Source organism: Rutidosis leptorrhynchoides, chromosome 9 (assembly GCF_046630445.1).
Source record: "Rutidosis leptorrhynchoides isolate AG116_Rl617_1_P2 chromosome 9, CSIRO_AGI_Rlap_v1, whole genome shotgun sequence".
In the NCBI taxonomy this organism is placed as follows: Eukaryota; Viridiplantae; Streptophyta; class Magnoliopsida; order Asterales; family Asteraceae; genus Rutidosis; species Rutidosis leptorrhynchoides.
Window position 1 is genome coordinate 283307842 of NC_092341.1, and position 72089 is coordinate 283379930.

At 35.2% G+C, this 72089-nt stretch overlaps 1 protein-coding gene and 1 long non-coding RNA gene across 2 annotated transcripts; one reads left to right on the top strand and one right to left on the bottom strand.

Annotated features, from left to right (window-relative positions):
- The first annotated feature begins 34435 nt into the window (after positions 1–34435).
- Positions 34436–35212, top strand: LOC139867614 (uncharacterized). The gene is made up of 3 exons (XR_011765887.1): positions 34436–34541; positions 34659–34817; positions 34909–35212. It is a non-coding gene; the product is annotated as an uncharacterized lncRNA (long non-coding RNA).
- Positions 35213–35617: 405 nt separating this feature from the next.
- LOC139868825 (two-pore potassium channel 1-like) lies at positions 35618–36692 on the bottom strand. Its single transcript, XM_071857169.1, has 2 exons — positions 35854–36692; positions 35618–35774 (listed from the first exon to the last, which is right to left on the bottom strand). The coding sequence occupies exons 1-2, from the start codon at positions 36690–36692 to the stop codon at positions 35618–35620; spliced, it is 996 nt and encodes a 331-aa protein (XP_071713270.1).
- Between the last annotated feature and the right edge of the window lie 35397 nt (positions 36693–72089).

A 72089-nucleotide genomic window follows, 5' to 3' on the forward strand; every position in this document is an offset into this window, starting at 1 on the left:
TAGTTACCTACAAAAGAAGATTCACCTGATGTTTGTGTCATGTAACAACCCAAACCAAACCACGAACAATCCACTTAAAATACCAAAATAAAAAAAAAATTTGTTCGTTCAGCAACTGGCGCGGCGCGCCATAAGGCCGCGCTGCGCGCCAAACTGGTCTGTCCCAAAAAGTTTGAAATGCGAAAAAGATTGGCCACTTCCCGACCTAATTAGACAAAACGATTTTAACCACACATTCATATTTGTAAAACTAACACGTTCCATTAATAAAATTAGTTTTACAAAGACCGGGCCCACATCGACCGTTTTACGTCTTTCGTACGAAAATACAAGTTTTCAACCACAAGACTTTTAATACAAATAAAGCCGAGCATGGCGATTGGGGATACGCTACCCAATCCTAATCAATCCAAAAGCGAGCCTTCTAAAGCAACTACGCAAGTTCACTAGTCCCCGCTTACCCGAGCCACCGTCTCCAAGCAATCTATAAAAATGTAAACAACGAGAGGGTAAGCTAACGCTTAGTGAGTGATAACATACTACATACATATATATGTATAAAATGGACACGCCACACAAATATCAAATACCGCATACCGAAGCATCCCTGTATAAGGCAACTACACTAAGCATACCGTACGATCTCTAAGCAACAAGCTAAAGATATCAACAAAGTATAAGTTCACCAAATACGATGTGAACAACGCCAATAAGCTACACCCGGAGGGTTAGCTACAACACAACGATACATTAATATACATAGAACAATATATAAACGAATAAGGTTAACACCTTAACCCATTACCGAAGACCAAAACTCCACCATGAAGATTGGCCGAACTACACGAGCCTTAGTAATCCGAAATCCACACGAGATTACCATCTTCAAAGACAACATCGAGGTTGGCCGAACCACACGAGCCTTAGTAATCCGAAACCACACGAGATTACTACCTCAATAAGATGACCGAACTACACGAGTCATCGTGAATCCAAACTACACGAGATTCACTTCTCCAATAACAAAACCCACAGTCACGGGATTATAAAATCCACCACATCGGGGTTATCCAAAACCACATCACAATACATGTGATAACGTACACACAAGTGTACACCTCGCCAAGAGGAGGTCAACCAAAACGCACAACCGTGCCAATTGGACTCATACAAAAGTCCATCAAATCCACCTATATGTGAAGTGAGCTCTATAACCGAGAACCACTTCACCCGACCCGCACCCATCCTACGCATACATATGCACATAGGATATTAACACTCACCTTGTCGCCTTGATGAAACGCTTCCAAATAATCCGCAACTCGTCAATGGAAAGCACCTATTCCATAATCATAAATACCACAACACCATTAGGATGGATTTACAAACCAACCCAATTCGACACTTAGTGCAATTTCGACCCAATTGCACTTCCAAGCATGAACCGTGCCCAAACTAACCAATAATCACTAACACAAGTGATAATGGTCCTAATATGCCAATTAAACCCGAACACAAGTGTTAAACACCTATCGTTCTCAAAATCGCCATTAAACCCTAATTTTGACCCATAAAGTCAAAATCTCACCAATTACAAGTTTTGACACCAAAACATATTTAACTTTGTTTTATACTTCAACTTAATCCATTTTAAGTTTATAAACCTCATCGAATCGACATTCAGGTCATAATCATCAACAAACCCTAACTTTGACTCTAGTCAAAATTAGTCAACCATAAGAACCCTAAAGGTCTCCAATACATCAATAATCACTAATACTAGTGATTATACACCATTCTCAAGTCTTAAACATGGTTAAATCATTAACCAACCCAAAACCCGCCTCTTAACACTTATAAACCCGAATCTTGGTGTTAATCTTCAATTAACAACTAAATGGGTTCCATCTATGAATCATATAATCAAAAGCCCCAAAATTGAATGATGAACACGAAAATGAAATTCGGAGTTAGAGCTTACAACTAGTATCACCGTGTAGCTAAGAACGAGGAGAACATACTTGTCTACTACGCCAAAGATCAAAACCCGCTTCTTCCTTTCCAAAAATCCCTTTGAATCAAATGGGTGTTTGAGTTTGTTGAGAGAAAATGGAAAGAAAAGGAAAAAGAATTAGGGAAATGAAATGGGTGGATGAGGTTAAGTCCTCAAATCTGGCTCAAACGTGAAAAGATCGAAATGCCCTTTTAAAACTCTTAAAATAACCAAAGGAGTCTGCCAGCGACCATTGGCGCGGCGCGCGACCAGCCAGAATCAGAATCCAGGTCTTACCACTCTCCCCTACTTAAATTCGATCACGTCCTCGTGATCTTCACCACTTAACCACTCCGGACCCACTTAACGGTCCTCAATCATAAGTCCCAAACCGACTTTCCTAGGCAATTCTTCCCAATGAATCGCCTTTATCAACTAAAATCGTCACCCGCAATTTATCAAATCACCATCCGAGCACTAAAACCATGCTCATTCCCTAACATTGGGAAAACTCATCCAATCTCTGACCGAGATATCAACCCTCTATCGTACCATTACCAAGTACAATGCTAATAACAACCGCACATCAAAATAAAGTCAACCATCTAAATCGACGAAGACCGAATAGAAGCGTATCCTTACGGATAACACTCACCCCTTAGCATCCTTTGTAGTGCGCAACACGACCAATACGCAACTACCGTAATATCATATCAAATGGCTAAAACTGATAGCGCCCGAAATGACTATGGCAACGCTAATCCAAAGGTGTACAAAATCGACTATCGTCAGACCCGTAACAACATGTGAGCGAAACACGGCTATCGCATCACTAAACGTACAACATGGTCCTCGCGACCCCACCATCGGCGTATAAAACAACCGATAGTTCCCACAACATGGTCCTTACGACCCCACCATTGGTGTATCAAACAACCAATAGATCAAACATCATGGTCCTTACGACCTCACCATCGGTGTATAAAACAACCGACAGATCACACAACAAGAAGGCTGGCCGAAAACACACGCGCCTTAGCGAATCCGAACTACACGCGACTCACTACCTTCACCACAACAACAATCGGGATTGGCCGAACTACACGCGCCTTAGTGAATCCGAACTACACGAGAGTCACTATCCCAGAGGAATGACCGAACTACACGAGTCATTTGTGAATCCGAACTACACGAGACTCACTCCTCAATACAATGACCGAAACTACACGAGTCATTTGTGAATCCGAACTACACGAGATTCACTTTCACAATAAGATGACCGAAACCACACGCGTCATCGTGAATCCGAAACCACACGCGATCCACTACCATGATGAAGTCAGCGAACCCTGAAGGTCATGCTTCACCAATCTCAACACCGGATGAAGTCAGCGGACCCTGAAAGTCATGCTTCACCGATACAACACTACGCCCATGACGAAGTCAGCGGACCCCGAAGGTCATGCTCCACCAATCGCGTACTCCCATGATGAAGTCAGCGGACTCGAAAGTCATGCACCACCAATCAATAACCATGATGAAGTCAGCGGACTCGAAAGTCATGCTCCACCAATCAATAACCATGATGAAGTCAGCGGACCCCGAAGGTCATGCTTCACCAATCCACACCCTTTTGGCCTCGAACAACGAGTAGCGTAACATCGCGCTCTGCTACGCCATAGTGAATCCTAACGGATACCACTAACCATTCACCATACGAATACGTACACAACGCCAACACAAATCGAGCAAGAACCACCTATATCAAACATAGGCACAAAACAAAAGTTCTCTAGAAGAGAATCCGATACGCACATCCCTTAACCGAGGGATTTCACCTTGCTCGTCAAACACGTCCATTATCTCTCAACGAGATTTACCGCATTACCACATCGGTGATAATTCAAATCCAAAATCATAAGTACAATTTAACCGAAATTGTACTCTACCACAAACCGACCAAAACTAGGTCCCAACACAATTTTCGGACCTACCAAAAACGTCATCCGAAATCTAATCCTAAGGCCCCCTCGTGCGGGAGTGTAACTCCCCCACTTGGAACTACGTTCCATCTCCACAACTCGTACAACCGTATAATGCTACCAAGGGTAGACTTTACAACAATTGGGTTCACACGACCCATCACCATATCTTGCTCCAACCTTGAGCATACTAAGGATCTTAACCTATCCTCAAACACTTCGAACAAAAAGTGTACCACAATTACACAAACTATACCCTCGCAATCATCCAATTGCTTTAGTTTGTCAAATTTCACCCGATCACTCATGTACTTAAGGGTTTCACTTCGGTACCTGATGTTTATGCGAGGTGTATATAAAATAGCTTTATATTTTACAAGGAAATACTATTGAATACGATACAATTTTACACAAGATATTTATTTATTTATTGAATGGATATACTTAAACCTTGCTACAACACTTATAGGCAGTGTACCTAATCGTACAGTAGTGTAGTTTTTAGTAAGTCCGGTTCGTTCCACAGGGAAAATCTTTAAACAAAGCTTAACGCTATATTAGTTTACTTTTATAAAAATACAAATATATATATAAGTAATATTATTATTATAAAGGGGGTTTTTTACCGTTTAATGACCGGTTTGTCGATTTTAAAAAAACTTTAGTTACAGTTAAAACAAAATATAAAATATTAAATAAATAAAAGACTTAATTTAAAGCGTAAAGTAAATAACGATAATGAAATTGCGAATAATAAAAGTGCGATAAAATAAACTTGCGATAATTAAAAGTACGAATAATAAAAGTGCAATTAAATACAATAACAATAAATAAAAATGCGATAATTAGAAGTGCAATTAAATATAAAATAAAGGAAATTAAATATGAAATAAAAGAATTATGCTTATTTAAACTTCCGTAATCATGATGTTTTACGTGTTGATTTTAGTTTTATGCCCATGGGTTAATTGTCCTTTGTCCTGGATTATTTAATATGTCCGTCTGGTTTTTGTCCATAACAGTCCATCAGTCATAAATATAAAGTGCGAGTGTCCTCGTCAAATTATCCTTATACCCGAAGTTAAATATTCCAACTAATTGGGGACTTAAACTGTAACAAGATTTTAATACTTTGTTTAATAATTACACCAGGATGTCGACTGAGTGTAACCCAAGGTTTTAATACTTTGTTAACAATTATGCCAAGTGTCCTTGTACATAATTTCACTCCTGTTTTAATAATTCTAGTGGCTATTAATCCATTCCCGTGTCCGGTTAAATGAACGATTATTCGTACATATAAATATCCCGCCCATCGTGTCCGATCGAGTGTATATGGTTATTTATAGGGACGTCCAATTGTAAATCTTTATATTAAAATTAACAAACTATCATTTAGTTAAACAAATATAAAGCCCATTAATAGCCCATAGTTTAATTTCCACAAGTGTCGTTCTTTTGTCCAAACCCCAATTATGGTACAAAGCCCAATTACCCAATTTTAATATTTTTAGCCCAACATCATGATTACTTCGGATTAAATAAGCATAATAATAACTTAGCTACGAGACATTAAATTAAAAAGGTTGAACATAACTTACAATGATTAAAAATAGCGTAGCGTTACACGGACAGAATTTCGACTTACACCCTTACAACATTCGCTAACACACCCTTATTATTAGAAATTAAAATTAAAATTAAAATTAAAATATATATATATACACTTTACGTATGATGAAGAGAAGAAAAGATGTGTTTATTTTGGCCAAAACGCGTTGAATTTATAGGACCTGGGCTGGATTTCAGAGCCATGCGATCGCATGGCTTTTGTGCCTCCAGGCCATGCGATCGCATGGCCAGCTGGGAGAAGTCACATTTCTTTGTTTTCTTTCTTGCCGACGTTTATAAATAATAATATAATATATAAATAATTATAAGAATTATTTAAATATTATATTTTATTTATGTGCAAAGTTAACTTGTAATTTTTAGTCCGTTGCGTCGAGCGTTGAGAGTAGACTCTGGTCCCGGTTCCGGATTTTCGAACGTCCTTGCGTACAATTTAATATCTTGTACTTTGCGTTTTGAATCTTGTACTCTTGTAATTTTGAGACGTTTCTTATCAATAATTGGAACCTCATTGATTGTATTTTGTACTTTTGAGCTTTTTGGTCGTTTGCGTCTTCAATTCGTCGAATCTGACTTTTGTCTTCACCTTTTATTATTTAAACGAATATCACTTGTAAATAGAACAGTTGCAACTAAAAGCTTGTCTTTCTTGAGGAATAATGCTATGAAATATATGTTCGTTTTTAGCATTATCAAATATTCCCACACTTGAGCGTTGCTTGTCCTCAAGCAATATAGTCTTGAAATACAAGAATCACTTCTTTATTCTTCACACTTTGTACATCAGTGATTTCTTTATGGCGGTATAAACAATGGTAGTAACGATGTGGTTTACAGTCCCACATGACTATAAAATTTAGATCCATTAAGGAAATTGGATCTTTATGAAAACATTTGATATTTTAAAAATTAAATCTAGTTTTTACCCTAGATAAGTTTTCCGGAATAACCCTTCACCGGTGTTTGCAAAATATTTTTGTGGGCTTGGTGGGTTTCAGATTTGAAAATTTTAGCTCAAAACTTGAGGTTTTGTGTCACCCACTTGCTAACCTTGTATTAGGAAAGCAACACGTCCAGTTTACTTGTCCCGTATATTACCTTTCAGTAAACTACCGTCCGGTTGTAAAGGAAAGCGTTGAACAAGCAACTGTTAAGGCAATGTCCCCTGACATGCTTTTAATTATGGTCTATAACGTGTCGGACGCAATTACTATCCTTTGTAGGAGCAATAGTAAAGCTCACCCTTATAATTTGTCGGTCTGGCACAAGGTCCTGTCTTTGACCATGCTATGCAACCACCGTTCTTACGGTTGACACCCGATTTGGTTCAGGTGACCTAATGAATTCCAGGTGAATTCCTAGGATTTTACGTTCAATGGTAATGAACGTATTGAAAATGGGTTTTCAGAAAACAAATCGGTTTATAATTTGATCAAAATATTTTCTCGTTCAAGCTCGAGTTTAGATATCATTGAATTCCATGAGTTTGAATTCTCAATCTTTAAGGTCAATCTCTAGGATTGAGTAATATCAGGCTTAAAAGCTGATTTTTAATCTTTAAGGAGATTATCCTTTCTGGGGATCTGATTCATTAGTCTTATCCAGCTAATTTGCACGGTGCCCCCCCATTTTACGAGATAAATCCTTCTCATGGTTAGGATAAATCTGACCACTTGGCAACCCTGTTTAATGCTGAGGTCCGTGGATTTCCTGCTGATTTTAGTGATGACTTTTCAAGGTTTTTCGTCAACCTACAGCTGGTCTGGACGACAACTTCTTGACCTAAATCAAGAAGCGCATTTCTTTTTCAGAAGACTTTACTTCCTTTTAATGATGGAATTGATTCATCGTGTAGATCCATCTCTTCTTTTCTTTCATCGGGTAAAATAGTTTAGTTTAGTCCAAAGCAAAAGTATTTTCAGTTATTTGTTACAGAAATATGTGACATATGTTTAAGATAACTTGGTAATTTTTCCCACACTTGGCTTTTATTTTCCTTTTTATTGTCCTCTATTCCATTTTAAATGAATTTTAACATTTTGATTTGTTTCTCAATTTATGTCCTTTCTGAGGTAACAATAATTTCGGTGTTAACACCTAGTTTTATCGTTCATAAATATGTATAAACATGATTTTGAGTTCATTTAATTGAAAATTTTGAAAATTTTTACTAGAATTGGGTAGTCAGTATATAAGACTAGGGCTGTTCTTTATTATCAGAGAGCACTAGATTCTAATACAACTACTACTTTACTAGTATTTCTAATGGTAACCAAGTGTTTAAGATAAAAATTTTAAAAATCCGAAAGAATTTAACCCCTTCCCACACTTAAGATCTTGCAATGCCCTCATTTGCAAGAAATCAGTAACAATTTAAATTATTGAGGGTGATTAGCGTAAAAATGATTAAATTTTACCAAAGTTTCCAAACATATTGGCGTTTGGTTGCTGAATGATAAATGGTGCATATCATTTGTTCATTTCGTCTGTTGTTACATCACATTTATTTGTCATCTTGTCATCAAAATTAGTAGCTTTTGCTGAACTTAATGCCAGTCTTTGAAAATGCGCTGTTTTACCCCTGTTTTGTACAATTTACAATATACATACATACAAATATAAACATGCATGGCAATTTGAAATGGGACTTAATATCCCACTTTCAAATCCTAAATGTGAAATATTAGTACACAATAATAATAAAAATGATAAAGATTACATAAGTATATTTAATAACATAAGTTTAAACATGAATAAGTAAAAAGATAAAAACATAAAAATCATATAAATAACAAAATGGAACTAAATCAGTCTGGATATGGGTTCCAGTTCATCTCGTCAGGTGGGTTTCATTGTTGGTTATAGGTGTTCTGATAGGCTTGGTTATAGTCATACCGGTTAAAGGGTGGTCGGATATCGAGGCTATGTGGCGGAAAATGAGCAGGTCGAGTAGGTACATAGTTATTTGGTACCTGATATGATAGCTGGCTCATGATTTGGTGCTGATGAACTAACCAGCTATCGTGTTGGCGTCGCCTATAATCCTCGTATACTCGCTCGGAGTTCCACTGCTCATACATACTATGTCTGGCCGCGTTCGTCATTGCTTCCTCATCTATACGAACGTGGACGTCAAGAATAGCATCTCGAAAGACATCCCTAATGTCTTCCGCCTCCTCCATTTCCTCGTCTGAGCCTCTCTCTACCTGAGGATGAGATCCCTCATAGGGTACTGCCTGGTTACGTCTACTTTTCAATACCTTAGCACCCACATAAACTTTCAATCCTAAGGGCTCAACCTGTTCTCTACAAAGCTGTAATGGACCCCCTTGGTTCCTATCAACACCTAAATACTCTCCAATGAGAGTAACAAAAATACCTCCTCCTATTATACTCCCGTCCTGCATTCCCTCTACCATTTTAGATAAATAAAAAGCAACACAGTAAGGGATATTGACAAAGCTTCTAGGATCCCGAATACACTTTAGGTAGAATAAATCATGTAAGGTAATTTTTTCTTTATTATGACCTCTCTGTGTAATCGAGTTAGCCAAAAATCTATGAATAATACGAAGTTCGGCTCTGTCAATATGTGTATAGGAGTGTCCTCCTGCTCGTGTAAAAACATCAAAATATGACATACGCCTCCAAATGGCGTCAGCGTCAAAGTTACTATCTACCCTTTCACCATAATGAATCAAATTTGTACAATCGGGTAATAGCAACTCACCAGGAGTATATATCTGTAAGGCCCTGGCCATGTCCAGCATAGACATTCTGTACATCCTACCGCCAAGGATAAACCTAAGAAATCTTCTATCATCTATTCTAACTATATTTGTATCAAGTGATACAGTACTCATCAACTCAACACACCATTCCTTATATACAGGTCTACGAATGGTAAAAAGACGTTCCCAATCTGTAAAAGAAGAACTGCCATACCTTTGAACTAAAAGCTGTCTAACACGGTCAGCTAGATGGACCGTTTCTAAAGGGGCCCAATCGATTACCCTTGGCACCTCTACATTTTTTGTTACCAATTTAAATTTGTTCCTTTGATATGTCTCGTAATCTCTCCATCTCCTATCAAATCTCAGATTAGGATGCAGAGTGTGCTCAGGAATCGTTGGGAATTCTACTGGCGGCCTCATTGGGAATACTATGAATTCATCAACAAACTGTACCGGATCATAATAAGGTATGTGCTGATCAGGCTGTTGTTGTTGTTCCTGTTGTGGTTCTTGTTCGTGTTGCATTTCTGGTTCTGGTTCTGGTGCTGGTCGTCTAGATGATGATGCTCCTGAACCTCCAGTATCGGCTTTCTGCAAAACACATTAAACACAAAATTTGTGCATCCAAATATGCATTAGTGTTAGCAAAATAACAACTTAAAATAATCACTATAACATGTTAAATCAAAATTAAACTTATACACATTTTCACAATTTTTCACAATTCTATACTTTTCAAATAAGCACATATGAAAATGTATACAAAGTTCATAAGCTTTTAACTCAAATAACATGTCAAAATATTCATTACTAATAATTAAACAAGTCTCAAATGGCAAATATATCAAATTAATCAAGTTCATGAATTTTGGACTTAAAAAGTTCACTTTAATCTCCAAAAATCATGTTTAGGATCATTGTTTAGATCATTTAACTATCTAAACATGTTACACTACTCAATTTAGCAATAATTCATGACAAAAATCGGCCATAACCTGTTTATATCAAAAAGCCCCAAATTGCTCAAGAAACAAACCCTAGATTTCTAAAATTTTTGAAATTTTTGGCTTTAAATCATGTTAAATAGCATCAATCTAGGTTATACATGCATAAAATACTAACAATTTAACACTAATTACACTAGAAATTAACAAAATTGCATTAGGTAAAAAAATTGGTAATTATCACAAAAACTAGGAATTTATAGAGTTTAGGGGTGTAATTTTTACCATTTTGCTGAAGAATGAGAATCTAGGCATGATTAGAGCAAGAAAAATGACGAATTACGGTGAAAAATGGCGAATTTTAGAGAGGATTTTAGGGTTGGTTCGTGTTTGTGTGTGTGTTTTGTGGATGAAGAACAGAACAGGCTGCTGTATGTATCAGGCCTGCATTTGGTCCCCATGCGATCGCATGGGTTCCAAGTGCAAACCCCATGCGATCGCATGGGGTACCGGCTACAGTGATTTCAGTTTTTTTTTTTTTTTTTTTTTTTTTTTTTAAACCTTATACTTTATAAAACTTATAATTAATTAAATTTTAAAAATTTTGTTTTCCTTTAGGAGCGAGGGCGTTTCGGATCGTTGTCCTAGTCTGTCCCTCGACAAAATTTTAAAATTTGTCAAATCAAAGCGCGGTTTTTAAAAGTAAAGATTTTTGGGTTTTTTAATGTTTTTGACTTACTTTAATTCAATAAGATTAAAAATAATGATAATAAAAGTTCTCGTCCCTCCCTCGGGTAAAGCAATTTCGGTTGAAAGACCTAGTCTTCAACTCACGACGAATTTTTAAAAATCATATTTTTAACTTAATGAGATAAAGTAAATTTTTGTTTTTAAATTCACACCAAACTTAAAATTTGAAATGCATAAGATTAAAAATTCATATTTTAAAAATTAAAAATTCACACCAAACTTAATTTAAAAATTCAAATTATAAAATTACACCAAACTTATATTAATTTTTCAAATATTTACAATTTTAAATATATTGTTTTTACAAAGTTTACAATATTAATTTAAGATTTATATATTAATTTTAAAAACATGGTAAAAATAAAATTAAAAATCTTTTTGGCTTTTTATCCCACTTTAATCAATCAAATATTATCAAAAATATGCGCCCCTCTTTTCGGTAAAGTAATTTCGGTTCCATGACCTAATTTAACTCATGACGAATTTTTGAAATATTTTGTGTTGATTGATTAAAGATATTTATACCTTAAGAATAAACGTTAAATTTCGCAGTGATGTAATAAATTTTTGAATGATATCAATAATTTTGGTCGCCAAACCTAATTTTATTTAATACCAATTTAATACTTTATAGCGAACAAATTAGCGTTTATTATCAAAAGGTTAAAAATAAAAAAAAATAAAAAAAACTGTACAGACTTACCTGTGAGAAAGTATTCTTAGTTATAAGATCTATCCCATTCATAAGATAGTCGGTTTAATTGGTTTTACATGGCTACATAGGCGTAACCTCGAGCATTCAGTGTTTTTTCTTCTAAACATATGAACGGTCCATCTCTGCATAAAGTAACAAATTCGGTATTTAAATAGGTTTGATTATTTGAACAGTTACCTCCATGTGACCATTTTTCGCATTTGTGACATCTTTCTAGGTGTCGTGCTCTTCTTTTCGCTGCGGATTTTGATTTTCCTTTACCAAATTGTAACTTATTATCTTCGCATTTGGATTCTTTTCTTACTCCGTCCAATCTTTCTCTGATTACTGATACTATTTCACTCGGAAGTGTGTCATTATTACGTTTAGTGATCAAAGCGTGTAGCATTAGACCATGGTTTAGTTCACAGGCAGTCTTCATTTCGTAAAAACCTAAAAAAAAATAAAAATTTAGAATGGGGGGAGAAGACTACTTCTTTAGGGTCTGCTAGGGAAAGACCATTCGGGTTCCATTTTCGAGAACTACACGAAAACAGACAATCTAACTCTAACAGAAATACATATTATCCTTTAAAAACTTGATTCTCCCCACACTTAGTTAGCTGTGGTATCGAAATTGTGATTAACTTCATTGTCGAATTACATCGGACTATCTATGTAGTGTTTAACTCTGTGACCATTAACTTTAAATTCAATCCCATTTGAATTTATTAATTCTATCGTTCCGTATGGGAAAACTCTTTTGACTATGAATGGTCCAGACCATCTTGATTTCAATTTTCCAGGAAATAGCTTGAATCGTGAATTGAAAAGAAGAACTCTGTCTCCTTCTTTAAATTCTTTTAAACTTATGATTCTTTTATCATGCCATTTCTTCGTTCTTTCTTTATAGATTAATGAATTTTCGTATGCTTCATGTCTTAACTCTTCTAATTCGTTTAGTTGACTTAATCGTAGACGTCCAGCTTCATGTATATCAAGATTACATGTCTTCAAAGCCCAAAATGCTTTGTGTTCAATTTCTACTGGAAGATGACATGCTTTTCCATAAACAAGTCTAAAAGGTGTGGTTCCAATTGGAGTTTTGTAGGCTGTTCTAAAAGCCCAGAGTGCATCCTCCAATTTAATGGACCATTCCTTCGGATTTGATCCTACGGTTTTCTCTAGAATACGTTTTAAAGCTCGGTTGGTATTTTTAACTTGTCCACTTGTTTGTGGATGATATGCGGTGGAGATTTTATGAGTTACTCCATATCTTTTAAGAACTTTCTCAAGTTGATTATTACAGAAATGAGTACCCCGATCACTTATTAAAGCTTTCGGTGTTCCAAACCTTGCAAAAAGACGTTTTAAAAAGTTGACTACAACTCGTGCATCGTTAGTTGGGAGAGCTTGTACTTCCGCCCATTTAGATACATAATCAATGGCAACGAGAATATAGAGATTATTATGAGATTTTGGAAATGGACCCATAAAGTCAATACCCCAAATGTCAAATACTTCACATACTTGTATGACATTTGGTGGCATTTCATCACGTTGACTTATTTTTCCGGCCCTTTGACATGCATCACAGGATTTGCAAAGAAGGTGTGCATCTTTGTAAATTGTAGGCCAATAGAATCCAGCATTGTAAACTTTTCTTGCTGTTAGTTGAGGCCCATAATGCCCTCCTGTTGGTCCTATGTGACAATGGTTTAAAATTTTACTATCTTCATCTCCAAATACACATCGGCGTACTATTCCATCTGGACAACTTTTAAACAGATGTGGATCTTCCCAGAAATAGTGTTTTATATCACTGAAGAATTTCTTTCGTTTTTGGTACGATAATCCTTTTTCAAGGAATCCACATACTAAATAGTTTGCATAATCTGCAAACCATGGAATTTCATTATAATCTATCTTCAATAGATATTCATCATAAAAGTTGTCTTGTATGGCCGATTCATTTAGAACTTCTAATTCGGGATTTTCAAGACGAGAAAGATGATCAGCGGCGAGATTTTCTGCTCCTCTTTTATCTCGGATTTCAATATCGAACTCTTGTAAGAGTAAGATCCAACGGATTAATCTTGGTTTAGCATCTTGTTTCGAAAATAGGTATCTAAGAGCAGAATGGTCGGTATAGACCACCGTTTTAGCTAGAACGAGATATGAACGAAATTTGTCAAAAGCAAAGACAATAGAAAGGAGTTCTTTTTCAGTAGTTGTGTAATTCGTTTGTGCTCCTTGTAATGTATTACTAGTATAATATATAGGTTGAAATCGTTTTTCAATCCTTTGTCCTAAAACGGCTCCCATTGCAAAATCACTTGCATCGCACATTAGTTCAAACGGTAGATTCCAATTTGGTGTTATCATGATCGGCGCATTAGTGAGTTTCTCTTTAAGAATATTAAAAGATTTGATACATTCATCTGAAAATATGAATGGAGCATCCTTTTCTAGGAGTTTATTCATAGGAGTGGCAATTTTAGAAAAATCTTTTATGAAACGTCGGTAAAAATCGGCATGCCCTAGAAAACTCCTAACTCCTCTAACATTGGTGGGATGTGGAAGTTTAGCAATTACAACTACTTTAGCTCTATCCACTTCAATTCCTTCCTTCGAAATTTTATGACCAAGAACGATGCCTTCTTTAACCATGAAATGGCATTTCTCCCAATTAAGTACTAGATTTGATTGTTCGCATCTAATAAGCATTTGTTCAAGATTAACTAGACATGATTCAAATGTATCACCGAAGACTGAAAAGTCATCCATGAAAACTTCCATGCATTCTTCTATCATGTCGTGAAAAATCGCCATCATGCACCTTTGAAAGGTTGCAGGGGCGTTGCAAAGTCCAAATGGCATGCGTTTGTAAGCAAAAGTACCATAAGGGCACGCGAATGTGGTTTTCTCTTGGTCCTCGGGTGCTATTGGAATTTGAAAATATCCGGAAAATCCATCTAGAAAACAATAGTAACTATTTCCGGCTAATCTTTCCAACATTTGATCAATGAAAGGTAAGGGAAAGTGATCTTTTCTGGTGGCATCATTTAATTTTCTATAATCAATACACACACGCCATCCTGTTACAGTTCTAGTAGGAATAAGCTCATTTTTTTCATTTGTAATGACAGTCATGCCACCCTTCTTAGGCACGCATTGAACTGGGCTTACCCATGGACTATCAGAAATTGGATATATCAAACCTGCATCTAGCAGTTTAATAATCTCTTTCTTAACTACATCTTGCATATTAGGATTTAGTCTTCATTGGCGTTGCACATACATTTTATGACCTTCTTCCATAAGGATTTTATGTGTGCAATACGAAGGACTTATTCCTTTAATATCATGAATCTTCCATGCAATGGCTGGTTTATGAGCTTTCAACACAGAAATGAGTTGTGATTTCTCATTTTCAGTAAGAGAAGACGATATTATTACAGGTAATTCAGATTCACCATGTAAATAAGCGTATTCCAAATGGTTTGGAAGTGGCTTTAACTCTAATTTCGGAGGTTCTTCTATCGATGATTTGTATCGATATCTGTCTTCTTCTTTTAGCATTTGAATTTCTTCTGTTGTTGGTTCATATCCATTAGCTATAAGTGTAGCTAACATTTCAGATTCATTAATTTGTTCTGTTCCTTCTCCTAAAGAACATTCTCCTGTTCCTTGTAATTCTGGAAATTCTTCTAACAATTCTGCATGTGCATCTATAGTTTGAATATAATAACATGTATCATCTGCAGATTGTGGTTGTTGCATTGCTCTATCAACTGAAAAGGTAACACTCTCGTCCTCTATACTTAGGGTCAATTTCTTACCGAACACGTCTATCATTGCTTTAGCCGTGTTTAAGAATGGTCTTCCTAATATGAGAGGAACTTGAGAATCTTCTTCCATGTCCAGAACAACAAAATCTACTGGAAATACTAAAGTACCAACTTTAACTAGCATGTTCTCCATTATCCCTCTAGGATATTTTATTGATCGATCAGCTAGTTGTATGCTTATTCTTGTTGGTTTCAATTCTCCAAGGTCTAGTTTAGTGTATAGTGAAAACGGCATTAAATTTATACTAGCACCTAAGTCTGCAAATGCTTCTATTGAACTAAGACTACCCAGAAAACATGGAATTGTGAAACTTCCTGGATCAGATAGTTTTTCTGGTATCTTATTCAACAACACTGCTGAACAATTAGCGTTCATAGTAACAGCTGAGAGTTCTTCCATTTTCTTTCTATTCGTGATCAGATCTTTCAAGAATTTAGCATATCTAGGCATTCCTGAAATCACATCAATGAAAGGAAGATTTACATTTATCTGTTTAAACATATCCAAGAATTTGGATTGCTCGGCTTCAAGTTTCTCCTTTTTCATTTTACTCGGGTAAGGAAGTGGTGGTTGGTATGGTTTAACATAAGGTTTATCCTTAACTGTGTTATCTTCATTAACCTTCTCAACTACCGGTTCTTTTTCCTTATCTTGATTAGGTTGTGGTTCTTGTGGAGTAGGAATAGCTTCGTCAGAAGTTACATGTATTTCAGGTGGTTTAAGTGTTGTACCACTTCTTGTGGTAATGGCTTTAGCTATTTCATTCCGGAGGTTAGCATTTGTATCACTAGGTAAACTTCCCGGTTTTCTTTCACCTATTAACCTTGCTAGGTTACTTACTTCTTGTTCCAGATTTTGAATAGAAGCTTGTTGATTTCTAAATGCTTGAGCATTTTGTTCATTGGTTTATTTTTGAGATGTGAAAAACTGCGTTTGAGTTTCAACTAGCTTCGTCATCATATCTTCTAAATTCAGCTTTTTATCATCGGTTTGTTGTGGTGGTTTGTTTTGAAAATTAGGTCTTTGCTGGTTGTAAGTATTATTGGATACTTGTTGATTGCTAGGTCTTTGTTGGTTGTTGTATGGAATATTTCGATTATAATTCTAGTTTTGATTGTAAATCGGTCTTGGCGGTTGATAATTATTCTGATAATTATTTCCAGGCCTTTGGTTTATGCATGAAATATTCTCTCTTTGTTCCATTGTTAATTCAATACTGAGACAATCTTTTGTCAAATGTGGTCCTCCACACTGCTCACAACTAATTCGTATTAAGTGAATATCCTTAGTCATCTTTTCCATTCGTCTCTCGACAGCATCTATCTTTGCGGAAATGGAATCTAAGTCATGGCTAGAATCGGCTCTAGCTGCTTTAGATGATCTAACGATATCTTTTTCTTGGTGCCACTCATGTGAGTGGGAAGCAGTGTTATCAATAATTTTGTAAGCATCAGTTTCTGTTTTCTTCATAATGGAACCACCAGCTGCTATATCTATGTCTTTCCTTGTAGTGATGTCGCATTCTTGGTAGAATATTTGTACTATTTGACAGGTGTCTAAACCATGTTGCGGACATCCTCTTAATAACTTTCCAAATCTTGTCCACGCCTCATATAGAGTTTCATTCGGTTTCTGTGTAAATGTAACAATTTCTCCTTGAAGTCTTACGGCTTTAGATGTAGGAAAGAATTGTTTAAGAAAATTTTCAACTAAAACATCCCATGTATCAATCGCCCCTTCAGGTAATGATTCCAACCAATCTTTGGCTTCTCCCTTTAAAGTCCAGGGAAATAACATGAGATATATCTGTTCATCCTCCACTTCTCGGATTTTAAATAGAGTGCAGATCCTATTAAAGGTACGAAGATGTTCATTTGGATCTTCCTTCGGTGCACCACTAAATTGGCATTGATTAGTCACCATGTGTAGAATTTGTCCTTTGATTTCATAATCTGGCGCATTAATGTCAGGATGAGTAATTGCGTGACCTTGGCCAGTGCGTTTAGCTCTCATTCGGTCTTCCATACTTAATGGTTCTGTTACTTCCATAATTGAATTTGTTGAATCGGAATCACTAGAGGATTCTGATTTAATGGTTCGTTCCTCAACAATCTCTTTTTGAATGATTGGTGGTTCCGGAGGAAAATTTAATGGTTCAGGATCTATGAATCGTCCCTGAATATTCTCCGGATTCTCAATTGTGAGGTCGGGTTCAAAAAATGGATTATCGGAAATTTGAACTGGAGTACTTGGTCGACTGGATGACGATTCTAAAGAAAAATCAATGGCGGTAATATTTGCTAAATGTCTTGATCTAGTTACAAGTGGTGAACGTACAAAAGGTGGTGAACGTCTTGCTCGGTGCATTCACTGAATATCCTATTAGTTTTTAAAAAGGAAAGAAAAATTATATAAGTTATCCAATCAATAGACTTTTCTGATTTTGCCCACGTTTCGAATAGCCAAAAGATGCAGCAGAGGGGCAGGATTCGTTTGGTCTCAATATAATTGAGGACTGTTTTGCTCCAATAACCCGGTCCACGTACAAATCCAACTATTACTACGAACCAGAAAATTTTGATGTCTATCAATTTAACCACTTAAAATAAATTTTCGTAATTTTAAGAAATTTAGATAAGAAGTAGAAAAAATTCTAAGTCCTAAAAACTAGAATGACGAGAAATAAGAAAGAAAAAGAGCGTGTCGGAAAAAGAAAAAGAAAAGGGTTGAAAAATAAAAGGCGTCGGAAAATAAGAAATAAAAAGAAATGACTTATAGAACTTAAAAACACTCGACTAACCCAACCTTATTACTATCACTAACTTAAAATTATAATCGCAAATTGAGATTACTAATTGGAATGATAATTGATACATAGGTAAAAGGCGTCTAAAAATATTAAAGCTTACAGGAAAAACTATATCCCAAATGGAAATAACTTAAAAAGGTACTAAAACTTAAAAAGGCGTCGCAAAATTCTAAAGTACCTAAATCTTAATCTAAAGAAAAAGCACTTAAGGGATTTTACGGCAAGGCCTAAAAATCTAGAAATAAAAATATAACTATGGCAAAAACTATGTATTAAAACTAAATACGAGCGAAAAATACAAATATTACGCTAAAACAATTAGAAAGGGACAAAATATAAAAATATATAAAAAGTTGTAAAAATTACAATTTTTATAAAAATATTATTTTTATATTATTTATTTTATAAAACTATTAATTTTACCATTTAAATAAACTAATTAAACTAAAAATACAAATTAAATAAATAACACTAAATATAATATATAAGCCTAATTAGGGTTTAAATATAATAATAATAATAATTATCCGTAATTAATGCAGGCTGCAGTCAACTGTGGCGTGTCAGACGGGCTCATGCGATCGCATGAGTCCTAAGCTATCCGGCCATGCGATCGCATGGGCTAGTGTTTCGGGCCACAGAGTGGGCTGCTACAGTACCGGACTCGAGTTTTAATATATTTTTTTTTTGTTTTGTCGTAAAATATATTTATAAAATATATTTATAAATTAAATAAAACTTATATTTTTACAACTAAAAAAATTGAAATAAAGAAACTTTATAAAACTTAAATATTTACCAAACTCTTAAAAATATTTATATTTTTGTTTTTCTTTTAATATTTTTGAATATTTAAAACGTATTTTTACAAATTCGTATTTTTTTTTAAACTAAAAAGAAAAATATTTTTTTTTTTTTATATATAAGCGTTGCACTTCCGGGTTTTAAGCTAGATTGCTCCCCGGCAGCGGCGCCAAAAATACTTGATGTTTATGCGAGGTGTATATAAAATAGCTTTATATTTTACAAGAAAATACTATTGAATACGATACAATTTTACACAAGATATTTATTTATTTATTAAATGGATATACTTAAACCTTGCTACAACACTTATAGGCAGTGTACCTAATCGTACAGTAGTGTAGTTTTTAGTAAGTCCGGTTCGTTCCACAGGGAAAATCTTTAAACAAAGCTTAACGCTATATTAGTTTACTTTTATAAAAATACAAATATATATATATAAGTAATATTATTATTATAAAGGGGGGTTTTTACCGTTTAATGACCGGTTTGTCGATTTTAAAAAAACTTTAGTTACAGTTAAAACAAAATGTAAAATATTAAATAAATAAAAGACTTAATTTAAAGCGTAAAGTAAATAACGATAATGAAATTGCGAATAATAAAAGTGCGATAAAATAAACTTGCGATAATTAAAAGTACGAATAATAAAAGTGCAATTAAATACAATAACAATAAATAAAAATGCGATAATTAGAAGTGCAATTAAATATAAAATAAAGGAAATTAAATATGAAATAAAAGAATTATGCTTATTTAAACTTCCGTAATCATGATGTTTGACGTGTTGATTTTAGTTTTATGCCCATGGGTTAATTGTCCTTTGTCCTGGATTATTTAATATGTCCGTCTGGTTTTTGTCCATAACAGTCCATCAGTCATAAATATAAAGTGCGAGTGTCCTCGTCAAATTATCCTTATACCCGAAGTTAAATATTCCAACTAATTGGGGACTTAAACTGTAACAAGATTTTAATACTTTGTTTAATAATTACACCAGGATGTCGACTGAGTGTAACCCAAGGTTTTAATACTTTGTTAACAATTATGCCAAGTGTCCTTGTACATAATTTCACTCCTGTTTTAATAATTCTAGTGGCTATTAATCCATTCTCGTGTCCGGTTAAATGAACGATTATTCGTACATATAAATATCCCGCCCATCGTGTCCGATCGAGTGTATATGGTTATTTATAGGGACGTCCAATTGTAAATCTTTATATTAAAATTAATAAACTATCATTTAGTTAAACAAATATAAAGCCCATTAATAGCCCATAGTCTAATTTTCACAAGTATCGTTCTTTTGTCCAAACCCCAATTATGGTACAAAGCCCAATTACCCAATTTTAATATTTTTAGCCCAACATCATGATTACTTCGGATTAAATAAGCATAATAATAACTTAGCTACGAGACATTAAATTAAAAAGGTTGAACATAACTTACAATGATTAAAAATAGCGTAGCTTTACACGGACAGAATTTCGACTTACACCCTTACAACATTCGCTAACACACCCTTATTATTAGAAATTAAAATTAAAATTAAAATATATATATATATATATATATATATATATATATATATATATATATATATATATATATATATATATATATATATATACTTTACGTATGATGAAGAGAAGAAAAGATGTGTTTATTTTGGCCAAAACGCGTTGAATTTATAGGACCTGGGCTGGATTTCAGAGCCATGCGATCGCATGGCTTTTGTGCCTCCAGGCCATGCGATCGCATGGCCAGCTGGGAGAAGTCACATTTCTTTGTTTTCTTTCTTGCCGACGTTTATAAATAATAATATAATATATAAATAATTATAAGAATTATTTAAATATTATATTTTATTTATGTGCATAGTTAACTTGTAATTTTTAGTCCGTTGCGTCGAGCGTTGAGAGTTGACTCTGGTCCCGGTTCCGGATTTTCGAACGTCCTTGCGTACAATTTAATATCTTGTACTTTGCGTTTTGAATCTTGTACTCTTATAATTTTGAGACGTTTCTTATCAATAATTGGAACCTCATTGATTGTATTTTGTACTTTTGAGCTTTTTGGTGGTTTGCGTATTCAATTCGTCGAATCTGTCTTTTGTCTTCACCTTTTATTATTTAAACGAATATCACTTGTAAATAGAACAGTTGCAACTAAAAGCTTGTCTTTCTTGAGGAATAATGCTATGAAATATATGTTCGTTTTTAGCATTATCAGTACCCTAAGTACAATGTAACCGCAACACAATCGGAGTCAAACACCACGCTAGTAGGTATAAAAGAGGCACCTAATGTCACGTCATAATAACTCCATTACCAACATACATCGAGATTCAAAACACTCGATCTCAAGGGTTTCATCCCACCCGTCGAACCTCATGGTTCATCAACTCCAACACACAAGCGAACACGCGCTTAACAATCGAACACCAAAACCCATTTCCATGGCTTGGTAGAAACATTTCCCAAATACTAAGAAATTCTTGGTTGCACCAAGTTTTACGCCCTTCGCCCGTTAATCAAACGTCACCATAAGGTACTTCCATTAGGAACGTCACCCATAACAACAATATGCACAACACAAGGCATTTTACAACTCAAACACAAACGGCACTTAATAAATAATCAAAGGACATATTTATTAAAACGAAACGTACCTTAACGTCTCCTTGCCGCACCCGTCCCCGCTAACTTGGGACATTTCGACTTACGATGTCCTTCTTCTTGGCAATTGAAGCACACCATGCCATCACCCTTTGGCACCGAACATTCCCATGACTTGTGACCCCTCACGCCACAATTGTAACATCGAGACGTACTAGAATCCGGTATACCCGTCCGCGTACCACCCGTGCTCACACTCGGACCCTTAGTCCTCTTACTTAGAGCACCATACGAAACAACCCTTCTCTCACTTGAAGGTTCACACCTCTTCGATCGTGAATACGACTCGAAACCTCTAGCCAAGTCAAATAATTCCGCAAACGATTTCGCTTGACCCCGGCTAATTTTACTCTTCAAGTCATCATTCAAGGTCCGATAGAAATCTTGCATCAACAAATGATCATTCCCCAAATACTCCGGGCAAAAACGAGCCTTCGCCATAAAGGTCGTCTTGAGAGTATTCAAATCCATAGAACCATGTTGCAAATTTCGCAACTCATTACGCATTTCTGACAAATCGGCTGAAGTTCGGAACTCCTCGAAGAATTCCTTCTTAAACTCATCCCATGATAACGCCATAAACGGTTCGCCACCGACAAGATCAATCTTACCATCCAACCAATCCTTTGCTCTACCCCGCAACAAGCTCGTAGCGAGCCTCGTCCTCTTCTCGGGAGGACATTCAATTGTTCGAAAACACCCTTCGACATCCGAGATCCAAGTTGTGCTTATCAAAGGATCCAGTTCTCCGTCGTACATCGGGGGTTTAGTCCTCATGAAGCTTTTAAGACAACGCTCCATCTCACCACTACCTTGAAGTTCAGAATACTTCCTATCCATTTCTTCTCGAAACGCACTCATTTGCTCTGCAACGGCGGCCGCAACTCTAGCGTTAAACTCCACGTCGTTCGTCTCGATCCCATTTCCCGTCGCCATTCTAAGGAATGCAAAGCGATTAGATCACGAACGTATAAAGTACACACACAATACCGCCCCCATCTTCCTAAACACTCGTCGTACATCACTTGCTAGACCCAATTTGCACCCGTAATAAGGTTTGCAAGTCCTTATTACGCTGATAGTGCTCCAAATGAACATATATTTAGTAGCAATATCCTCCCAATATGTAAATTATTTAGTTGTAATTGTCCTATTTTAAGTTGTAATCGTTTATATTAAATAAGTGCGAAGACAAAAGGCGAAAACGACGATTTGAAGACGCAAATGACCAAAAAGCTCAAATGTACAAGATACAATCCAAGTGGTTCAAATTATTGATGAAGAACGTCTAAAAAAAGATAAGAGTACAAGTTACAAAACGCAAAGTACAAGATATTAAATTGTACGCAAGGACGTTCGAAAATCCGGAACCAGGACATGAGTCAACTATCAACGCCCGACGCAACGGACTAAAAATTACAAGTCTACTATGCACAAGAATATAATATAATATATAAATAATTATATTAATTATTTATATTTTATATTTATATATATAAAACGTCGGCAAAGAAGATCCAAAGGGGTGTGAGCTGTATTCCATATCCCCGCGACTCGCGGAGTTCTCAGGCACAAAGTGTCGCGACTCGCGGAGCACAGAAATTTCAGAATCCCTATAAAAGGTCGCGAATTCTGCCGAGTTTAAAAACATAATAATAATAATACTCCCTAGTATAATATAAATAAATATATATATGTATATATAGTATAGATTAGTGTTATATTAGATTAGTTTGGGTTATGTAAAAGTTATTTTTACGGGTTTTTAAAGTCGGAGCTCTGTCCGTGTAACACTACGCGATAAATAATCAATGTAAGCTATGTTCTCCTTTTTAAATTAATGTCTCGTACTTAAGTTATTATTATGCTTATTTGAGCCAAAGTAATCATGATGTTGGACTAAATATTAAAGACGGGGTAATTGGGTTTTGTATCATAATTGGGGTTTGGACAAAAGAACGACACTTGTGGAAATTAGACTATGGGCTATTAATGGGCTTTATATTAAATTAACGATACCTCGTTAATTTAATATAAAGGTTATGATTTGAAGTATCTATATATAACCACATACGCTTAATCGGACACGATGGGCGGGATATTTATAAGTACGAATAATCGTTCATTTAACCGGACACGGGAATGGATTAATAGCCACTAGAATAATTAAAACAGGGGTGAAATTACATTCAAGGGTAATTGGTGTAATTGCTAACAAAGTAGTAAAACCTTGGTTTACACGCAGTTGATAACCTGGTGTATTCATTAAACAAAGTATTAAAACCTTGTTACAATTCGAATCCCCAATTAGTTGGAATATTTAACTTCGGGTATAAGGATAATTTGACGAGGACACTCGCATTTTATATTTATGACTGATGGACTGTTATGGACAAAAACCAGACGGACATATTAAATAATCCAGGACAAAGGACAATTAACCCATGGGCATAAAACTAAAATCAACACGTCAACCATCATGGTTACGGAAGTTTAAATAAGCATAATATATTTTATTTCATATTTCCTCGTACTTTTATTTATTGTCATTTTAATTATTGTTATTTATTTTATTGTTATTTAAATATCATCATTTACTATACGCTTCGCTTAAAATATAAATCGACAAACCGGTCATTAAACGGTAAACCCCCTTTTATATATTATTATATATAATTATATATATTTTGTACAAATATAGTTGTTTAAAAATATAGTGTGCAATAAGCCCGCTCCCTGTGGAACGAACCGGATTTACTAAAAACTATACTACTCTACGATTAGGTACACTGCCTATAGTGTTGTAGCAAGGTATAGGTATATCCATTCTCCAAATAAATAAATATCTTGTGTAAAATTGTATCGTATTTAATAGTGTTTAGTTGTAAACTTCAATAGTATTTTATACCCCTTAGCTGCACACATCAAGTTTTTGGCGCCGCTGCCGGGGACTCGGCAAAACTCTATATTTTTAATTCATTTTTGTATAAATATATATTATTTTTAGAAAAACAATATAAAATCCTAAAAAAAAAAAAAAAAAAAAAAAACGTCGAATTTCAAACTGTACCAGAGTTGAATTCGGGAACCGCGACTCGCGGGGTTTGCAGCTTCGGGAACCGCGACTCGCGGAGCCGTCTGACACGAACCTGGTCCAGCAATTAATACGATTTAGGTTTTAATTATTTATTATCATTATTATTAAACCTAATTAGGTTTTATATATAATATTATTTAGTTTAAGTTTTTAATTAATTTGTAATATTAAATTTTAATTAGTTTTATTTATATATAAAAATTAATACTATTATAAAATAAATAATATAAAAATAATATTTTTATAAAAATTGTATTTTTTTACAACTTTTTGTATATTTTTATATTTTGTCCCTTTTTAATCGTTTTAGCGTAATATTTGTATTTTTCGCTCATATTTAGTTTTAAACTTAGTTTTTGCCATAGTTATTTTTACTTCTAGATTTTTAGGCCTTGCCGTAAAATCCCTTAAGTGCTTTTTCTTTAGACTAAGATTTAGGTGCTTTAGAATTTTGCGACGCCGTTTTTATATTTTAGTATCTTTTTAAGTTATTACCATTTGGGATATAGTTTTTCTTTTAAGCTTTAATATTTTTAGACGCAACTTTTAATTCTTAGTTTTTAATTCCTTTTTAAGTTACGACGCGCTATTTTCTTATTTTTATTTTTCGACGCGCATTCTTTTTCTTTCTTATTTCTCGACGCTTTAGTTTTTAGGACTTAGAAATTTTCTCTATTTCTTATCTAATATCTCAAACGGAAAGAAAAATTATTTAAGTGGTTAAATTAATGGACGTTGACAATTTTCTGCTTCGTAGTAATAGTTGGATTTGTCAGTGGCTGAGTTGTGAGCTTCCGATTTAAAGGGTTCTGGCTCCCTGCTGCATCTTTTGGCTATTCGAAACGTGGGCAAAAGCAGAAAAGTCTATTAATTGGACAACTTATATAAGTTTTTCTATTTTTATAACTAATAGGATAATTAGTAAATGCACCACATTGTAGCTAAAATTTGGCCATCGCAATAAAATGGAAAATTTTGAAAACAAGGCTATGGAAACTCTTTTTGATATCCAAAATCAATTAAATCAATACTCTCAAACGAGTGTTGATGACAATTCGATCAGTCAATCTTGGATCACGAACGACGAAACAATAACTGGTTGTGAAATCTGTGGAGATTATCACTCAACATGGGAATGTTATTATTACGTTCCTATGGAAAATTACGCACCCACGGAACCTGAATGGAATGATTATGAAGAATACAATTCAAATTGGGATTATTCCCAAGAATATTTCCAAACTCAACAACCAGTAGACGAGGAAAATTACGTGTCTGAAAATTTATTAGACAATATGAAAATCAAACTCGAAGAACTCAATGCTCAAAATGAACAAATGAGAGAGTTTGTAAACCGGCAAGCTGAAACTCTATCAGACTACACACCTGTTGATCTGAGGAGTCGTGTGCAAGAAAATCTCATATCATCGAATTTTGATGAATTCGAGAGCTCCGAAATCACCAACTATCCCGATGATACTTTTTATTCAGTCTTACCAATTTCACAACATATCGACACATTAGCCTCTACCGACGAAATCATCGATCCATCAATGGATAAAGAAGAAGTAAGGGTGACAAATTGGTACTCTTGGGAATACGATAACGTTGAAAATTTTACCCCCGAGGCCAAACCAAACTTCACCATTCCACAACCTTCCAACCCAATATTCTCAATAGACGAGTCATCCACCGGAAATGAACTACGAGCTTTAATAGATAATGACACCTCGGATTTCACCCAAATGGGTAATAGAGGTGAAAACTTTGATCCCGAGAATAAACGGAAGGAAATATTAGGAATTGTCCACCCTATAGAAATAAGTATGTCGGTGTATATCGATCCATTTGACCAAGAACCAGAAAAGAGACATATCCATTTACTAAAAGCTACACTTAAAAAAGAATTAAGTAGTGACGATCGGGTGAGTCTAAACTTTAAACCCATTGATATAATATATACCACCCGAGATGTAAATAACTGGCTCACTATTTTAATTCGTGGAACTTATTCTACCGACTTCACATGTCGTCAGCTAAGTGTGGGGAAGTTTAACCCCACTTAACGTTAAATTAGGGGTTCGGGTTAGTGCATAACTCGTTAATAAACATGCATAATAAATTAGGGTAAAAGACGCATTTTTAAAGATTAGCAAACAGTTCAGAAAAACAACCGTTTTTGAAGAAAAATATGTGTGATAAAACAAGAAGGAATGAACGATGAGCCGCGCCATCTATCATTCGACGAGATTTATAATTACAAACTGGGTATTTTCAATCACTTTTCTACACTAATCACCCTCATGAATTTATAATTAGAGTCTGATTTCATGCAAATGAGGGCATTGCATGATCTCAAGTGTGGGGAAGGGTTATAATCTCAAGTGTGGGGAAGGGTTATAAATTCTCTCGGGTTTATACTTGGCTTATTTTCTAAATTTTATGAAAATTTGAAAAATTTTAAACTAAATGAATTCAAAATCATGTTTATACATATTTATGAACGATGAAAACTAGGTGTTAATACCGAAATTATCGTTACCTCGGAAAGGACATAAATTGAGAAACACCCTAAAACGCTTGAATTCATTTAAAATGGAATAAAGGAGAATAAAAAGGCAAAGAAAGAAACTAAGTGTGGGGAGAATGTACCTAGTTATTCAATTAAAAACTATCTAGCACATGTTTTCGTAAAGTTATTGCAGGTGCTTTTGTTTTGGACTAAATTAACTATTTTACCCGATGAAAGAAAAGAAAAGATGGATCTATTAAAAGGAAGTAAAGTCTTCCGAAAAAGAAACGCGCTTCTTGATTTAGGTCAGGAAGTTGTCGTCCAGACCAGCTGTAGGTTGACGAAAAATCTAGAAAAGTCATCACTAAAATCAGCAGGAAATCCACGGACCTCAGCATCAAACAGGGTCGCCAAGTGGTCAGATTTATCCTAACCATGAGAAGGATTTATCTCGTACAATGGGGGGGCACCGTGCAAATTAGCTTGATAAGACTAATGAATCAGATCCCCAGAAAGGATAATCTCCTTAAAGATTAAAAATCAGCTTTTAAGACTGATATTACTCAATCCTTGAGATTGACTTTAAAGATTGAGAATTACAAACTCATGGAATTCAATGATATCTAAACTCGAGCTTGAACGAGAAAATATTTTGATCAAAATTAAAACCGATTTGTTTTCTGAAAACCTATTTTCAATGTGTTCATTACCATTGAACGTAAAATCCTAGGAATTCACCTAGAATTCATTAGGTCACCTGAACCAAATCGGGTGTCAACCGTAAGAACGGTGGTTGCATAGCATGGTCGAAGACAGGACCTTGTGCCAGACCAAAAAATTATAAGGGTGAGCTTTACTATTGCTCCTACAAAGGATAGTAATTGCGTCCGACACGTTATAGACCATAATCAAAAGCATGTCACGGGACATTGCCTTAACAGTTGCTTGTTCATCGCTTTCCTTTACAACCGGACGGTAGTTTGCTAAAGGTAATATACGGGACAAGTAAACTGGACGTGTTGCTTTCCTAATACAAGGTTAGCAAGTGGGTAACACAAAACCACAAGTGTTGAGCTAAAATTTTCAAATCTGAAACCCACAAAACCCACAAAAATATTTTGCAACACCGGTGAAGGGTTATTCCGAAAAACTTGTCTAGGGTAAAAGCTAGATTGAATTTTCAAAAGATCAAATGTTTTCATAAAGATCCAATTTCCTAACGGATCTAAATTTTCATAGTCATGTGGGACTGTAAACCGCCTTTCAAATGTGCACTTTGCTTTGGAAACCGAAAGTAAATCGGCTATTTGATTGCAAGTGTCGATGACCTAAACCCGAGGCAACTGTGGATGACACACCCACCTTTAACCATGGTTCTATCGTTACTATCATTGTTTATACCACCATATCAAAATCACTAATGTACAAAGTGTGATGAATAAAAAAAGTAATTCATGTATGTTTTTATTTCAAGTTCTGTATTGCTTGAGGACAAGCAACGTTCAAGTGTGGGGATATTTGATAGTGCTCCAAATGAACATATATTTAGTAGCAATATCCTCCCAATATGTAAATTATTTAGTTGTAATTGTCCTATTTTAAGTTGTAATCGTTTATATTAAATAAGTGCGAAGACAAAAGGCGAAAACGACGATTTGAAGACGCAAATGACCAAAAAGCTCAAATGTACAAGATACAATCCAAGTGGTTCAAATTATTGATGAAGAACGTCTAAAAAAAGATAAGAGTACAAGTTACAAAACGCAAAGTACAAGATATTAAATTGTACGCAAGGACGTTCGAAAATCCGGAACCAGGACATGAGTCAACTATCAACGCCCGACGCAACGGACTAAAAATTACAAGTCTACTATGCACAAGAATATAATATAATATATAAATAATTATATTAATTATTTATATTTTATATTTATATATATAAAACGTCGGCAAAGAAGATCCAAAGGGGTGTGAGCTGTATTCCATATCCCCGCGACTCGCGGAGTTCTCAGGCACAAAGTGTCGCGACTCGCGGAGCACAGAAATTTCAGAATCCCTATAAAAGGTCGCGAATTCTGCCGAGTTTAAAAACATAATAATAATAATACTCCCTAGTATAATATAAATAAATATATATATGTATATATAGTATAGATTAGTGTTATATTAGATTAGTTTGGGTTATGTAAAAGTTATTTTTACGGGTTTTTAAAGTCGGAGCTCTGTCCGTGTAACACTACGCGATAAATAATCAATGTAAGCTATGTTCTCCTTTTTAAATTAATGTCTCGTACTTAAGTTATTATTATGATTATTTGAGCCAAAGTAATCATGATGTTGGACTAAATATTAAAGACGGGGTAATTGGGTTTTGTACCGTAATTGGGGTTTGGACAAAAGAACGACACTTGTGGAAATTAGACTATGGGCTATTAATGGGCTTTATATTAAATTAACGATACCTCGTTAATTTAATATAAAGGTTATGATTTGAAGTATCTATATATAACCACATACGCTTAATCGGACACGATGGGCGGGATATTTATAAGTACGAATAATCGTTCATTTAACCGGACACGGGAATGGATTAATAGCCACTAGAATAATTAAAACAGGGGTGAAATTACATTCAAGGGTAATTGGTGTAATTGCTAACAAAGTAGTAAAACCTTGGTTTACACGCAGTTGATAACCTGGTGTATTCATTAAACAAAGTATTAAAACCTTGTTACAATTCGAATCCCCAATTAGTTGGAATATTTAACTTCGGGTATAAGGATAATTTGACGAGGACACTCGCATTTTATATTTATGACTGATGGACTGTTATGGACAAAAACCAGACGGACATATTAAATAATCCAGGACAAAGGACAATTAACCCATGGGCATAAAACTAAAATCAACACGTCAACCATCATGGTTACGGAAGTTTAAATAAGCATAATATATTTTATTTCATATTTCCTCGTACTTTTATTTATTGTCATTTTAATTATTGTTATTTATTTTATTGTTATTTAAATATCATCATTTACTATACGCTTCGCTTAAAATATAAATCGACAAACCGGTCATTAAACGGTAAACCCCCTTTTATATATTATTATATATAATTATATATATTTTGTACAAATATAGTTGTTTAAAAATATAGTGTGCAATAAGCCCGCTCCCTGTGGAACGAACCGGATTTACTAAAAACTATACTACTCTACGATTAGGTACACTGCCTATAGTGTTGTAGCAAGGTTTAGGTATATCCATTCTCTAAATAAATAAATATCTTGTGTAAAATTGTATCGTATTTAATAGTGTTTCGTTGTAAACTTCAATAGTATTTTATACCCCTTAGCTGCACACATCATACGCATACACGCCGTATCAACTCGTTAGTACAACGACCGCCTCGCTCGATGATATAAACAAACACAAACAAAATCCTACGCGATATAAACACACGCGAGAATTTTAATCACAACACAATCATATATTAATAATATCCGCATTACTAATATAAGCGTTAGTTGACCTATATACAAGGCACTAACTAAACTCATTTCGACCCGTAATCCTACAAGTCCCGCAACAAATTAAGCACACACACAAGTCTAAGTCAAGGCACCTATCTCAAATCACCTAAATCCCTTAGACCATGCTCTGATACCACTTGTAACAACCCAAACCAAACCACGAACAATCCACTTAAAATACCAAAATAAAAAAAAAATGTGTTCGTTCAGCAACTGGCGCGGCGCTCCATAAGGCCGCGCGGCGCGCCAAACTGGTCTGTCCCAAAAAGTTTGAAATGCGAAAAAGATTGGCCACTTCCCGACCTAATTAGACAAAACGCTTTTAACCACACATTCATATTTGTAAAACTAACACGTTCCATTAATAAAATTAGTTTTACGAAGACCGGGCCCACATCGGCCGTTTTACGTCTTTCGTACGAAAATGCAAGTTTTCAACCACAAGACTTTTAATACAAATAAAGCCGAGCATGGCGATTGGGGATACGCTACCCAATCCTAATCAATCCAAAAGCGAGCCTTCTAAAGCAACTACGCAAGTTCACTAGTCCCCGCTTACCCGAGCCACCGTCTCCAAGCAATCTATAAAAATGTAAACAACGAGAGGGTAAGCTAACGCTTAGTAAGTGATAACATACTACATACATATATATGTATAAAATGGACACGCCACACAAATATCAAATACCGCATACCGAAGCATCCCTGTATAAGGCAACTACACTAAGCATACCATACGATCTCTAAGCAACAAGCTAAAGATATCAACAAAGTATAAGTTCACCAACGACGATGTGAACAACGCCAATAAGCTACACCCGGAGGGTTAGCTACAACACAACGATACATTAATATACATAGAACAATATATAAACGAATAAGGTTAACCCCTTAACCCATTACCGAATACCAAAACTCCACCATGAAGATTGGCCGAACTACACGAGCCTTAGTAATCCGAAATCCACACGAGATTACCATCTTCAAAGACAACATCGAGGTTGGCCGAACCACACGAGCCTTAGTAATCCGAAACCACATGAGATTACTACCTCAATAAGATGACCGAACTACACGAGTCATCGTGAATCCGAACTACACTAGATTCACTTCTCCAATAACAAAAGCCACAGTCACGGGATTATAAAATCCACCACATCGGGGTTATCCAAAACCACATCACAATACATGTGATAACGTACACACAAGTGTACACCTCGCCAAGAGGAGGTCAACCAAAATGCACAACCGTGCCAATTGGACTCATACAAAAGTCCATCAAATCCACCTATATGTGAAGTGAGCTCTATAACCCTATATGTGAAGTGAGCTCTATAACCGAGAACCACTTCACCCGACCCGCACCCATCCTACGCATACATATGCACATAGGATATTAACACTCACCTTGTCGCCTTGATGAAACGCTTCCAAATAATCCGCAACTCGTCAATGGAAAGCACCTATTCCATAATCATAAATACCACAACACCATTAGGATGGATTTACAAACCAACCCAATTCGACACTTAGTGCAATTTCGACCCAATTGCACTTCCAAGCATGAACCGTGCCCAAACTAACCAATAATCACTAACACAAGTGATAATGGTCCTAATATGCCAATTAAACCCGAACACAAGTGTTAAACACCTATCGTTCTCAAAATCGCCATTAAACCCTAATTTTGACCCATAAAGTCAAAATCTCACCAATTACAAGTTTTGACACCAAAACATATTTAACTTTGTTTTATACTTCAACTTAATCCATTTTAAGTTTATAAACCTCATCGAATCGGCATTCAGGTCATAATCATCAACAAACCCTAACTTTGACTCTAGTCAAAATTAGTCAACCATAAGAACCCTAAAGGTCTTCAATACATCAATAATCACTAATACTAGTGATTATACACCATTCTCAAGTCTTAAACATAGTTAAATCATTAACCAACCCAAAACCCGCCTCTTAACACTTATAAACCCGAATCTTGGTGTTAATCTTCAATTAACAACTAAATGGGTTCCATCTATAAATCATATAATCAAAAGCCCCAAAATTGAATGATGAACACGAAAATGAAATTCGGAGTTAGAGCTTACCACTAGTATCACCGTGTAGCTAAGAACGAGGAGAACAAACTTGTCTACTACGCCAAAGATCAAAACCCGCTTCTTCCTTTCCAAAAATCCCTTTGAATCAAATGGGTGTTTGAGTTTGTTGAGAGAAAATGGAAAGAAAAGGAAAAAGAATTAGGGAAATGAAATGGGTGGATGAGGTTAAGTCCTCAAATCTGGCTCAAACGCGAAAAGACCGAAATGCCTTTTTAAAACTCTTAAAATAACCAAAGGAGTCTGCCAGCGACCATTGGCGCGGCGCGCGACCAGCCAGAATCAGAATCCAGGTCTTACATGTCATTGATTTGGGTAGTACCATAGGTAAGCTTGAACAAGATTTTTTTATTTATACTTGTACACATTTGAACTTTTGAAATGTTATTTTGTTTATTTGTGTTATCATGGTTGAAAATCATCTTAAAATATCGTCATTTCATAAAACCCGCGAAGCAGCGGGTCTTTAACTAGTTTAATATAATTTGAAGGTATATTCTTCAAGGAATTAGGCCACTCCCTATTGTAACTAAACTATTCATCCTCTTAACCTTCCACGTCAGCGCCACATCAACACAAATATCCTATAACTAACTCATAACTAAACACTCCCTATCATGGCTAAAAAAATACTCCTTTTAATATACAATGTACAAGCAATAAAGCATCAAGTCCAACAATAAAAAGCACTGGTATCCGCAATTCCTATAACTCTTCCGTTAAATCTATGGTGAAAGCGGGTAACTAATGCGGGTAACTAAGTGGTGCATATGGTTAGTTATGGGTAATGGGCGGATAACTAACAGTGGGTGTTCTTAGAAGCATTTTGGATTAATTTCCCAATAAAAATACTTTGACCCGGAATTCTAGTTAAGGCCCCTTGTTTCTCAAAATACCACCTAAATTTCCAACGTTAGATAACCCCCTCTCAACTTTTAATCAATTAAATCTGTATCACCTTCAACAACCCTCCGTAAATCAGCTACAACATAAATCATGATCGGAAAACCAACTGTCACCGTCAAACCCAGCCGGAGCGACGAAATTTGCGACTCCGATCAGCAGATCAAAATATCGGAATTAGTCAGGTCTCATTTCAATTCAATTCTCCCCAAACGTCCACTTAAACCTAACCGCAGTGATCCGGATCACGTCTCGCCGGAATCACACTCAGACGAGCCGGTTTCCACCATTCCTGAGCTCATCAAGTTCCACTCCTTATCTTCTCAATCTCAAGTATGTTTTTACCTTATAATTTTAAATTTGTAAAATTACTATTAATTAGCTGCTAATCGTGTAAATCAACGATGTTAGGGTTTAGTTATTGATGCTAATCCAACGATTGAACATGAGTTTGTGGAGACTGAATATTATAATCAGCTATTTTGTATTGATAAACAACATCATACGGTTTGTCTATTTTATTTACTATAATTATTCTAATTAATAATTAATTAATTATATAATTATAATTATTATTTATGTGATGATTGATTGATTTAATTATTTGTTTATTTTAAAGTGTAGACAGGAAACGGATTTATAAAGGTGGATAGAGATGATGATTTATATGATATTGGAGTGAAAATTGGAAGTGAAAGTGGAGATAGATATAGAGATGGTGTATCTAGATCAAATCCTGCAACAAACGATTGGATTCCTTCATGTGGCGATTACTATCATCAGGTATAACTCATTAGTTACAATTAAACTTAATTTAATTTAAATGTTTTGTGAGTTAATTACTCTTGTTTTGAAGAGTTGATTGGTTTAACAGGGTGAATTTATGTCATTGAAGCCAAATCGGAGCGAAAATTGGTAAATTAGTGACGTGGAGTGGGTTTATGTTTAATTATGGTTGCTAATGACTTATGTTATGATTAATAAAATAAAAATAAACTTTGTATCATCATCATCAGCATCATCATCAACATCATCAGTAAGTCAATATGTGTTTGTCTTGATCAGTTAGTTCTGTATCACTTGTATATCAGTTGATCTTCTGGATCTTTAATTTTTAGTTTATGTTTTTTGAAAAAATAATCTGTATTGGTTGAGTGGTAAAAAGACGCAGTTGGTTCTGGGCTCCCTCATCCTTGAAAAAATAGGTGGATGTTCAAATCTTGTAATTGTACCTCTGATGTGCTTTACTCTGTGCCGGCAAGGCCAAACAGTTAACCTAAAGCATTCGATGTTAAAATTGTCGTTCTAAAAAAAACTATATTTATGTATCTGCGAATTGTACGTGGTGAAGTTTTTATTTTTCTTTTTCAATCGTAGTTTGTTACTTGAATAACTTACCAGAACAGATAAAAAAAACACCAAAAACGTGAACATCATGCAATTCACAAACAGTGAAATTAAACTTCGGAAGCGTAAACTCAATGTTATCTAGGATATAGGTATATATGCTCACTACTGATATATATTTGCAGAATGTGAGATGAACTCATATTGTACAGGTGGAAAATGATCAAAACAATGTACTAACGGTAAAGGCGTCTGCTAGCTGATAGATCGTTCGATGTCAATGTTCCCGAGTTATCGACATCCAAAGTCTTGAATTCTTCGATCACATTCATGATAAGTTGATCGCTTACTAACCCCATCTCTTTCAGCTTATATACAACGTATTCTGCAGGACTGCAAAACAAAATTTATAATTGATTACAATCGATATGTACACAACAAACTTAATCTTAACGATGAAAATGTATTTCACCTGACGCTATCATCGTTATCAAGATCAGCGTTCTCAATATCTTGAATCGTTAGTTTCCTATGAAGTACCCAATCGACAAGCTGTCTCTGTTTACTATCAGTCCATAATTCAATCAAGTAAACAAATAACTGCGCTAACGCGATTGTACTAGTTAAAATCCACACAACTGCAAATAATCGTCCTCGTTTGCTTGAAAAGCTTTTATCGCCATAACCAAGTGTCGTAATAGTAGCACAAACACAATAATAAGCATCAATGAGACTCATATCTTCAACCACAATCAAGACAACAGTTCCAAGTACTACTTGAAACACTATAAATGTTAGAACCATAAGAAACTTGTACTTGAGTCTTATTGTTTCAGCGGTCTCATTATGGATTTGATTAGGACCATATGTTTCGCGATCTTGTATTGCTTTAACAAACATAACAACTTCTTTATCGACTATATAATCTGCCGCTTTACTAAGTGCACAACCGCCAAGACCCATGCCTATAAACACGTATATACATGCCAAAAGCTTTGCGAAATTGGTATCTGGGACAATATCGCCATACCCTACGGTTGTCATTGTTACGACACAAAAGTACACGGAATCTAGGACCCCATTTGTTTTCTTGCCACTCATTTTGTCACGAACGAGAAAAAAACAAATCGTGCCACAACCTAGATATGCAGCCAAAAGTAAAGCGACTTGTGTCAAATTAAGGTGGATTCCTGGGATCTCTGGTTCGGGATCAGTATCTTGTTGTCGTTGAGTCGTCTTTTTCCTGGACCCACCTTTACGTTTATGTTTACGTCGTTTGAGTATTGCGTCTGTTAAACCTTCCTCGCCCATTATCAAGATAAATTCTAATATGTGAAGATCTTATAACAATACAAATTTATGCAACACACTGAAGGAATGAAAGACATGAATGATATAGTTTTGTTGGTATAACAAACAATATCTTCTTACGCCTTGTCCTCCATGAATCGCAATCTTTTCGATGCCTGAGCAGGAAAACCTTATCCGTTCACGTAACCTTTTCAATGGAATATCTTGTTTCGTCAAACGAAAAGAAAATAAAGGAAAAAGATGCATTTTTCTCCATCTCTGGAGGATTATAAGATCCATAAATGTAGGAGCAAAATTTTGGTGATTCTGATCACAAATTAGTTACTATTTCACATATATACAGTTGATATCCTGTGGCCAATTTTATTAACATATTAGATGCATATATGATGTGTACCATAAGCACCAATTGTTTTATTTTTCAAAGCTATGTTATTACCTTTTTTTGTATATATAGAGAAATTGTAGAGCTATATGCCTATATATGCTGTGGTTTGGGTTGTAGCTTGCCATTTCTAGTCACCCGGGCTTTGTCTTGGTCTTTGTTTGGACTCGATTAGTTTTATATAAACCTTGATGGCCTTCTGTTATTCAAAATGGGCTCCTATGTGCTCGAACTTGTATTGGTTAGCAACTTAGCACTTTCTATATTTCTTTTCTGTTAAGTGTTCAAATAAACCTACAAATAAATAAAGTCGCAACTGAGAGAGACTCTCATGTTAACCGGTAGCACTTACATAAATAATAAAAGAAAATGAGGGCTATGGTTAAATATTAATTAAAAATCACATATTTTTATGAAAAAAATTAACATCTTGAATTTAAGTATGGAAGGTACGTTGTAATATGAAAAATTAACATTTTACAATAAATGCTTAAACGTAACACTTACGTTTATCATTCTACTATAAACTTAAATCAAAGTATTACACTATACTACTCAACGTTATCAAGAGATGCTATATTTAGACGACTCACATGCATGATCCGCACACAATTTCCTCCCAAAAGTAGTGTCACATGGTTTCATCATAAGACAATATGAGAACGAAATCACTGTAGCGGTCTCAAAAGGTAACCGCCTATGGGCGTCCCGTCAATTTCAAATTTTCATATGGGCCATGTTCAATCAATAAAAAAATAGGCCTTTTGTATACAAAAATTTTAAATGTATGTAAAAATATTTTCAATAAATACTAAAAAATAGGTTAAATATTAGTATCAGCTATAACAATGTTATTGAATTATGGGCTCCTTTGCATTGTGGGCCATGTGCGAGCGCACGTGTTGCACACCCTCAAATCCGCCCCCGCGCCTATATATTGGACAGCTAAACTATAATTTTATAAACTTAACTATGACCCGTATAATCAGAGCATATATGATTAGTAAGAGCAAACTTAGTAAGTTGAATGATCAAGTCAAAATTGACTCGAGCGTAGAATGTGATGGGAAATGACTAACCTTCAGAAGGGATACCTCCGGTAGGCGTGATGGGTATGAAGGGTGTTATGGTGGTTGACTTTTTTCGAGCCTCCAAGGTGAGCTAAAAAGAATGATTAGTGTGGTAAGTGTGTGATCAGCCCCCTTGTGACGATCGCTCCAAATCCATATGGACGAACACGTCATTCATCGATTTCATTGCGAGGTATTTGACCTCTATATGATACGTTTTGTAAACATTGCATTCTTTTGAAAAGGCTCACCATAAATGAATATTTAAATCAAAGGTTTTCGATATCTGATGATTTCTACATATAGACAATCACCGTAAATAATAGTTTACAATAGTACTTCCGTTGACAATGCATTCAAAATAAGATACATGGTGATGATTTGGTGAATGCAACGTTTCCTTGAAAAATATGTCATGTAAGACTCCATGCACATAGCTTGTCTAACATATAAGCAAACAGCGAAAGACTTCTAGGGAACCTGAGAATAAACATGCTAACAAGTGTCAACACAAAGGTTGGTGAGTTCATAGTTTTAATGTTTTGTATAATTTGTACATAAAGGTGGATCACAAGATTTCAGTTGTTTCATCCAGAAACGTTTATCAAAATATTCTACAAGATTGAGCACCCTGGTAGCTAAACTTTAACGTTATAATAAGTACCCCTGTTTTAACATACATGCAACCAACATGTACAATACACGCAAACCAACGTGTACTAAACTCAAATAGCATTCATCTGTTTTATAGTTCAGGTTAGGGTTTCTATACCTGGAACAGACGGGGATGTCAAGCCCTATGGATCCATATATAACTAGTCGCGCCCACCAGTTCTTATAACCGGCAGTTACTAGTTACCAAAGCTAAGGGATTTTTGGTTCAAACTCGGTGTAGAATTTAGTATGTACTTGTATCCATTGCGTATAAAATAAAGTGCATGTATTCTCAGCTCAAAAATATAGATTTCAAAAGCATTTAAAAAAGGAGCAAATGAAACTCACCTTAGCAGCATATAAAGTCGTTCACCAAAATGTGACCGAAACTCGAATTACCAAATAACCGTAGATCTCAACCTAGAGAACATATGTTGGTCAATAAATGTCTATCAAGCTAAGTCAGGTCATAGTGTATCACAATCCTAATGCTCGAGATCGACATACAAAAGTTATCCAAAGTCGTTTCAAAAAGTCAATTTTGACAATAGTTCAACAAAACGAGACGTACCTTATATAAGGATTCATTTACTCGGTTGGTAATATTCAAAAATCCAATTTATCAATCTTATAAACAAGTTGTTTAAATATTAATTGCAGATTCAAAAGTAATTCTAATTAACGTCAATCATAATTCAGCTGATCATATCTTTTGATTCGTTCATCGAAATTACGCGATTTCTAAATGAAAAGTTATTGATTTTTCGCCAGCTTTCCAAAAACATGTATATCATATACCTTTTACTAGTAATATATGTATTTAATTCGTGATTCATTATAAACTGTTTAACGACGAAATTTAGCATACAAGCATGCATAAATATATATATTCGAGCACTAGACATGGATACACAATTAATATATAAAAGATAAAATATGAATGCTCACGTATCAATATCGTGATTCAATATTGCAGGGAAGTACGTAGACGCAACAGAGATGATAAACACTAGGTTTGACTTGCCAATAATGTAACATCCCAGGTAAATGTTCCCCGTAGCATGATATTGTCCGCTTTGCCCGTAGGCGCACGGATTTTTTCTTGGTAACCACACACGACGAGCACTTTCCCAGGAGGTCCCCCATCCTGGTAGTGCTCTCGCCTGAGCACGCTTAACTGCAGAGTTCTCATGAGATCTGCTATGCTTGTGGTCCCAAAACGTGTCATGCTAGGAAAGGTCTCCACAGCCTTATAAGACATGCTTCGTTCCCCTCTCCAACCGATGTGGGACGGATGTAACACGGATGTTACAATCCTCCCCCCTAATGGGACACAGCGTCCTCGCTGTGCACGTTTGGTCCAGGGCCTAGCTCTGATACCATCTGTAACATCCCAGGTAAATGTTCCCCGTAGCATGATATTGTCCGCTTTGCCCGTAGGCGCACGGATTTTTTCTTGGCAACCACACACGACGAGCACTTTCCCAGGAGGTCCCCCATCCTGGTAGTGCTCTCGCCTGAGCATGCTTAACTGCAGAGTTCTCATGAGATCTGCTGCGCTTGTGGTCCCAAAACGTGTCATGCTAGGAAAGGTCTCCACACCCTTATAAGGCATGCTTCGTTCCCCTCTCCAACCGATGTGGGACGGATGTAACACGGATGTTACAAATAATACCCACGTACATTACCCATAACCTCCATAGCTATAACCCATAATTTCCTTAGGTTTATCCCGCTTGAAAACCCATTTTGAAAGTGACACGCTCATGACTTCGTCATAGTATTTTATGTATAATACGTAGTAATACTACTAATAATAATACTAATAATAATAATAATAATATTAATCTTAATAATAATAATAATAATAATAATAATAATAATAATAATAATAATAATAATAATAATAATAATTAAATAAATAAATACAGAGTAAGATGGATGATATATGTGTGTGTGCAATTCAGTGAACGAGCTCGACTTTTATAGACCTTTCATGAAATTTTGCCTCATGCGATCGCATGGTTTCGAAGGCCTTTGGCCATGCGATCGCATGGCCTCTCTTTACAGCTCACATTATTTTGTTGTTTTGCTTGTCGACGTATTTAAATATAATATATAATATATTTAATTTATATAATTAATTATATATTATATTATATTCACGTGCATAGTTGACTTGTAATTTTTGGTCCGTTGACTCGTACGTTGTCACTCGACTTATGTCCCGGTTCCGGTTTCTCGAATGCATTTTCGTACGCTTAGAAAACTAGTACTTTTCGTTACGCGACGTGTACCTTTATCAAAAATTAAACTTAATCATTGATAAACTATGTCACTCGAAGTGTGGCTTCAATCAATTAAGTGTTTTGGTTATTTGCTTCTATAAATCATCGTCTCGTAGTATATACATATACATATATACATTTTCATTTTAAAATAGTGTTTTATTGTAGCAAAGTTTTTTTTATTGTAGCAAATAGTGATTTTCGAAAACACTGTAGCTTTTCGGGTACTGTAGAAATTCGAAAATACTGTAGCAAATTAGTGTTTTACTGGTTCATCTTAAACATTTCAGTTAACTTATCTAAATATCAATCGAATCAATAATCGAATGTTACTATCGTTTACTAAATAACTTGAAATCATATATATATATATATATATATATATATATGCACATTAAGTTATATATATATATATATATATATATATATATATTGTTCGTGAATCTTCGAGAACAGTCAAAGAATAATTAATTACATGAATATAGTTCCAAAACTTGAGACTCAACATTACAGACTTTGCTTATCGTGTCGAAAACATTAAATCATTTTAAAGATAAAGTTTAAATTTGGTCAAAAATTTTCGGGTCGTCACAGTACCTACTCGTTAAAGAAATTTCGTCCCGAAATTTGAGTGAGGTCGTCATGGCTAACAATAAAAATGTTTTCATGACGAATATGAGTTAGTAAATAGAATTTTATCACCGTTGAATAATATGGATAAAACAATCCGATTTCTCGAGGCGTATGAGAGAAGTTATCGTAAAAGAGTGAAATGAAAGAATAGAGATTCGTCTTAACTTTTGACGTAGTTACGATTGATTTCCGAAATTTAAGGAATCGAAAATCTTCATAATCTAAATAAGATTTGATTCTTCGAAATTTAAGGAAATTAAGATTTCCTTTAAATGCGTAATCTGCTTCGATTGCTATGTCTGATATTTTGCTATAAATTAACCATTTCCATTTCATTATTTTCACCACTCCTACATCTTCTTCCTTATTTCATACTTCTAAAAGATTGTAAAATGCTTAATCCAGTTCTGATTCTTGATATTTTCTTGGCTATCGTATCCTTCATTCTTCTTTTTCATCTGCCACCAGAGGAAATTATTTTCTTCTACTATTACCTTGGGGTTATAGTGTTTTTCATTCTCCCGTGTCTTTATATTGCTATACGCATTGATATACACGGTTTGTAATATATGTGTTGTTGTCAGGCTTTATATTTTCCCTTATATTTAGGAGCTCCATGCTTTCGTTTTTCCTTCCAGACTTCAAGTCAAGCGAATAATGGTCCAGAATTCGTAGCTATACATTTCGAAATGAACATAGTTAATGTTCTAAGAAAGAAATTGTAATGACACGATCTTGATTTGTCAAATTACCAGAATATCTGGAAAGACCGAATCATCAAGAAAAGTATTTTCTTGATATATTTAGAGATTAAATAGATTGAAAGAGTTATGTAACATGGTTCATGATGAGGGTATGATCTGTGAACCTTTATCACATTCCATTAGAAGCTCAGCATGACTTACTGTAATATAATCACGTTGATCAAGTGTCATTATATTATACTAACTCATTCTTCAGTTCCCAACACTACTTTAGAAACATTCATATTTTAAACTCGAAGGTTTCAGAATTTAGAAACTAAAATAGTTTCTTTTATGATTTTACACAGATAGCACAAAGAAGTAAATGATTTTGGATAACAATAGTTATGAAGATATCTTCAGAAACATCGAAGATATTTATAATGAAAGATATGATGATATCTTAGAACTTCTAATATCGAAAGATGATGAAGAAGATTTTGTCCGTAAAAGTTTAGAGTCAGGAGCAAGGTATTCGTTAATGACTTCAGCAGACACTGAATCATTTGGATTCTTTGAAGGCAGGTTTAGTTTTTGTGATTTGTCCACAGCCTCATTCATGGTTTGCTCAATTTGTTTTCCAGTATCAAATTTTCTCTTTTTCTGTGCTTTTCCAACACACTACTCTTTATCATCAAACTTTCGACTGTTAAAGTCGTTTACAGTTTTTGCTGCTTCATCAGCATTTTTTTTAAGATTTCGAGAACTAGTTCGTAGTTTAGGGTGTTTTTCAGAAACTTCACATGCGAAGTCTGTAAGTCTTGAAGGTAAACGTTATATGTATATATATAACTGTTGGCGAAAAATTGCTACGAAATTCAAAATACTGATTTGCTAATTCCTAGTAGTTGGCATGACAATTGTTGTTACAAGTTGTATATGGGTACTTGATAGAGTTTCAATGAATAATTATCGTGATTTTTTGGAGAGGCTTAATGATCAATGAAGTTGTTGATAAGTTTACTGCTAATGTGGTGGAATATGAAAGGTTTCCCGGTAACAATGATGAAGGGGTAATCGATATAATAAGGCTTATTCGAATGAACAATTGAAGGTGATTTTGCTGGAATGGTGACAAAACTGTCTATTTTGAAAAGGGATTGAAAAGTTATTTTAGCTAATAAATGCCAAAGGTTCTGACACGGATACGTGTTAAACTATGACTTTGATTTCGAGGGTTTTTCAAGTACAAGACTGCGGTAACATGTGGTTGGATCATCATCTCGATAATTCATTATTTGAAGTGTCTTCAGGAATTTCGAGGGATTTGAACATAGATTGTAATCGTTAATATTCATATGATGTTCTAGGAATTTGAATGATACAAATACTTTTCTGGGTTCTATGATGTTCTAGGACATTTTTGAAGTCAAAATATAGCTTCGAAAGATGTAGGAATCTAAGAATGATGTCTTTTGTTAAATCTTGACTTGGATTTTGATTTGTCAAAATCAAAATATGTAATCAAATTTGGATGAGGATGGTTGCTTTGATTTTTATAAAAGAATATTTATTGTTGTGAAAGTAGTGAGTATAGTTGATGATTTGTTGAATCAGAATCGAAGAATATAACATATTAATTGTGAATTTATATATCTCTCGGGTATTACCTACCCGTTAAAATATTCTCACCATTAACAGTTTGTAGAAAAGAATTTTCTTAATTACAATCTTTATGAAAATATACCTACATATATATTTTCCTTAGATGTAATCATGGATTTAATGAGTTAACATAATATTAATCTCATCTGGTTTTTGACTAGGACTAGAATATATAATCTCTAAAACTTTTAGAAACTACATATTCTCTGCAAAATATTTCTTCGATGAAGTTATGAATCAATACTTCATCGTTTGTTGTTGTTGGTATTCCTTGGTATCTATGGTGCGTATGACGTTGATGTTCGAGGTACAGATTGTGATGTTGAGGTGTGGGATGCGGATGTTGTTGTTGGTGATGGTGATGGTACTGTTGGTGTTACTGATGGTGGTACTGTTGCTGCCGGTGCTGCTGCTGGTGCTTGTAACCATTGCACCACATTCTCCAAAGCCACTACCCGAGCGCGAAGCTCGTTGACTTCTTCTATTACACCGGGGTGATTGTCGGTTCGGACGAGTGGACGAATAAGATCTAGAATTTGAGATAATATATAATCGTGACGAGACACTCTGGAAATGAGAGAGAAAATGGTTTCTCGAATAGGTTCGCCGGTAAGTGCTTCAGGTTTTTCGCCAAGAGGGCAATGTGGTGGATGGAAAGGATCACCTTCTTCTTGTCTCCAATGACTAAGCAGGCTACGAACCCATCCCCAATTCATCCAGAATAGGTGATGGCTGATTGGTTGATCCATTCCGGTTACACTGTCTTCGGAATTCAGGTGAATATCCATATCGGAATAGCTATCGGAGTTTAAGGAATTTGCACTAGATACGGGATCCATTTTGTATAATTAGGGAGATGATTTTTGATATGAATTAGATTATAGAATTTAGTTTGGTATTCTTCAATACATAATTTACATATGTATATATAATACCAAATTCCATAAATCACGGAGAAATTTTCGGAAGGTGTCAGGAAAAGTTTACAGTAACAGATACGCTAAGATATGAATTTTTGTCTATACACTATTTATGCAATAAATACAGGAAAACATGTCTAGACTTTAAGAATGATAAGCATGTAATTTTCAACAAGAAATAATAAGCAAAACTTTTAACATGCAGACACGGTCGAAGTCCAGACTTACTAATGCATCTTAACAACTATCAGTTAGACACACTTTTTCAAGACCTGGTTCGCTAGGACCAACGCTTTGATACCAACTGTGACGATCGCTCCAAATCCATATGGACGAACACGTCATTCATCGATTTCATTGCGAGGTATTTGACCTCTATATGATACGTTTTGTAAACATTGCATTCTTTTGAAAAGGCTCACCATAAATGAATATTTAAATCAAAGGTTTTCGATATCTGATGATTTCTACATATAGACAATCACCGTAAATAATAGTTTACAATAGTACTTCCGTTGACAATGCAGTCAAAATAAGATACATGGTGATGATTTGGTGAATGTAACGTTTCCTTGAAAAATATGCCATGTAAGACTCCATGCACATAGCTTTTCTAACATATAAGCAAACAGCGGAAGACTTCTAGGGAACCTGAGAATAAACATGCTAACAAGTGTCAACACAAAGGTTGGTGAGTTCATAGTTTTAATGTTTTGCATAATTTGTACATAAAGGTGGATCACAAGATTTCAGTTGTTTCATCCAGAAACGTTTATCAAAATATTCTACAAGATTGAGCACCCTGGTAGCTAAACTTTAACGTTATAATAAGTACCCCTGTTTTAACATACATGCAACCAACATGTACAATACACGCAAACCAACGTGTACTAAACTCAAATAGCATACATCTATTTTATAGTTCAGGCTAGGGTTTCTATACCTGGAACAGACGGGGATGTCAAGCCCTATGGATCCATATATAACTACTCGCGACCACCAGTTCTTATAACCGGCAGTTACTAGTTACCAAAGCTAAGGGATTTTTGGTTCAAACTCGGTGTAGAATTTAGTATGTACTTGTATCCATTGCGTATAAAATAAAGTGCATGTATTCTCAGCCCAAAAATATAGATTTCAAAAGCATTTAAAAAGGGAGCAAATGAAACTCACCTTAGCAGCATATAAAGTCGTTCACCAAAATGTGACCGAAACTCGGATTACCAAATAACCGTAGATCTCAACCTAGAGAACATATATTGGTCAATAAATGTCTATCAAGCTAAGTCAGGTCATAGTGTATCACAATCCTAATGCTCGAGATCGGCATACAAAAGTTATCCAAAGTCGTTTCAAAAAGTCAATTTTGACAATAGTTCAACAAAACGAGACGTACCTTATATAAGGATTCATTTACTCGGTTGGTAATATTCAAAAATCCAATTTATCAATCTTATAAACAAGTTGTTTAAATATTAATTGCAGATTCAAAAGCAATTATAATTAACGCCAATCATAATTCAGTTGATCATATCTTTTGATTCGTTCATCGAAATTACGCGATTTCTAAATGAAAAGTTATTGATTTTCGCCAGCTTTCGAAAAACATGTATATCATATACCTTTTACTAGTAATATATGTATTTAATTCGTGATTCATTATAAACTATTTAATGACGAAATTTAGCATACAAGTGTGCATAAATATATATACTCAAGCACTAGACATGGATACACAATTAATATATAAAAGATAAAATATGAATGCTCACGTATCAATATCGTGATTCAATATTGCAGGGAAGTACGTAGACGCAACAGAGATGATAAACACTAGGTTTAACTTGCCAATAATACCCACGTACATTACCCATAACCTCCATAGCTATAACCCATAATTTCCTTAGGTTTATCCCGCTTGAAAACCCATTTTGAAAGTGACACGCTCATGACTTCGTCGTAGTATTTTATGTATAATAATACTACTAATAATAATACTAATAATAATAATACTAATAATCTTAATAATAATAATATTAATAATAATAATAATAATAATAATAATAATAATAATAATAATAATAATAATAATAATAATTAAATAAATAAATACAGAGTAAGATGGATGATATATGTGTGTGTGCAATTCCGTGAACGAGCTCGACTTTTATAGACCTTTCCTGAAATTTTGCCTCATGCGATCGCATGGTTTCGAAGGCCTTTGGCCATGCGATCGCATGACCTTTCTTTACAGCTCACATTATTTTGTTGTTTTGCTTGTCGACGTATTTAAATATAATATATAATATATTTAATTTATATAATTAATTATATATTATATTATATTCACGTGCATAGTTGACTTTTTAATTTTTGGTCCGTTGACTCGTACGTTGTCACTCGACTTATGTCCCGGTTCCGGTTTCTCGAATGCATTTTCGTACGCTTAGAAAACTAGTACTTTTCGTTACGCGACGTGTACCTTTATCAAAAATTAAACTTAATCATTGATAAACTATGTCACTCGAAGTGTGACTTCAATCAATTAAGTGTTTTGGTTATTTGCTTCTATAAATCATCGTCTCGTAGTATATACATATACATATATACATTTTCATTTTAAAATAGTGTTTTACTGTAGCAAATTTTTTTTTACTGTAGCAAATAGTGATTTTCGAAAACACTGTAGCTTTTCGGGTACCGTAGAAATTCGAAAATATTGTAGCAAATTAGTGTTTTACTGGTTCATCTTAAACGTTTTAGTTAACTTATCTAAATATCAATCGAATCAATAATCGAATGTTACTATCGTTTACTAAATAACTTGAAATCATATATATATATATATATATATATATATATATATATATATATATATATATATATATATATATGCACATTAAGTTATATATATATTTTTCTTGAATCTTCGAGAACAGTCAAAGAATAATTAATTACATGAATATAGTTCCAAAACTTGAGACTCAACATTACAGACTTTGCTTATCGTGTCGAAAACATTAAATCATTTTAAAGATAAAGTTTAAATTTGGTCAGAAATTTTCGGGTCGTCACAGCCCTAATGATTGATTATGGCCAGTATTTATAGGCATAAGATGACGGTTATCGAAGATAACCACCGTCAATCCACTAATCCATGATTACCACTCCCGGAATCCTCTAATCATGCCCACTACCTACTCCACGTTCTCCTAAATTCTCAGATAAGCGAATTACTGAACAGACCAAGTCAACAGCATTATGGACGGTACGCTACAAGTGGCGTAGCATAGGATTACTTTGGTTTAGGAGTCGCGTGAGATTGACTTACGGTACTGTTAGCCAAGTTAACAGCCAAAGCAGCTGTCCAGCTAGAAAATACGCCATGCGTCTCACGTGACGGTCATGGCGGGACGTACGTCATTAAGTCCCCCCAGTTTGGTTGGAATCAAATTACCTTTGATTGTAACCAAACTAAACAGAATAAAATATAATTAATAATCATCATTACTGACACGCCGTAAATGTCAAATCATGTTCCCCCACAGGTCACTTCAAGGGATGATGTCAGCAAACGTCACTTTTACAGCTGTAAAAACGAAACGTCGCGAATCCAATGGCTGTGGTTCGACTCCCCAAGGACACGTGTTCAATCAGGATCAAAGCCCAGTGTCCGGGCCCATAATAAGTTTTTCCTATAAATATAGCGTTTTTACCTCTTCATTTTTCACACTTTCTCTCCGCTTCCTAATTATTAAATTATTTCTTTTCTGCTTTCTTGCTACGCATGTTCCTTAATTTGGAAGGTAATTTTTGTAAAAATGTCTAAGGCAAATGTATCTACCGAAAATACAACTGTCACGACGGAACAGATGGAAAAGTTTATAGAACAGTATCTGGTACTCAGAGACGTACCAACAATGGTTGCAAATCCTGGGGAACGCGCCGATCAACCGCCAACATATCACTTTACCTTATATTGGAAGGCTGTTGCCTTAGGCAACCTACGTTTCCCGTTAACCCCTTTTGTAATTTCTTTATTGGAACACTACCACGTTGGTGTGTCACAATTACATCCACACGCGTGGCAGCGTGTTATAATTTTTGAAATGTTCTTCAAGGGACAGGATAGACCGGTGAGTTTGAACGTGTTTTGAGCGACGTTCAAGCTCACGGCGTCTGGGAAGGGTTGGTACACTTTTGAGAAAAAGTGTAATTTTACTACCAAAAAGTCTCCGTCCCTCCATGATTGGAGGGGCATGTTTTTCTATGTTCACACCGACTTGCTGGGTGAAGGGTGTGTGTAACGACCCGACCTTTTCGATTTTTATTTATATTTATTACTTTCAAGAAACTGCGTATTTGTGCGTACTAATTTAGATTTTATTCAGGGATCATTAATTATGTTAATTACCTTCGTTAATGCCTTACAATGTGTTTTTAAGTATTTAGTTACTTTACATGATCCTTGATTGCTTTTACGACCGTTAGTGTCACTTATCGCTTTAAACGAGATACGTACTTGGTACACGGCAAACTTTTGTCATAACTGGGATATTATGACTACGTAAACTTAATTGTTATTTATTATAACAATTACTTGGCTTAAGGGCTTATTTAATTATGCTTAGTGGTTACTAATGCTTACTAGTTACCTTAATGGACTTTACCTTAGTGGACTTCCAAGGCCCAACCTACTTACTTGATGGACTCACTAAATGGACTAGTTAATGGACTAAATTAGCCCATGAAGATAAGATAAAACCCAATTAGAGTGTAAGACAAAGTTAAGCATGCTTGGTACTACTACTTACATGTTTTAGCATTTTGTTCCATCCCACCCAACATGTACATCCACCACCATGTACTACCACCCAATAGCAAGCAAATGGTCCCCCCCACCACCCCATGAAATCGTCGGCACCCATAAACCATCACCACCACTTCATTTTGTTTCAAACACTCTCATTTCATTTCAAAAACACACACTTCTTTTCTCTCAAATTTCTCTCTAACTTTTCTCTCAACTTTTCTTGAAGAACTTGAAGGTTTAAACAATTTTCTCTCTTCTTTTTCTTCTTTCAAAACCGTAATCATCATCATCTTCATTTGTTTTTGGATTTTGGTTCTTATAACTCAAATCCTCATGTTATCTTGCAATCTTTAATCACTTTTATGATAAAGAAGCAAGAACAAGGATCAAAGCTTTGTAGCTTTTAGTTCTACATGAAACTTGTAACAAATCTAAGGATCAAATTATAATAACCCGGAAATTTCTGACAGAATTTGAACAAAATCTTTGCATGAATTCATTAAACCTCGACTAGCAAATAATTTTAAATAAATAAATAAATAAATAAATAAATAAATAAATAAATATATATATATATATATATATATATATATATATATATATATATATATATATATATATATATATATATATATATATATATATATATATATATATATAAACTTGACTTAAATAATATAACTAAAAATGTAAAATTTTATACAAGATAATATTGTTGTATTAAAATTATTATTATAAAAATATAATTTATTATTAATGATATCATTATTATTATTATTAACCTAAATATTAATAAATGTCATTATTCTTGTTATTATTATTATTATTATTATTATTATTATTATTATTATTATTATTATTATTATTATTATTATTATTATTATTATTATTATTATTATTATTATTTATCATTAATAATATTAATATTATTATTAATATTAATATTAATATTAATAATATTATTATTATTATTATTATCATTAATATAATTATTAATTATTAATCATAATTAAATAAAATGAAAAAAGAGTAATACCTAAATTAGGTCAAGACACCATCTCTATTTTTTTTCAATGGTAATCTGCTTTTATAATTTTTTATATATATTTTTATCTGCATTTTTAATATTTTATAAAAAGTGGGTTAGGTATCTGTATTATTTTTATCATCGTGACCTGCTTTCTCTTCAATCTGTTATATATTTTTTTTATTGATCGTGATTACCAGTCAACATCCTCACAAACTGTATCAATCGATCACAATTTCCTTTATAAAACCAGTCGACTTCCTCTCAATCAATTATCAAAATTTAAACAGATATTATTTATTTTTTTTACTGCCGATACCTGTTCTTGATCCATTTTCGCCAAAACTCAAAATGAAATCCATTTCAAAAATTGGAATTGCAGTTGTGTTAGGAATAATCCACTTAAACTATCTGTAAGTTTTCAAGATTTAATTCTTTCTATTGACTTCGAATTTTGGAGTCAAACTTTTAAATCAAAAAGTCAATGAATTTGTTCATCGAGAAATTGGTGATCGTTTTGACGTTTCTGTTGAAATTAATAATCCAAAAAGTTTTTAGTTATGATTTATAACATGTTTCATGTTATAAGTATAATGTAAAAACGTCCATAAAATCGAAATCAAATTTTTTTCTCTTTAAAAGTTTCGAACAGCAGCAGCTTTTCTTATTTATTTATTTATTTATTTTTCTTTTGTTGTTAATTAATCTCAAATAATTGTTATCTGTTGAATAATAAATCTTAAAATCATATTTGTATTTATAATTAAGAGAAAAAGATTTTTGGTTCAATTGGGTTTTGATGATAATGAAGATGAAGACGAATTTGAATTTCGGGTTAAATAAAAAACGGGGGGGGGGGGGGGGGGGTGGGGAAGTTTAATTAGAAAAACAAGTTTGGTCGAGTGGTTAAGGGAGTATCGGGTTAAGCGAAAGGTCTCGGGTTCGAGTCCGGGTAGCAACATATCTTTTTGAAAAGCCTTTCAAACCTTTTAAAGGTAGCTTTTAATTATGTTATTATTATTATTATTATTATTATTATTATTATTATTATTATTATTATTATTATTATTATTATTATTATTATTATTATTGTTATTATTAGTATTATTATTATTAATGTTATTATTATAATAATTACTATTATTACTACTATGAAACAACCCAACCTGTACTCCGTACGCTATAAAATTTTTTTATTTTATAATATACACATTTATGCGCCAATTAAATATGTAGACCAACTCACAAGTTTCATTAAACCGTACAACCATTACCAATGTTTACAAAAGGCACAATGGCCGTTAATTAAGTTAATACAAGTTTGACCGAATACAATGGTAGTTTATTAACCAAACGACCCGACGAGCATGGTTTGGGACTAAACTACCCAAAAGGTGGCCAACTTCCAAAAGCTCCTACAAGCACATCATCAAGGGCATCTAGTGCCCGACAATCCCCTTCCCTTTATCCTCACCTGCAACTAAAAGATAAACAACGAGAGGGGTAAGCTAACGCTTAGTGAATGCAATAATTATACATGATCATATATAACCTACTTACTTGCATACACTTACACAATACCACATACGAGCTAGCAATTCAACAAACATGCAATCCATCATGCATAAACTACTATCCACGTTCCACATTACGCTAGCAACAATAATAGCATATAGTTAACAATATAATATGCTAAGTACAATTCGCACAACCATGGTTAACCAAGTATACAAGAGAACGGTACATGTAAGTCCGTTGGAGTTCATAACATCCACTAGTGTTACTTATACACCGCGTAATCACTAGTCCCCCGGGTGATGTCTTAAACACCGCGACTAACTCACCCTTACAACAATGTGGCGTCTTAAACACCGCGACGAATCCACACTCCATTCAATACAATGAGTGGTGTCTTGAACACCGCGACACTTCCACTCTCACGACATTGTGGTGTCTTAAACACCGCGACAATCCCACAAGTCAATTACACAAGGAGTAGTGTCTTAAGCACCGCGACAATACTACTCGTTACCTAGAATGTGGTGTCTTGAACACCGCGACACTTCCACATTCATACCACACAAATAAATACATTATATACGTTCACGCATAATTATTCCACTCACCTTGACGCAAGGATGATGAATAATCGCTTCCAAACTTCAAAGCCAAGTACCTAATACATTAAGTACCAATTCAATACATAAACTAGTGGAATTAACCACATTACATTTACTTGGGCATTTAATGACTCAATTTCGCATTAAATGACCCAACCACACCACAACCGCCCTCTTAATGGCCAAGACTCGACTTTAATTACCAACATTAGTGCATTAAAGTCTACTAGCCTCAATTGACATCCACCTAGGGTAATTTACACCCATTTTACCCAAACTAGGTCAACTAGTACATTCTTGACCCAAATGACATCTCTTTCAATTCTAACAAGTGTTTAATGCTTACAATACCATTAACACTTTCAAACTCACAATTACAAGATCAAAACCCTAGATTATGGCCATTAGGGTTTCATTACAACAACCTAACCCAAATTCACCCATTTTACTCCCAAATGGGTCATACAAGCTTCTATTAACCAAAACCCTAGCCATAATCAATTAAAACTCGAAACTTAGAGTTAGAACTTACCGAGACTATCACCACGTAGCTAGAGTCACAAGGAACAACTTTAATACTTGCTCCAAAGATCAACCCTAAATCCTTCCTCTCTCAATCTCACTTTGAATCCAAATGGGTGTTAGAGTTTTGGGAGAGAAATTGAAAGAAAATGAAAAAGGAAAATGAAATAAATGAACTAGTGGACCAGATTTAATGCACCCATCTGATCTATACGTCCATTTACCATTTTGCCCCTCAAAATCTCTTAATTTAACCTAAAACCGGAACCTGGCCAGCAGGCCTGCCGCGGCGCGGCACTAAACGTCACGGCGCGACGAAACACATGAAAAACAGCACCCTTTAATTAAGTTCTGATCAAATCTTTGCTTGATGTGTCGCGTCGCGGAGCCCTGTATCGCGGCGCGATAATTGCCTGGAACTGGTGCCCTCGACTAGCTAATCAATTTTCCAAGGTTTCCATAACTAATAACCCAAACGCTCACTTTAATACACATACTAACCCCAACCTTGAGTCTCACACGACTCAATGCCATCGTGACACGTAGGTAAACACGTTCGCGCATGCATTCAACATTTATAATATACACATTCTTAAGTAACTAACATGTTAGCTAACTTAGCCACATAACGAGCAAGTTATAGACGTATAATTGATTAGGTGTGTACCTTTAAGCGTGTACGGAAAAGCGGGGTGTTACAACTCTCCCCCACTTAGATCGGAGCGCGTCCTCGCCATCCAAGCCGCATGACAAGTCGGAAGATAAGCCAAAACAAACTCTTTGGATTCCCATGTAAACTCGGAACCCTTTCGATGTCGCCATTGCACTTTGAAGGTTCTAACTTCCTTGTTCCGCAACATCTTAACCTTTTCATCAAGGATTGCAACCGGTTCTTCCGCATACTCTAACTTGTTATCCAAAGTAATCTCATCCAATGGCACCCAAGTCGAGTCATCCACAAGACACTTGCGAAGATGGGAAACATGGAGCGTATTATGAATTCCCGCAAGTTCTTCGGGTAACTCTAATCGATAAGCAACCTCACCAACGCGTGCCAATACCTTGAAAGGACCAATAAACCGAGGAGCTAACTTTCCTCGCTTCCTAAACCGAATCACACCCTTCCATGGAGAAACCTTAAGCATCACCATATCACCTTCTTGAAACTCAATCGTTCTTCTACCTTTATCGGCATAAGACTTTTGTCTATCTTGCGCCGCTTTAAGTCGAGCCCGAATCATTTCAATTTTACTATTCGTCTCCAAAACCAAATCGGAACTTCCGATTTCTCGTTGACCCACTTCTCCCCAACAAATGGGAGTTCGACATCTACGCCCATAGAGCATCTCGTATGGTGGCATCCTAACACTAGTGTGGTAACTATTATTGTATGAGAATTCCACCAAGGGTAAGTGCTCGTCCCAACTTCCACCAAAATCAATAATACACGCCCTTAACATATCCTCTAGCGTTTGGTTAGTACGCTCGGTTTGACCGTCCGTTTGAGGATGATACGCCGTGCTCATTTTCAATTGAGTACCCATATCTTCATGAAACTTGTTCCAAAACCGAGATGTAAAGCGAGTATCTCGATCCGAAACAATAGATACCGGAACCCCATGTCTTGATATCACCTCCTTTATAAACAACTTAGCTAAAGTCTCCGATGATATCGTTTCCCGAATGGGAAGAAACAAGGCACTCTTGTCAATCTATCAACAATCACCCAAATCGTATCGTATTGGGTTCGCGCCGTCTTCGGTAACTTGGTAATAAAGTCCATGGTAATGTGCTCCCATTTCCATTTCGGGACTTCCAATGGTTGTAACTTACCGTAAGGCTTTTGGTGTTCAGCTTTGACTTGCAAGCACGTGACGCATTGTTCAACATACTTAACCACATCACGTTTCATGCCGGGCCACCAATAATCTTTCTTCAAATCATAGTACATTTTCGTTGCACCCGGATGAATGGAATACTTGGACTTATGTGCTTCATCAAGTAGCATTCGCCGGTAATCCCCCATCTTGGGTACCCACACCCTTCCTTGAAAGGACAACAAGCCACGCGAGCCCATTGTAATGAACTCCGATTGGCCAATGATTCGTTCCGTGTGCTTATTGTGAACATAAGCCTCTATTTGATCTTCACCCATCTTTTCAAGAAAGTCATTAGTGATAATCAAACGTAACGATCCCACCTTTATCGCCAGATGTGTACTCTTTCGACTCAAGGCATCCGCAACAACGTTCGCCTTACCCGGATGATAAAGTATCACGCAATCATAATCTTTCACTACATCCATCCACCTACGTTGACGATAATTCAAATCTCGTTGAGTAAAGAGATGTTTCAAATTCTTGTGATCCGAATATATCGTACACTTGACACCATACAAGTAATGGCGCCAAATTTTCAACGCATGCACAACCGCCGCCATCTCTAAATCATGAGTCGGGTACCTCGTCTCGTGTTCTTTTAATTGTCGAGAGGCATAAGCGATGACTTTACCTCTTTGCATCAGAACACACCCAAGTCCATTCAACGAAGCATCACAATAAACCACCATGTCTTCAATCCCTTCCGGTAACACCAACACCGGAGCTTGACATAACTTCTCTTTCAACAATTGAAAGGCGACTTCTTGTTCATTTTCCCAATTAAATTTAACATTCTTCCTCGTCAACTTCGTCAAAGGAGAAGCAATCTTAGAAAAGTCTTGAATAAACCGACGATAATAACCGGCCAATCCGAGAAAACTTCGGATTTCCGTAGGCGTAGTCGGTCGACTCCAACTTTTCACCGTTTCGATCTTCCCCGGGTCTACCATAATACCTTCTTGATTCACAATATGACCAAGGAATTGAACTTCCCTTAGCCAAAATTCACATTTGGAGAACTTAGCATACAATTTCTCCCTTCGCAACGTCTTCAACACTTCACGTAAATGGTGTTCATGTTCCTTCATTCTCTTGGAATAAACGAGTATGTCATCAATGAACACGATTACCGACTTGTCCAACATAGGTTGGCACACTCGGTTCATTAAATCCATGAATGCCGCCCGTGCATTCGTGAGACCAAAAGGCATAACCACAAACTCATAATGCCCGTAACGCGTCCGAAAGGCCGTTTTCTCGATGTCTTCCTCACGGACCCGCACTTGATGATAGCCGGACCGTAAATCGATCTTAGAAAAATACGTAGCACCTTGGAGTTGATCAAATAAATCGTCGATCCGAGGTAACGGATAACGATTCTTGATCGTCACTTTATTCAACTCCCTATAGTCGATGCACATTCGCATGCTTCCATCTTTCTTTTTCACAAACAAAACCGAAGCACCCCACGGCGAGGAGCTCGGTCGAATGAAACCCTTCTCAAGCAACTCTTGGGTCTGATTAAGCAATTCTTGCATCTCCGTCGACGCTAAACGATAAGGGGTTTTAGCAAGGGGAGTAGCTCCCGGAACCAACTCGATGCGAAATTCGACTTGTCTTTCCTCCGGAACACCCGGTAATTCATCCGAAAAGACATCTTCAAATTCATTAACCACCGGAATCTTACGAATAGGTGGTGGCTCATCACGAGTATCAACTACGTGAGCAAGATAAAACAAGTCACCGCTCTTGAGAAAACGTTGTGCCCTTGCATACGTGCACAATGGTACGAGTCTCCTCCGTCTATCGCCATGAATAATCAACTCTCCCCCACTTGGGGTCCTAACACGAATGAACTTATCATGGCATGAAATATCGGCTCTATAACGATCGAGCCAATCCATACCAACAACAATATCGAACTCACCCAAGGTCATCGGAATGAGGTCAATTTTAAAGGTTTCGGTACCAAACACAACATCACAATTCTTACAAACATCAACCACTAGCGCCGTCTTGCCATCCGCTATTTCGACTTCAACCGGACGACTCAACTTAACTAGCGGTTTATTTAACTTAGATACAAATCGAGGCGACACAAAAGACAAATTAGCACCGCTATCAAATAATATCTTGGCCGGTTTAGAGTTAACCAAGAAAGTACCTGAGACAACCTCGTTCGATTGCTTAGCTTCATCATTAGTCATCAAATAATTTCGACCCCGGCCCGTACCCGCCGCCTTCTCTAACCGCTTGACATGATCATTAACCAACTCGGGACACTCGGTCTTCTTGTGTCCTTCTTTCCCACAATTGTAACAAGTGAATTTTGTAGTAGAGGATGGTTTGGTGCAATCACGGGCCATATGTCCCCTTCGTCCACAACTATGACAAGAATAGGGGAAATCCCCCGAAGCACCTTTCTTCACACTCCCCACACTCTCGGAGCCTTTCTTAAACTTCTTGCTAGAAAAATTAGGTTGACTAGTAGCTTCAAACTTTTTCTTGCCCAAGGTAAGGCTATTCTTCCTCATCACAAGCGCCTCGAAGCCCTTGGCCATGTTAAACAATTCATCAAAGCTTTTCACCACATTCACACTTATCTTCTCTTGATAACTATCATTCAAGATCCGATAAAAATCTTCCTTTAACATCTTATCATTCCCGACATACTCAGGGCAAAATTGAGTCTTAGACAAAAACACGGATTTGAGAGTGTTCAAATCCATTGACCCTTGCCTCAAAGAACGTAGCTCGTCCTTAAGCCTAGTGAGATCGGCCGAAGTTCGGTATTCTTCGAAAAATTCTTCCTTAAACTCATCCCAAGAAAAGTCCATGCATTGTTCTTCGCCATAGACTTGAATCTTTGCATCCCACCATAGCTTGGCATCACCTCTTAGCATGCTACAACCATACCTTGTATTTTTATCGTTAGGGCACTCACATGTACGAAAAGCCCCCTCCATATCGGAGATAAACCGGGCACTCTTAAGTGGGTCCCTATCGCCTTCAAAAGTAGGAGGTTGAGCATCCTTAAAGTTCTTGAAGAAAAAGTCTCGTCTCCCCACATTTTCTTCTTGGAGAGCAATCTTAATTTGTTCCTTAACCATAGTGACGACGTGCTCGTCAATCGTGTCTAGAAACATCTTCTTAACATCTTCGCGAAACTCCGCCTTTTGGCATTGAAAGATGGCCTCAACCTTGGCCGTGAACTCGGGGTCCTCGCTCGTGCCCCCATTATCGGTGTCGTGTCCGTTTCTCATCTTCATTCTATAAAACGGAAAAGATTAAACGACGAACCCAGAGACATGACACATATATATATATACACCATACCACCCCATCTCGCTCGAAAATCGTCGTACATCGCTTGTTTGACACGATTTGCACCCGTAGTAAGGGTAGCTAGTCATTACTACGCGAGCACGTCGCATTAACTTGCTAGTACAACGTCTGTCTCGCTCGATGATTCCATCTACAACACAAATCAATTAGTGCATGGTTAGTTCATATAAACCTACGCACTACAATTCCCGATTCGACCCGAAGTCGTACAAGTCCCGCCTAAAAGCGCATACACATAAAAGTCTAAGTCTAGGCACCTATCTCAAGTCGCCTAAATCCCTTAGACCATGTTCTGATACCACTTGAAACAACCCAACCCGTACTCCGTACGCTATAATTTTTTTTTTATATAATATACACATTTATGCGCCAATTAAATATGTAGACCAACTCACAAGTTTCATTAAACCGTACAACCATTACCAATGTTTACAAAAGGCACAATGGCTGTTAATTAAGTTAATACAAGTTTGACCGAATACAATGGTAGTTTATTAACCAAACGACCCGACGAGCATGGTTTGGGACTAAACTACCCAAAAGGTGGCCAACTTCCAAAAGCTCCTACAAGCACATCATCAAGGGCATCTAGTGCCCGACAATCCCCTTCCCTTTATCCTCACCTGCAACTAAAAGATAAACAACGAGAGGGGTAAGCTAACGCTTAGTGAATGCAATAATTATACATGATCATATATAACCTACTTACTTGCATACACTTACACAATACCACATACGAGCTAGCAATTCAACAAACATGCAATCCATCATGCATAAACTACTATCCACGTTCCACATTACGCTAGCAACAATAATAGCATATAGTTCACAATATAATATGCTAAGTACAATTCGCACAACCATGGTTAACCAAGTATACAAGAGAACGGTACATGTAAGTCCGTTGGAGTTCATAACATCCACTAGTGTTACTTATACACCGCGTAATCACTAGTCCCCCGGGTGATGTCTTAAACACCGCGACTAACTCACCCTTACAACAATGTGGCGTCTTAAACACCGCGACGAATCCACACTCCATTCAATACAATGAGTGGTGTCTTGAACACCGCGACACTTCCACTCTCACGACATTGTGGTGTCTTAAACACCGCGACAATCCCACAAGTCAATTACACAAGGAGTAATGTCTTAAGCACCGCGACAATACTACTCGTTACCTAGAATGTGGTGTCTTGAACACCGCGACACTTCCACGTTCATACCACACAAATAAATACATTATATACGTTCACGCATAATTATTCCACTCACCTTGACGCAAGGATGATGAATAATCGCTTCCAAACTTCAAAGCCAAGTACCTAATACATTAAGTACCAATTCAATACATAAACTAGTGGAATTAACCACATTACATTTACTTGGGCATTTAATGACTCAATTTCGCATTAAATGACAAAACCACACCACAACCGCCCTCTTAATGGCCAAGACTCGACTTTAATTACCAACATTAGTGCATTAAAGTCTACTAGCCTCAATTGACATCCACCTAGGGTAATTTACACCCATTTTACCCAAACTAGGTCAACTAGTACATTCTTGACCCAAATGACATCTCTTTCAATTCTAACAAGTGTTTAATGCTTACAATACCATTAACACTTTCAAACTCACAATTACAAGATCAAAACCCTAGATTATGGCCATTAGGGTTTCATTACAACAACCTAACCCAAATTCACCCATTTTACCCCCAAATGGGTCATACAAGCTTCTATTAACCAAAACCCTAGCCATAATCAATTAAAACTCGAAACTTAGAGTTAGAACTTACCGAGACTATCACCACGTAGCTAGAGTCACAAGGAACAACTTTAATACTTGCTCCAAAGATCAACCCTAAATCCTTCCTCTCTCAATGTCACTTTGAATCCAAATGGGTGTTAGAGTTTTGGGAGAGAAATTGAAAGAAAATGAAAAAGGAAAATGAAATAAATGAACTAGTAGACCAGATTTAATGCACCCATCTGAGCTATACGTCTATTTACCATTTTGCCCCTCAAAATCTCTTAATTTAACCTAAAACCGGAACCTGGCCAGCAGGCCTGCCGCGGCGCGACACTAAACGTCGCGGCGCGACGAAACACATGAAAAATAGCACCCTTTAATCCACGTTCTGATCAAATCTTTGCTTGATGTGTCGCGTCGCGGAGCCCTGTATCGCGGCGCGACAATTGCCTGGAACTGGTGCCCTCGACTAGCTAATCAATTTTCCAAGGTTTCCATAACTAATAACCCAAACGCTCACTTTAATACACATACTAACCCCAACCTTGAGTCTCACACGACTCAATGCCATCGTGACACGTAGGTAAACACGTTCGCGCATGCATTCAACATTTATAATATACACATTCTCAAGTAACTAACATGTTAGCTAACTTAGCCACATAACGAGCAAGTTATAGACGTATAATTGATTAGGTGTGTACCTTTAAGCGTGTACGGAAAAGCGGGGTGTTACATACTAACATCATTATAAGTATTATTATTTATATCATTAAGATTATTAGTATTATTATTAAAACTATCATTATTATTATCATTTTAAATAGTATTATCATTATTATGATTAGAATTTTTATTATTATTATTATTTCAAAAACAATACAAATTATTATCATTATCATTGTAATTAGTATTAACATCATTTTATCTTTATTAGTATTATTATTATTATAAAAAAGTACTATCATTATTATCATTTTTACCACAAAAATTATCATTTTTGCTATCATTAAAATTTATTGTTATTATTATTATTAATACTAGTATCAAGTATTATTATCAAAATTATTTTCATTATCATTATTATTAAACTGATCATTTTTATTAAGAACTACAATTATTATTAAAGTTATTAACATTAATACTAATATAATTATTTTTATGATTATTATTACTAACACAAAAATATTTTAATTTACCTTTTTAAATTATCATTAAATACTTATTTCAAATATTGAAAACAAATATATAATAAGTTTTAATACATGATATGATACGTTTAAACACTAAAATATGATATTCATAATAAAAGACATATCATATACATTAAATATGATATATACATATAACAAGTATTAATTTGAAATATATAAAAAGGAATATAACTAATTAAGTAATTAATTATTAATATAAGAAATATATTAATAATATTAATATATAAATAGGTTAATTGTCATTATATGTTTTAATATACATACTTGATATAGGTTCGTGAATCTGAGGACAACTCTACACTTGTTCAGTGTCATCATACACATATTTACAACAAACTATCGTATCGTATCGTGAGTTTTCATAGCTCCCTTTTTATCTATATTTTTGGGCTGAGAATACATGCACAACTTTTATAACTGTTTTACATGTTAAGACACAAGTACTCAAACTTTTATGCTGAATACGTGCTTTGTCATGCTAAATCCCTGCCGTAATATCGTTAATTGCTTGGTGAACGCAAACTTAGTTATTATGAATAGCGCTATTGAGAGTAACGTCTCTAATCATTTGACCTCTGGTCTTTGGTTACATAATAATGATTCAAACTAACACTGACTGTTCAAGGTGTCTCGGGGTAAAATTCTGTTTAGTCGCGATATTACAAACTACAGCAACTCTTTAGATTGATAAGATGGGTATCAATCAACTTCAAACATAAATCTTGTGGTCTAATACTATACTGAACTAATAATTTATAATAAACCTATGAACTCACTCAACCTCATGTTGACTTTTTAAGCATGTTTATTCTCAGGTACTTAAATATTTCTTCCGCTGTATATCTACTGCTTTGATGAAGATTGCTTGCTATTCTTGGAGTCTTAATTACATATCATATCAATTAAAGATATTTAATGCTCTAAATACAATGTTATCTATTTATCTTCCGCTGCAAAACTCAATAAAACGTCTCATATAGAGTCGTTCTCGTTTATACAATTGTGATTTGATATAATTAGTCACAAATACCCCAGGCCCTATTTAGGGGTGTGACAGATTGGTATCAGAGCAGTTTTGTTGTAGAGAGCCAAGATTACATTTTAAGTGTGCCTTATACAATTAGGTACCTTAGCAATGTAGGACTACAACTTTTCTTGACTATAGTGCCTTTAATTATTGCCTTTAATTGTTAAATGCTATACTATACCTTAGAATCTATGCTTATTAAATCTTCCTTAGAATGCCAAGCCAATCTAAGAACTCTGCTCATTCTCCTAAGTACTATCCAATTCCGCCACCACATTTAAATACGACACCATGATTTCTGAAATTCTCGACATTCCTTTGTCATCTACCATAGTTTTGTGTATTACATATGTATTACATGAAATGTTAACCATAATTCTTGAAATCTCTACTATTCATATTCATTACTTTCAAAATCTTTATTTTCTCGTTATTTTTGATCATTGAATTTTCTTGACGGGTGGCGTCTACGAAACTCTAGAATGGAAGGGTTTGGATTACCGATTTAAAGGATCCTATAGCTCAAGCCCCTAGACTTGAATAGGCCATTGCGAATTGAAAGTCTTTAATCAAAAGTTTATCTGATTACATACTTATCAATTCTTATCTCGACACGTCATACTGCGATTATTGCATAAATGGAGTATAGAAAAATCATATCTTATCATATCTATCCCAATGGACTTTGTCTAACACTTTTCCTAAATTCCCTCCGTAAATTACGGAAACCTTTTTGCTATATATATATGTATTCAAGGAGACGAATATATCATATAATATTCAACACCCATTTCATATCAAACCCTATTCCAAACACATAATATGGATTTCTCACCTGACTCCTCAAGTTCCTCTAGCTCCGAAGATAGCGTGACGGGAGCACACCCATCGATCAATTACCATAATTTCTTCAAAAAATGGGGATGGGTTCGCGAAATACTCATCCTATGGAGAAATGAAGAAGGTTTTCCTTATCACGAGCCAAACTTACCACCAAACATCGGAGTACTCGATCCGCTTACCGGCGAACCTGTTCGTAATACCGTTTACACTCTTTTCGCAAGGATTTTCCGCCTCGAAGGTCGACTCGATGTAGCCCAAGACAGTATTCGTCCTCTACTCCCGAATTCTAACCAGATAGGGTTATTAGAAGAAGTTAGAAGACTTCGAACTAAATACCAAGAATTGACAAACCTTACGGAGGAATGGGTAGAACAAATCCATAGACTCGAGCATAAAGTAGAAACCCTGGAGGAAATGGTGTACGATTTAGAAGCTAGGCTCACACCTACTACCCAAGTACCACAAGCAACACCAGCAGCATAACCAGTACCACCAGTACCAGCAATACTGCAACATCACCAACACCGCAAGCACTGAAGGCACCAGTATCAGCAACATCAACACCAGTACCATCGGCACCATCAGCATCACCACCAACAACATCAGCTTCACCAACAACAACATCAGCATTCCACGCCTCAACATCACACTCGTTACCTCAAGCATCAATATCATACGCCCCATAGATACCGAAGTATATCAATAACCATGAACGATGAAGTATTGATTCATAACTTCATTAAAGAAATATTCCGCAACGATTATGTGAAGTTTTGAAGATTATATATTCTCGTTTCAACCGTACATCAAATGAGCTTAATATTATTTTAACTCATTAAATCCATGATTACATCTGAAGGAAAATGTATATGTACGTATATTTTCATAAAGATTGTAATTAAAAATTCTTTTGTACAAACTGTTGATTGTGAAAATATTTTAACGGGTACGTAATACCCGAGAAATATTTATATCTCACATTAATATGTTATATTGTACATTCTTCAATTCTGATTCAATAAGTCAGTAACTATACTACTTACATTCACAAGATATATGTATTTGTTTACTAAAGAACAACCACTACATATTTTGACATATCAGAATCCAATCAAAGCTTTAGCAAGTGTTATCTTCCTAAAGATCACTACATTCCTGAATTATATTCATTCGCATTCTGTGATGAATTATCACATCAAACCACCGAAATTATCATTTACGACATTTCTTCGACAACCGTTAGATCCATTGATGGATACATCTTACGCTTAAACACTTCAAATTCAAAATTCTTGAAAACATCCTTTGTATCCTGATGATCACAATCAGCGTTTAATCATCTAAAAATGAAATTTCTTAAAACCATCTCGGATTGATAACCGATGATTCAAATATGGCTGCATTAAATGCAGAGGAAACCGCAAAATTGTAGAAGGTCTTAAGGGCCAAAAGTTTGATAACAAAGAATGGTACAAGCTCAGATTTGGAACAGGAAAATGGATTGAGCAAACTATGAAGGAGGCTGTGGACAAATCACAGGGACTAAACTTATACTCAAAGAATCCAGATGATTCAATTTCTGATGGAAATTACAGAAGACATGTAATCTCTTTACGCATTCTAAATTCTTACAGAAGAATTCTCCTCATTATCATTCGATCTTAGAATATTAAGATATCATCGTATCTTTCATTATAAATATCCTCAATATTTCTGAAGATATCTTCATAACGATTCTTGTACGGAATTAATCATCTCTTTGCGATATCTTTATTACATCATAAAGGAAACTGTTTAAGTTTCTATATTTTTTAAAATTCAAAATTTAAATTATGAATGATTTGAAGTAGTGTTGGGAATTGAAGCATGAGTTAGTATAATATAATGACGTCAGGCCAACGCGATTATATTATAGTAAGTCATGCTAAGTTTTTAATGAAAGATGATGATTCATAGATTTTATAATCATCATTTTCCATGTTACACGACTCTTACATTCTACTTAATTTCTGAACATATCAAGAACATATATTCTTGATAGTTCTATTCTCAGTAATTCCAGTAATTTAACAAATCAAATCATGAAATTACGTTCTTTCCTGCTTGAAACATTAGGTTCATTTGAAATTTCATACCTACGAATTCTGGACCATTACTTGCTTTACAAAAGCATGAAGCTTCGACATATAAGGGAAAATATAAAGCCTGATAACAACACTGAAATTACAAACCGTGTATATCAATGCGTATAGCAACATAAAGACATGGGAGAATTAAAAACACTATAACCCCAAGGTAATAGTAAAAGAAAATAAATTCCTCAGGTGGTAGATGAAAAAGAAGAATAACAGAAACAATAGTCAGAAAAATATCCAGGATAAGAACTGGATGGAGCATTTTCACAATTTTTGGAAGTTTGAATCAAGAAAGAAAGTATAGAAGTGGTGAAGATAATGAAACGGAAGAAGCCAATTTATAGCTAAATTCCAGGCATAACAATCGAGGCAATTCACCGCATTTAATCAAAGAAAATCTCAAATTCCTTAATTACCGGAGAATTGAATCTTATAAAGATTACGAAGATTTCTTTAAATCCCTTGAATTCCGAAAATCAACTTTAACTATGTCAAAAGTTAAGGCGAACATTTAATTTTCTCATTTCAATCTTTTACGATAGCTTCATTTATACTCTTCCTATAATCAAAATGTTTTATCCGAATTATTCAAAGGTGATAAAATTCTATTTTTCAACTCATATTCATCATTAAAATATTCTTGTTGTAAACAATGATGATCTCTATCAAATTTCATGACCGTGATTTTCACGAACTCCTCTCTATTTTGCCTACCCTAATATTGTGGCATAAACGCTCAAGGTTTAAATAAGCTCCCTATTATTCATAACACATTTCATGTGTATTAAAATGCTTGTTTAGTGTCATCATCTCTTTCTAAGAAAACCTAATCAATGGCACTCTTGTTAAATCCTTTAGATAACCTCCGCATTAATAATAAAATGCACTTCGTAGAATTTATGAATCGTATGATTTAAACTCTCGAAACAAAACAATATTCTATTCGATGGAATTCACGCAAGGCCCCGAGCATACATGGGATCGTGAAAACCAAATAAAACAAAAATATCCTCACCTGTTTACAAATAACGCTGACTGATGGCAACAACTAAATTTCGGGACGAAATTTCTTTTAACGGGTAGGTACTATAACAACCCGGAAATTTCCGACAGAATTTGAACAAAATCTTTGCATGAATTCATTAAACCTCGACTAACAAATAATTTTAAATATATATATATATATATATATATATATATATATATATATATATATATATATATATATATATATATATATATATATATATATATAAACTTGACTTAAATAATATAACTAAAAACTGTGATGACCTGAAAATTTTTGACTTATTTAAACTAATTCTCTATACGATTTATTATTTTAACACGTTAAACAAAGTCTGTTAGATTAAATCTCAAAATTTTAGAACTGTTACATATATACAATTACCTTTGACTACTCTCGACGATTCATGAACAATTATATGTATGTATATATATATGTACAAGTAAAAACGACTTTCCTACAGTAAAACCCTATTTGCTACAGTAAAAATTACTTTGCTACAGTAAAACACAATTTGCTACAGTAAAACACTATTTGCTACAGTGAAACCGTATTTTGCTACAGTGCTACAGTGAAAACGATAGAAAGTGCTACAGTGAAACCGTATTTTGCTACAGCTATCATACGAGCATCAACGCAGCACCATTTGAAGCACTTTACGGTAGAAAGTGCAGATCTCCTATCTGTTGGAGTGAAGTAGGAGAAAGACAACTTACTGGACCAGAAATTATTCACGAAACCACCGAAAAGATCATTCAAATACAACAGCGATTGAAAACGGCCATGAGTCGCCAAAAGAGTTATGCTGATGTAAGAAGAAAACCGCTAGAATTTCAAGCGGGCGACAAAGTCATGTTGAAAGTGTCACCCTGGAAAGGCGTTGTACGATTCGGTAAACGAGGAAAGCTAAGTCCTAGGTACGTAGGACCCTTTGAAATCACCGAAAGAATTAGAGCAGTTGCTTATCGATTAAAGCTACCGCAAGAACTTAGTAGTGTTCACGACACATTTCACGTGTCAAATTTGAAGAAATGTTTAGCTGAAGAGGATGTCGTAATTCCTCTTGACGAAATACGAATTAATGATAAACTCCATTTTGTCGAAGAACCTGTTGAAATCATGGACCATGAGGTCAAACAATTAAAACAAAGCAAAATACCGATAGTTAGAGTTCGTTGGAACGCAAGACGAGGACCCGAGTTTACTTGGGAACGTGAAGATCAAATGAAGCAAAAGTATCCACATTTGTTCACTGATATCGCTCATGAAACAGGTACTACTCAAAATTTCGGGACGAAATTTTCTTTAACGGGGAGGTACTGTGATGACCCTAAAATTTTTGACTTATTTAAACTAATTCTCTATACGATTTATTATTTTAACACGTTAAACAAAGTCTGTTAGATTAAGTCTCAAAATTTTAGAACTGTTACATATATACAATTATCTTTGACTACTCTCGACGATTCATGAACAATTATATGTATGTATATATATATGTACAAGTAAAAACGACTTTCCTACAGTAAAACCCTATTTGCTACAGTAAAAATTACTTTGCTACAGTGCTACAGTGATTTGCTACAGTAAACACTATTTGCTACAGTAAACACTATTTGCTACAGTAAATACTATTTGCTACAGTAAACACTATTTGCTACAGTACACTATTTGATGTCGACGAACTAGCAAACAAAAACAGAAAAGGCGACCATGCGATCGCATGGCAAAAACACTGAAAACTCATGCGATCGTATGAGCTACAGTAAATCGAAAAGTAATATAAATACGCAGTTTGTTCGACGAAGTTTATTACATTTCTCTCTTAATATTTATATTTATATTATAATTATAATTTTAAATTTAAGTTTAATAATAATAAGGTATATACGAGGGTGTTTTTAATTCGGGTTTCAAACCGCTTTAAGCTAAGGAAATATTAGGTATTATTCGGGGTATTGTTCTTGAATCCAAGGCCAACCATACAGTCATCTACCATCATTACGTCTACACAATTTGCCTACAATATTGAATCGCAATATTGAACTGTGAGTTTATAGTCTCCCTTTTTAAATACTTTAAATATTTTTGGGCTGAGAATATATGCAATTTATTTTAAACGCGATAAGACACAAGTACATGCTAAATTCTACACTGAGTTAAACCGAAAATCCCTTAGCTTTGGTAACTAGTAGCTGCCAGTACATAGGATATGGACTGGTGGGCGCGAATAATTGTATATGGATCCATAGGGCTTGACATCCCCGTCCGAGCTAGAGCGCTAGCCTTTTAACGGACGTATGTTATTTGAGTTTAAGACACGTTGGTTTGCGTGTATTAAAACGAATGGGGTAATTATCACTATAGCGTTAAGTTTAGTTACCAGGGTGCTCTGTTACGTAGAATCTATTGATAAACTTTTGATGAAATCTTGTGGTCTATCTTTATATATGTTTATGACTCGAGCAATTAAACCTATAACTCACCAACATTCGTGTTGACTTTTTAGCATGTTTTATTCTCAGGTCCTTAGAATGCTTCCGCTGTGATGTGCTTGTTGCCTGCATGGAGTCTCTCATGCTTTGTACAAAGTTTATTGCATTCAAAATAAAACTGCGTTGTGTAATAAATAATTTGACTGTGATGTCAACCTGTAAATTAAAGACTTATGTATTTCGGGGTTTTGCTTATACCTAAGCACTTGCCCACATGTTTATAACTTTCTATGTTTAGAAAGTCACTTATTTTAATGAATGCAATATTTTATCAAAACGTATCATATAGAGGTCAAAACCTCACTGTGGAATCAATGATTAACGTGCCGCGTCAATAGCGATTTTGACGGGTCGTTACAGTTGGTATCCGAGCTTGAGGTCATAGGGAACCAGAAATTACATTAGTGTGTTTAACTGGTAATTGTTAGGATACATTAGTGAGTCTGGACTATGACCATATTTGTTTTTACTGATTTTTGCTTATCATTTGGTCAAAAACATTATATGTAATATATTTATATGCTAACGTAATTGTTGTTTCAATTATGTGATAGATGACTTCTTCTAATCCTATCATTTTGTACGACTCGGAATCGGACACTGAATCTATTCTATCCACAACTGAAAAGGGCGTTCCAATACCTATTAAAGAAGAAATTGTGTTAGCCGGGGAATCTCAACTCCCGGTAAACCCAGAGGAGGTTCCAGCTCCACCCAGCTTTAGTTTTTCGGAGCCACAGTATCGTTGGCATGGACCCATGATCCCTGGAGTAAACGAGGATCGTCCATTTCTAAACAAATATGGACATTGGTCCAGATATACCGCCGACGGGCGGGTTGTGCCGATTACGCCTGGCAGATTTCGGTTCATGACCACCGGTACATATTCTTGCAGTTCGTCATCATATTCTCCTACACATGACTCAGACAGTTCGTCATCAGACGAGATCAGTAAGGAGGAGGATTTCGCTAATGAAATAAAAGAGATCACTAAGGAGAAATTCCAACTTGCTATGGATAATAAAAACAACCACAATAATAAAATGTCCTTAATTATTAAAAAGGAACATGACCATTCGATCCGTAACCACCCTTATTGTATTAAACCCACTGAGGCAACGGGTACCTCAAAACCCCAACTAAAAATAAAATACACTGCCAGAATGTCTGTCGGACCATGTGCACACAAACAATTGGCAGAGAGAACCAAATGGGAAGAAGTTTCTGATAGTTCTGAATAAACGACCTCGCAACCATAAATCTTCCATGCGCTATTCTATTGCTTATGTGTGCTACTCTATCTTGTTATGTAAAATAAGCATATGTAAAATATCAGTATTGTATGGTATTGTATTATTTTGGTTTATTAATAATAAATGCATGGAATGATTATTTGTATTATTACTACTTCTTATTATTATTATTACATAATAATGTAGTAACTCGCTATAATTTTTCATAGTGGAATATTATTAGGATTTTAGTAGTTAATTCCTTGTACTAGCTATTATGAATGAACTTTACGGGTAGGTAATACCCTAGAAATAATTATAAAATGCTAATAAGAAGAAAAGGCTTTTATAATAATCGGTTCATATTATTAATATGCTACGATTAACTATTGACAACTCATTTTACCTATAATATTCTATATGATTAAATTATATCTGTTGTGTTTATTGAAGAAACATGTCTCAAATGTCGGATGCTGAGTTTGAGCAACTAGTCGAGAAACGTGTGAATGAAAGAATTGCTGCAGCCGAGGCAGCAAAAGCAACAGCCGAAGCAGCAGCCAAAGCAGCAGTCGTAAACACAAACTCACGAAACGGATGCTCATACAAAACTTTTCAAGGATGCAAACCACAGACGTTTAGTGGAACCGAGGGACCAGTCGGTCTAACCCGATGGTTTAAAAAGATGGAGTCCGTTTTCAAAATCAGTAATTGTGCGAACGGAGACAAGCCAAAGTATGCTTCGTGTACGTTGCAATACGGTGCACTTACTTGGTGGAACAATTATGCTAAAGCAGAAGGAATAGATACGGCATATGATATCTCTTGGGAAGAACTGAAAAAGATGCTAATCGAGGAGTACTGTCCTCGAAACGAGATCAGAAAAATGGAATCTGAGTTACGTAATCTGAAGGTTATCGGCGCGAATCTCAATAACTATGAAAAGCGTTTCATGGAACTAGTCTTGTTGTGTCCCGAATTGGTGCCAAACGAGAAACGAAAGATAGAAATGTATATTGACGGTTTATCGATCAATATCAAAGGAAATGTTACATCGTCCAAACCGAATACGATGCAGGAAGCCATGACAATGGCACACCAACTCATGGACCAGATCACAGAGAGTTCGGTTAAGGCACCAATTACAGAAGTCAAGACAACTGAAGGAAAGAGGAAATGGGAAGACTATAAGGGCAAAAGTACTCACCTGAAGAAACAAGAAACTTTTAAAGGTAAACAAGATGGGGCAACTGCAAGTCCTAACTATAAGGGACCTCATCCGTTCTGCAAAAGGTGTTACACACATCATGCAGGCTATTGCCAAGTGGTCTGTGATAAGTGCAACAAGAAAGGACATGTGGCGAAAGATTGTTATGCCACCGTTTCTGAAGTAAAGACAAAATTGACCGATGTCAAGAAATGTTATGGATGCGGGAAGTCTGGTCACTTTATAAATCAATGCCCTGATAAGGAGAAGAACAAAGAACCCGCACGAGGGAGGGCATTTAATGTTAGTGCCAGTAAAGCACGTGAGGATCCTAATCTTGTCACGGGTACGTTTACCGTTAATAATCAACTAGCTTCTATTATGTTTGATACGGGTGCTGATAGAAGTTATATGTGTAAAGACTTTAGTTTTAAACTAAAATGTGCATCATTACCTC

Bases quoted from the DNA above. Each gene is read 5' to 3' on its own strand.
- LOC139868825 (XM_071857169.1), bottom strand. From the start codon at position 36,692: ATGGGCGAGGAAGGTTTAACAGACGCAATACTCAAACGACGTAAACAT. The intron at 35,775-35,853 runs GTGAAATACATT...TTTGTTTTGCAG, and splicing joins GATAACGATGATAGCGTCAG to TCCTGCAGAATACGTTGTAT.